The 72,089-nt window shown below is 43.4% G+C and overlaps 2 protein-coding genes across 5 annotated transcripts; both read right to left on the bottom strand.

The window, feature by feature from the left end:
- Positions 1-27,368: 27,368 nt before the first annotated feature.
- LOC136551487 (peptidyl-prolyl cis-trans isomerase CYP19-3-like) lies at positions 27,369-28,634 on the bottom strand. Of its 4 annotated transcripts, none has more exons than XM_066543033.1 (3): positions 28,486-28,546; positions 28,238-28,344; positions 27,369-28,088 (listed from the first exon to the last, which is right to left on the bottom strand). In XM_066543033.1, the coding sequence occupies exon 3, from the start codon at positions 28,057-28,059 to the stop codon at positions 27,532-27,534; it is 528 nt and encodes a 175-aa protein (XP_066399130.1). In that variant the 5' UTR covers positions 28,060-28,088; positions 28,238-28,344; positions 28,486-28,546; the 3' UTR covers positions 27,369-27,531. The 4 variants fall into 4 exon arrangements, with proteins under 4 accessions (XP_066399130.1, XP_066399131.1, XP_066399129.1 ...); XM_066543034.1 differs by having other exon boundaries at positions 28,238-28,356; positions 28,486-28,520; XM_066543032.1 differs by lacking the exon at positions 28,238-28,344 and having other exon boundaries at positions 28,486-28,634.
- A 7,010-nt stretch (positions 28,635-35,644) lies between these two features.
- On the bottom strand, positions 35,645-40,023 carry LOC136548494 (uncharacterized). Its single transcript, XM_066539997.1, has 6 exons — positions 39,997-40,023; positions 37,861-37,992; positions 37,295-37,389; positions 36,750-37,169; positions 35,899-36,188; positions 35,645-35,817 (listed from the first exon to the last, which is right to left on the bottom strand). The coding sequence occupies exons 1-6, from the start codon at positions 40,021-40,023 to the stop codon at positions 35,645-35,647; spliced, it is 1,137 nt and encodes a 378-aa protein (XP_066396094.1).
- Positions 40,024-72,089: the final 32,066 nt, after the last annotated feature.

Below are 72,089 nucleotides of genomic sequence, written 5' to 3'. Positions count from 1 at the left end.
CAAGTGTTTTAGTGCAACCATAACACCTAGGGTGTTACAATCTTTTACGACCATAACATGTTTGCGTGGACAATCATGCATCACATGTCCATATCCCTTGCACTGGTGACACTAAACGTCTCTTGTTCTACCTGTAGATGCCATGGATGAAGCACTCGCAGCAGGCTTCTAGGTCGTCTTTGCCACTGAATTTGCGGAAGTAGCATGAGGTTTGTCGCTGGATGATGGCATAGGAGCATGTGTAGTTAGAGTAGTAGTCGTGTGGGGCTGCCATGAATTAGTTTTCCTTGCAAAAATATTATTCTTGGCACTGGCACGTCGCCCCTGCACTTCCCTTTCAGCTTTACAAGCAAGATGAAACAAACAGGTTACATTAGTGTATTCTTTATACGCAAGGATGTCCTAAATTTCACAATTTAACCCACCCAAAAATCTTGCCATAGCAGGTTCCTCATCCTCATCTAAATTACAACGCAACATACCCATTTGTAGTTCTTGATAATATTCTTCTACACTTTTAGCACCCTGTCTCAGTTGTTGCAATTTATTTAACAAATCACATGCATAGTAAGAAGGAACAAATCTAGCCCTCATGATTCGTTTCAAAGCATTCCAAGTTTGTGGTATGTTATTAGAATTTTTCTTGCCATATTCTATCCACCAAACAGTAGCAAAATCAGTAAACTCACTAGTAGCAGCCCTAACACGTGTATTCTCAGGAAATTCATGACATGCAAACTTTTGATCAACAACAATTTCCCAAGTAATGTATGCATCAGGATCATATTTACCATCAAAAGGAGGTATCTTAAATTTTATCTTACTGAAAGCATCATCATTATTAGGTACCTCACGTCTGCGGTGACCACCCATACCTCTACAATTATGGCGTAGGCGACGCCGGTCACGAGTGTCATGAGCATCATGTTCAGTATCAGTAGTATAATCATCATCATAATTATCTTTGAGTCGCTCTTCGTCCTTGTTGTCTTCATTATGCTGCTCTTTGTCTTTCGTGTGGAAGTCATCAAAACGCTTCAGAAGAGTAGCACGGCTTCTATCCATACGGGCAACAGATGCCTCCAATCCTATAAGCTTGGTGGTGGAGGCAAGTTGGGTGTCCTCCAATTGCCCAATCTTGTCATTGGTCACCTGTAAATCTTGATCAAGTCCTTCTGTATGCAGCTACACTTGCCTTGTAAAATGTTGAATGATGCCCTTGGTGCGAGGAGATTGTGGCCTCTTATTAACATTCTCTGATCCTGACATGGTTTAAAAGACAAGGACAACAAGAAAATAGGTGAAGAAATAAAAGCCCTATAGCTATTAGGATGTAGCTACTACAAGGTGCTCACTCTCAACCTGTTACAAAAGCTCTTACCAATTCTTACCTTGCTCAACAGGAGGGAACGACAACCAACAAGTCTACAACCATGGAATGAAGTGTATCGGTGCCACAACAACAATACCTGTCAAGTTGTAGTCGAAATATGTGGAGCTGTAGGTGGGCTAAAGCAAGGAAGTACTAGCACCACGTTAGTCACAAAAGCAAGCTGAATAATTGTTCAACGGTGGTACTATGCTGGTCCTAGCCTAGACCATGCTAGAGGCGCGAGCCTGGGCATAAAGGAGGTCACAATACACCATCAGAAATAATGGAGAAGCACAACGGACAGCCCCCCTTTTTTCCTATTTTTTTTCTTTTTTTCTCTTTTTCTCTTTTTTCTTTTTTTTCTTTTTCTCTTTTTTTCTTTTTTCAGGGGATCATCAAAACTGATTATATAAACAAAAAGACTTCATAGGAGTCACACACCACATAAACTTTTTCTAAAGGACAGGGGTATTCTCTCTCTCACTCTAGAGTAAAACCGAGCCAAAATGTATATGCAGGACGTTGAGAGTTTGAGTATAAGTAGGACTGCTGCTGCACAAAGATGTACTCAGATTTGGACTCACAATAGCAACTAGGCAGCTATCAATTCAGACTAAAAACCGATTCCAACTCGAACTCAACACCACGTGGGATTTGGTCTCAAACTCAGATTCCTACTCGATCTTGAACACAAGGATGTATTCGGATTCAGCCAACAGAAGGTTTATATGTTAGCACATGGCTGTGACTAGAACGTGACAAGAACTCGAAACTCTAAAGGACAAAAACTAAGACCAGCAACTCGACACAACCAATGTAGCCGATGACTCAATAAGCCCTAACTAAGCAGTGCTAGCAAAGGCTCAAAGGGTTTATAGGATCGCGGGTAAAACTAATCTACTATATTTTTTTTGGCTTTTCTAGACTATAGGAAAAATTAGAACAACGAAGGTTTGGAAGACTCTCACTGATAAACCTTGCTCTGATTACCAGCTGATATGACCCCGCTAGGGTTTGTTCTCGATCTTTCGATGAGAGGTGTGGGATAACTCGATTGATGGGTGGAGACAACGTTCATGGCTAGACTACAGCTTTCCAAGCTGCGCTTTAGCAACCGATACACCACCTCCAATGGCTGCCACGATCTTGTGGAGCGCGTCACTCGGCCACTAAGGCACTCATCCTGCAAGCAATCGAAGAACTAGCAAGAACAAGTATAGCAAGTACTGAATTACTAGATGTAGATGAAAGTTTCAAACTCAATCTCAATTATGGTGGGGGTTCCGAAGACAAGAAGATAGGCGGCTGATCCAGCACGCGCGCTTACAAGCAAGTAGCAAGAGCTAAACTTGATCTAAACAAAACCCAACTATTCTTGGTGGTGGCTAAGGAGTATATGAAGGTGGAAGGACGACCACCAGGGTGTTGGGGTCGTTCTCCAACCCTAGGATGCGTCCCTAATGGACCCAACTTGATACGTGGCCCATTGGACCAAACTAAGGTGACGTGGCACCTTTGGACAGACAAGCTCTCAGTCATAATTCAGTCATTGCGGCCGCCTCAAAATAGATGTAGACTTGATTCTAGATCCATATGAAAATAGACTTCATAAGGATTCCATGAAGTACTTGAGCGCCCCAATCCGAGTCCGTATGCGACCGTGGTGACCATCACAAGTTGGAGCTGTCCTGTAGTCCGAATTCAGCCTCCGTGAATCCTTGTCCCTTTTGGTCCTCTCCTTGGTTCCTAACCAAAACAAGAGTGCACGTGTCTCCATAGTCTAAATATGATGGATAGGAACTCAAGAGTGAACTTACTTGATGATTAATTTGACGAGCATGGGCGCGAGTAATAGGACCAGAAACTGGTACTCGTGTCGGTGTGGATGTACCGTTGGTGTTGATGTCCTCATCAGATGCTCAACTTGATTGTAGGGTCCATCGTGCCCTGGAACTCCCACTAGGGGTGGCCCCTCATCTTCAAGGGGAGGACCTAATGACTAAAGAAGGTATGGATCACCCTCAGCGCTGTTAGTCCCTAGTCCTTCAGATCCTCGATCGCATCTAGCAATAAGCGCAAATGTTATGGTTCTGATAGGGTTGGCGGCCTCGACCATGATTCTGATGTGTTAGGACACAACCGGTCATGAAAAAAGTCATCAGCGGCGGCCACTCAATGTTGGGGACAAAGAGCCACCTATGCTCCCAATCTAGGTCTACGACATAGTGGTGGTCAAGGCTTAGGTAGCGCTCCTCCAATCTGAGATGAACTTCGATCAAGGCCCCCCCCCCATCAGACAACAACGGTGCTAAGAGGACACTGATGGAACCACCCAGAAAAGAAACCACCATAGATCATAATGGGTAGGTATTCCTAGGAAGCCCTCGCACAGCATGATGAAGACTGAGAGGTGGAGGATCCCCTCTGGGGTAAATCATGGAGGCGGAGCCCATAGTAGTAGAGCAACCACCTTAGTAAGGGGTGCGCCAGTAGCCCAAACCCAAGAAGGTGGAAAGGGATGAAAGAGACAACCTCATTTTCCTTTGGAATCGGCTCCACTTCGCTCTCAGTGGCCTCCATTCTGCCATGGTCCACCTAAGCTCCTCAGCGGCCTTCGGGATCATGCCCCTCTCTCGCAACTGGTCGAACTCAGCTCAATCGATAGATGACCTCGTCCATTCTGCCATGGTCCTAGCAGGAGGCATTGGCAGTGTAGTAGGGTGGAAGGCAAAAGCTTTAGGATGCAATCAGGAGCTCTAGAGAGAGAAGGTAGTAGGTATAACCTTCCCTCTTGCACCCTTGTCTCTGCTGCTATAGTTTGGGGGCCATTGACCACCCCACGCCTAGGATGTTTGCATGGATGGGCGGCAGGGCTTTGCCCTATCCCATCAATGCAACAAGCTAGGAGGCGACATCTCCTACTATAATAGGCTACTGATGCCACCCACACGTGCACGCCTACGTGGGAATGCAAGAGCACGTCGTCCGGGTAGTCAAGATTTTAGACGGTTGGACCTTGTGTGATCCCATGAAGTAGACAGTGCAGTCTAATCCAAGTAGTCATGACAATCGAGGGGCATGCTAAGGACTTGCTTCAATTTCTTTTGGTTTGCAGAGGCACACATCAGATTATGAAATCCAAATTCTGATTAAAATTATCTTTGATGCATGGTTCTTGCAAGTTCAACAAATCTTATCAAATACACAAAAATAAGACAAGTTGGCTTCAACACAGATCAAAGCCACTCAAGACTACTACTACTACTTATACCAATGTTGTGACCGAGTACACTCCATAGGCAATAGTTTTACTTACTATATTGTATATTGTCCGATGAGATGAAATGTGCCGCATTCAGACTTTCTTGCGAGTGCAGTAAAATATGAACAACTATCTGGCTGCTCCTTTTTAGCGACTCATTTCTTGACACATATTTCTTGAAAGGCATGCTCCTCAGAGATCATGCAGATGTGGCCTCACCTTACCTCCCGCTATTGCTCGGCATCTATTGGAATTCAGGTCCATCGACTGTGCGCGTCCCCTATAACCTTTGCGAACTCACCTTTCCTGCTCACCTCCTCCTCCCTAGCACCTCATTCTTCAAGCTGGAACCATGGCGGCAGAAAAGTGTCCAAGTGAGGAGATGATGGTGCGGGACCTGGATGTGACCAGCCAGGCTCTCCTCATAGAGAACTGGGGGGGGGGCGGAGCGGCTATGATTGTGCTTCTCCACTGTGGAGACAGCACTTGCCACAACCGATATGGAGACAGCCACGGCTGAAGCTGCAACGGGTTAAGCGCAGGCGTAGCTCGCTGGTAAGGCATTGTCATTACCGTATCTTCTTGTTTTGTGTGGCACTTGTAACAGAACTGCCCAATTTATACAAGATCAAGTATAGTTGTCCCCGCTAACACATTGACACACACATACTTTCACTCATATAAACCCGGTAGTCCGCCGAGTGTCTTGAAAGACCTCGGTAAATCAACATCACAACCAAGATCATGTGATTAAGCAAATACACATCATATACGTAGAGTTGCAACAGAAATAATATTACAAATGGGTTCACAAATAATAGTACAAGTTTGGGTTTCAAAACCAATTAGTGAAAACAACATAGTGTTCAAATGATTACATTAATATAAGTTCCAAATACATTGCTAGCATAAGTGGCATCCTCTGACAAAAGCATATAGATGAGAAGTAAATATAGAATCACCGAGCCCACTGGTGGTTAGCCACCATCTTCAGCAGGCTGAGAACTTCACCTGCAACATGGTGGGATAAACCCTGAGTACTCAAATGTACTCAGCCAGACTTACCCATCGGAAACCAAAACAATTGACACCAAGGATTATGCAAGGCTTTATCAGTGGATCTAACTGGACAACCTTTTTGCATAAAAGCTTGAGTAACCATTAGCATTATTCACCTATACTAGCAGTGACTTTTAGCCATTACCTACCATCTATATTAGCACCTATACTAATCAATCACTTGATTAAGCTGCAAACAATAATAACCATATCAGGTATTTCATGGCTCATTATCATTATCATCATCATCATCATCCTTTAACCATATCTTTAAATTTAGTGAATCTACGTTGCCGCTGCTCAGTCAAGTTCTCACTATCTGGGAGAGACGGTGATTCGAATCAATTCCTATCCAGCTGGAGGAGTATTCCTAACACAAACCTTGCTTCCCCCATCAGGGTCGCAAACAAGTCACCTTTAGTACAATTCAGGAGTCGCGAGTCCGATCAGTGCCGCAAAATCAGAGAACCACTCTGCCATGAGTGCTTCGTGACTTAACCCACCCTTGGGCTTACGCCAATGGCTCTCCACACATCCTTACTTCCATCCAGATTGTGAACCCCTGCTCACATCCCCGGCCTGAATTGAGCTACTAGGCTTCGCGGTCAGAACGAATTATCTAGCTAGCTAAATGTTAGGCTGCGTTCAACATGACATAAGGACGTACAACTCATCGGTCCTTAAACGACACAGACAGGGATAGATTCACACCCAAGACCTCCATGCCTTGTTGCTGCACTACCATCATCCCGCCCAGTCTCTGTTCATTATTAACACATGGTTCTTTTCCACGATATCAAATATAGCCAACCGTGATCAGAGCTCATCCTACATCTCGCAGGTGACAGGAAATCACCTGACTTCTACCGGTCTATGCATAGCTAAGCATCATTCGATCCTACACTTAATTAGGATTCACAGGATTTTATCTGGACAAGGTAAGGATATAATGCAACAATTGGTTCCAACCAATTTATATACTTAATGCATCATCAACAATAAAAGATACTCAAGATATTTGTAAAAATATGGGAGACTTAGAATGCTTCGGGGCTTGCCTGGGATCCGACACAAGTCAGTTCAGTTAGCTTGCACCGTCTTGGTGACATCACAGGTCCTAGCACTTGCTTAGTCCTTCCATCTTCGGGATAGATCCACCAAACCAAATCTTTGAGTTCGGCTCCACATCGCATCCTTCACGTGGTTCATCTAGCGTACCTAAATGAGATGCAAGATGCATGTGTATGAATGTGATGAATGGTAACACAAGATGCATCACATAAGCATTCAAGACAAACACAAGATTATGCAAGACATAGACACCAATAGCTATTTAACTAACATCACACAACTAACTATAGAGAGCAAGCGCATCAAGCATGACACAAGTTTAACAAGGTCACAAGTATCATAACTTGACCATCAACAAGGGCATAAGCCACACTTAGCAACACATGGAGTAAACAACCACAACTAGCATATGTCTATTTCTGGTCTGGAAACAATAGCTTCATGTTTGGATCATAACTAGAGTTATACAAATCCAATAGCCATGCAACAAGACATTCTAGAAAGATTATGAAATGTTCTACAATTCATCTTTAATCATCTTAGCATGATTCTCAAGTTAACTAAGTCAAATATACCCATTTATAGAAACTGGTCCACAATTGACAGAGAGCAGCCATTTCTGAAACCCAACTTTAAACAGGCATAACTCACAAACCACAAGACCAAATACCACCAAATTTTAACAGCAGCTAGATACATGAATTATCTATAACTTTTGTATAAACAAGTTTCACAACAAAGCACATTATCATGAAGAACTTTGCTAAGTTCCCAAATCTGTCCATAAACCACATCGGCAAGAAAATAATTATTAACTTATGTTGCAAACACATAATTGGGTAAAACCAACTTTACCAACATTTCACACATGACTAAAGAACACTAGAAAGCATGGTGCTCACCTCTAAATAAATTTTCTTAAAGCATTTCTTAATTTATTTAGACATCAAGGTGTATTTATGAACATATACCAAAAATGCACAATAAATTCTACAAAAATTACAGTAGCTCACATATCCTCTCAATAGTCTACTGTACAAATTTCATACCATTTGCATAAGTATAGCTGCCTCTATGAAAAAGACAATTTGCTATTGCAAGAAATCATGTGAGAGCGAGATAAACCAATAACTCACTCATACTTCATCCAATACTCATGAAATTTTTACCACACATCAACTATCACATGAGTAGCATGCCACAAAAATTTCACTTCATTTGGAGCCCTAGATCTACAGTTATGGAAAATAACAAATTCAACTAGCATTACAACCTTACTGCACAAATCTATTTTTTGCAGCTAAAACTTTAAACTAAAACATGCCATATTATAGATCTACTGCATAGACAATTTCACAAGGATTACAAAAAGTCTTCATTTGCTATTTTACGAATTTCCTATGAATTACTATGAATTTCCAAAATTTAGCAAATTTCCTGCAAAAAGGTCCTTAATAGCACTATTCATTTGAGTCATAGACCTCGCAGTTAGGCCCTTCCATTTTGTCAAATTTGAGCCCGAGGCCCCTGGTCGGAATTAAGAGCAGAGAAGCATGCCGGGCTTGCTGTTGCCGGCCGAAGGAGGCTCGTCGGCGGCGGTGGAGTGGCGAGGAGGACCAGGGGCCCCCGCGCACACGCTGGGCTACCCAGCTTAGCCCGAGATGGTCTGTGGCGGTGCGGCCACTGCAGCAGCGGTGGCGACGACAGCTATCCCGATGGTCAGGCTGCTCTGGTGGTTTCTGGCTCCGCGGTGGTGCGTCGGTCATAGAGGAGGAAGAGGCGGAGCTGTTGGTTCACGCGGTTGGTCATGAGGGGGCTCGAAAGCCAGGGAACAGCAGCGACGGTGAGCTCGGCCCGTCGGCCATGGCGGACGCACTCTTAGGTGCGGAGCGGAGCGAGGTAGAGCGAGAAGCGAGAGAGGGAGTGGGAAAGTAGCTCAGCGGGTCGCTCTAGTGCTCCACTACGCCGAGTGAGGCGCAGGGCACGCGGCAGAGAGCAGGGGCAAGCTCGTGCATGCTTGCCACGCACAGGCCACGTGGCATTCCAGCAAGCAGATGGTAGGTGCCGGAGTGGGCGAGGTGGATGTCCAAATTGGGCCTGCTACGGGCTGATTTAGTCCATGGGACTAATACGAAGTTTGCTCAACATGGCCTGCTCTACGTTTCTTATTTAAGGTGCCTGATCATTTGAGCTCTGTAACAGCGGGTAATTAAGCCTCAATATGATAGTGTCAACATGTTGATAACGGTCACGGGAACTCACCTTCGGAGGTCAAAACTCGGTCAAACTCAGTGCAACTTTTTGCATGCTCTTCTCCATAATATAACCTTCAACTTTTATTTTTGGACCAACTCAAGTTGCTTAGCAAAATTTGGAGAACGCGGGATGTCAATGTCGATGTTGATGAATTCCGGACTGCAAACACTGTCGGGTTGATTTCAACTTTTCTATTAGACTTTGAGCCTTGTTTTGATCCATTTTGAAACCGAATCATGACTTAGGCTTTTAACAAAGTTTGTTATAATCAAACTTTTATTCAACTTTCATTTTTGGTCAAACCTCATATCTAGTCTAGAAGTCAACTTTATTTCTCGGTCAACGCAAAGCCCTTTTTGCTATAGAATCTAGGGTTTCCATTATTTTTGGATATTTTCTCCACCTTTGCTCAACACGAACCCTTCATAACTTTTGTTGTAGAGTTCAATTAGAGTCATTTGGGCAATGTTTCAAGGTTTGGTTGATGATTGAGAATTACATTCACTTTATAAAATAATTCAAGCAAGGACATAACTTATCATTTCATGTGACTTCTTGATTCCAAACTTCACGAAACTTTTCCATGGATCAATATAGATGGATATTGATGTGAGACACATGAAAAAAGTACATCCAACATTACTCAAGCATACTTTTTAGAAAGGGTAGCATGTAAGCAATGGTGCATGGTCCAAGTTTAAGTGGTGGCTCATTTTCATATGTTTGACCTAACATCTCCATCACCACTTAACATGTCATGGTTGAGCTCAAATCCATTGCTTAACTGGTGACAAACACCTGGGGTGTTACAACACTACACCTTATTAATTGGAATAATTTTCTCATTCTTGCTCTTTCAGCCGTCATGGAGCAGCTGAATGTCACATTCATGCTGTCGACGGGGCCAAACTTCCTTCAGCGCGTCCGTGCTCTGCCGGCACAGATCTAGGAGGTAGTGACAAATGGCTTTTACCATGGGGCTATGTTAGGCTTGTCCGCCACCCACCTTAGTTTAGACGTGGATTTGCGTGCGGTGGAGCCAGGGTTCCCGCCAGAGCTACCGGTCCAAAGGCCTTCATAGGAGTTTTTCCTATAGGATTTGGATCCTTGAAAATTCTTGTTTCTCCTCATTCTGAAGGAGACATAAGTTTTTGAGTTTCGTTTTTCCATTTCTTGGGATTCCATTTTGTAGTGTTGGTGGGCCCCGAATAGACAGGGAGATCTGCCAGCGTGAAAATTTGATTTTCGGCAAAAATTTTGCACCGCGCCGAGCCGTGCCTCCAACATGCACCAAAAATTAGATGTCTCTCCTTTGCCCTCTGTGCAGAAATTAGGTTTACCATGTCATTGATTTCAGACAAGGGCATTTATGGTACTGTGATGGCCACATAAAAGCACAAGGAGTCACTGTCTCCGCCTCCGCCTCCATCTCCATCCTCCAGCTGTCGTCGTCTCTCCTCCCGCTCCAAATCCTAGCCCCATGGCCTTTCTCTCCACTCTCTAGCCAACCCCTCTACCACCCTTCTCTAGGCCCTAGGTGCCATTGGCATAGCAGCTCAACTCATTAATCTGCACTCTCTAGCCGCACCCTCTCTCATAGCTTTTTGAACCCTGGCCGGAGCTAGATCCCCTTCGATTCATCGACAGCAGGTCAGCTGATGGCGGAAGGACCGCCTTGACGATGGTACAGGTCAGATCTAGATCCCTACTTCAGCACCTATGACGACCAGCCAGATCCGAACCCTAGCCAGAGCTAGATCTGGTACCCCTTCGTCAAAGCTAGTCGCACCAGTTCTACAACCACGATGACAAGATGGTTGTACCAACGACGAAGCATAGCCAGGGTACGCGGAGGAAGTGGTACCCAAATTCCTTTTATGATGTGTGATGTATTGTAGTGGTTCAACTTGGGATATGTAGATAGCAATGGGGTTGCATATTTCCTATAGTTGAGTATAACTGACATGTGCTTTATTGGATTAATGACTTCCGTATAAGCTGTAGTTACAAGTTAGGCGCTTATTTGCATACTCTTGCTCTGTTGTGTTGACATTTGCTAGAAACTTTAGTTAATAAATACCTTTGTAATCTAGATGAACAACCACAAAATGCTTTTGAAAGAGAGCAGGAGGCATAAGTCATAAAGAATCATAGGAAGATGGAAGAACTAGGGGTGGTTGTTAAGTTATTTGATGATACAGATGAAACATATTTAGATTTACAAGATGAGCTAGTGGCCCTTGTAGTTGAGGTGCTTGTTCTACATTGTATTGAGTTCGTGCGAGAGGGGCCCGAGGGGTGCAGATAGCAATGCAATACTTTGCTATCTGGATAGCAATGCAATTTGTATATGCTTCCTGCTTAAATTTGTTTCTCCAATTTTAGCATCCGGTTCAAAGAACCGTAGAGGAGACTTCGCCAACTAGACAAAAGGCAGCATTGATATCAGTCCTAGAGGAAGGTAGTCTAAGAGAGTGAAGTCAATAGGACCTAGAGAGTTGACTCATGGATCTGAGAAGAACAAGCAAAACCGTGCAAAAGCAAAGTGCCACTAGGCTACAGGATTTCGCTCCTATGTTGTACAACTGCAATCATTTGTAAGTGATGGTTGTGTTTTATTGTTATTCTAGCCTTTGTATAAACAAAAACTCATGTGTACTATTGATAGAAGCAATAGTGGTAGGAGCCTAAGGCCCCCTTTGGAACGCAAGATCGAAAAAATGTAGGAACAGGAAAAATACATGAATATGATTGGAATGCATGTGAAAAACAGAGGAATTTTGTTAGAAGGGGTTTTTGGTTTTGTATAGGAAAACATAGGAAACCAATACAATGAGGTTTCACTGGATATTTTTTCCTTTGTTTTCCTATGAAAGTTGAATGATAGGAAACTTTCCTATGGTTTTCCTTCCTCCATTTCTTCCTATGAACCCAAGGCCTCTACGGTGTTGATTCCATAGGATTACTGATTACTACATTTTTTCTTTGGAAATCCTATGAACCAAAGGGGCCCTAAATTTGGCATCATCATTTAATTTTAAAGTTGCAATACCTGTGCATTGTGCTTATGTAATATATATCTGTAACCTATTATTTACTACTTGAATTTCACAGTATGTAATCCACATCAGTACCTGTGCATTATGCTTATGTAATCCATATCAATATGAAACATGCGTTACTTGTTATGAACTAATCTCATGGGTTTTCAATTAAAGTCCTCTTCCACTATCTGTAACCTAATGTTTACTGCTTGAATTTCATAGGAACCTATGGAAACTATGCAAACAGAACTTGTTGCTGATGGGTACAAACCAATGACAAGGGTTGATATTGTTCCCATGGTCCTTTGCCTCTCCCATGGCCAGGTCTACTCCTAGGTCAGCAGCAACACTCCTTTTTTGAAGAATGCTGGTATCCCAACAAGCTCTGCTAGAACAGAGACATCGACAGAGAGAATGCATCGGGAATAGCTTGTTACTGAATAGAAAAGTTCTGCTAACCTCATCAAACAAGTGGATGAACTAAAGAGGAAGATAGAAAAGACTAAAAGGGAGTTTGATGAGTTCAAGATACATCAATAGGAGGAGTACAATAAGCTATGTGAGGATATCATGCGCTTTAGCTCTTCTTCTGGTAACTCTCAGTCATCAACTCTGTTGGCTTGATGCAGTGAACATTTGTGGTTTGATGTGTGTACTCGTGTGCTGGTTTGATATGGTAAAACTATCAGCGGGTTGCTGCTGATGTGTAAACGGTAATTTGTTGTATTTGATTGTCATGCTGAATAATTATGTAGACATCGTCGAATAATTATGTAGTCAATCTATACAGCAGTGACGATCTTGAATTACTTTTATGATGAATTGATTGTTGGGCACGTGGTAGAACCTAGGCAGGCCACGTGATTAAATAAAAAAACAACACATGGATGAACCAGTGCATGACACGTGAAATAGCCATGGCACAACACGTGGCCTAATAAAAATCCGACACGTGGAAGGAAGCTATCAAGCCATGTGGCCGAATCAAAAAACAAAACATGGATAGACAACACCGTGACATGAGGTTGAATATGAAACGGCCACATGGACCAATAAAAATATGACAATGGTCCAATGAAGAAATGACATGTGACCCAACTACAACACGACACGTGTGCCAATAGAAAACAGACATGTAGAACAACAAGGGCCCGACACGTGGTTCATTAAGAACCTAAAATGTGCAAGAACCAGAGATGGTCATGTTGTCCAATAACAAGGTGACATGTACCCAAACCTTCTCCAATGCAACCGGCTATAGCAGGTACATGAGGAAAGCATCTCCAATGGAAGCAACCGCCAGCATGGATGCCCCACTGTCACGCATGCCAAAACAGTTATATGACGTTCTGTTTTTGTCACAGATCTATCAACATCTATGATGAATTTCTAGTATTGTCATAGAAGTTAAGGAATGACACGACTTCTATGACGAACCATTTTCTGTCATAAACTCGTCATAAAACTGAAATTATGACGAATTTGGCTCCTTCAGTGATGAAAGTTATTCATCATAGAAGTGGATATTTCTAGTAGTGTCCCCAAGCAACAAGCACCCTTTGTACGATACTTGGCGACATTCCTAGCTACCAAAGCGCAAGCTTGCCGATGGAGTAAACATGTGTGTTATGGTATGACAACATCTCTCTGTATACATATAGAACAAAAAACACAAGGAAAAAAAATCATTAGATAAAACCATATATGAAGCACTACACCTTGAACAAGCAAGGACCAGCACAAAGCAACACAATATTGCCTAGGCCATATTTTGCCTCGATTGAGATCCAGACTAGAATAAAATGATAAAAAAACTAAAACTCACCTCAACAAGGATGATCACTGTTGTTCTATGGGCAAAAGCTGCTAACGAAGTTGTAACACTGCCTCCTTTCCTTGGCTAGCAACTTGCAAGTGAAAAGTAAAAGAGACTAGGAAGGATATTTATACTCAACGTAGACGCTAACAAATGTTAGAAGACGTGAGTCCCCATAGCGTTACTAATTACTACTAAAATAGATTCAAAATATGAGCCGACAGAGTAGTAGTCGAGGGGTTGGCGCATTTTCCTGCTCTGATTATGAGAAAGTCTGGTGCGTTAAATACACAATGCTACGGACTTTCTTGTTATCAGAGCAAAAAACACGTTAACCCCTCGACTACTACAGTGGCGATTCGAGTAGTAATGGCAACGAGCAATGGGAACATACTCAAGCGATGGCATGTACAACACCGACTACGACTCCGACAAGGAGGAGGACGATTTGGAGTACTGTGACTCATCTAGCGGCGAGTCTGGTGAGTCGGCGAATCGCCAGAGCACTAGCGAGGAGGAGGATGTTTTTTTCTCTTTCTCTAGAAACTCAAATCCCCTTAGAATCCATGACTTTTTCCATATTGGGAAATCCATGGGGATATCAATAATCCATTTAGTTATTTATGGAGGGTTTTCCATTTTAGGGCCTGCCTTCCCCTTGCTTCCAAATCATAGGCCTTAGTTCAAATAGCCGCAGATGCAGTCACACACATAAAAAAATAATCGACAGATGCAGAGCAACAAGCTACAATGAGTTGGTTTATTTTTTTTCTTTTTTGTTAATTTTTAGGTGTCAAATTCATGCATCTTTTAATTATTTATTTCTTATCATCCTCTTTTAGTTTTATGTTTATTTATATTATTATAAAAAACCAAAAAGGCAAGAACTAACTCATCGAATATATAAACAGGTGCATAGGAGAAAAAAAATGAAAAGATGGATATTAGGTAAGTAACATTTTGTCATAATCATTTCCTATTAAAACACGGAATAAATTCCAATCTCTGCTGAGCACCACTCCCGCGCGCCGAGCAGTCCTGCCAACATGCCCCAAAAATTTGATTTCGCACCACGCTGAGCAGTCCCGCCAACAAACACCGATAATTAGATGTCTCTCTTTTGCCCTCCACGCAGAAAATAGGTTTACCATGCCATCGATTTCAGATAACGGCATTTGTGGTAATTTGATGGCCACATAAAAGTGTAAAGAGTCGTCGTCTCTGCCTCAATCTCTATTCTCAAGCTGCACCATCTCTCCTCCAGCTCCAACCTCCCTCTCCACTCTCGAGCCACCTCCTCTGCCACCCCGCTCCGGACCCTAGGCGCCATCAGCATAGCAGCTTGACTCATTAATTCAAACCCTAGCCTTGATGACGATACAAGCCAGATCTGGATCCCCTACCTTGGCACCTACCACGACCGACCAGATCTGAACCCTAGATAGAGCTAGATCTATTACCCCTTCATCAACGCCAGCCGCACCAGTTCCATGACCACGATGACAAGATCAGATCTAAACACGGACACGGAGGAAGAGGTACCCAAATTCCTTTTATAATGTGTGCTCTACTATAGAGGCTGAACCAAGGATATGTAGATAGCGATGGGGTTACATATTTCCTATAGTTGAGTGTATCTGATAAGTGCTTTATTGGATTAATGACTTTTGTATAAGCTATAGTTACTAGTTAGGCGCTTATTTGCGTACTCTTGCTCTATTGTGTTGACATTCCATAGAAACTTTAGTTAATAAATGACTTTGTAATTTAGAAAGATGGAAGAACTTGGAATACGTGTGGATCCAAAACCTGTGTCTCCAAAGGCAAAAATGTCAAGCACAAAGGGTAGACACGGTGAAGATTTCAAATATATCCCTGAACTAGGGGACATAGTTGAGGGATTTGATGTTACAGATGAAACAAATTCAGATTTAGAAGATGAGCCAGTACCCCTAGCAAATGTGGTGCTTGTTCTATCTTGTATTTAGTTCAGAGGGGGCTGTAGGTAGCAATGCAATGCTTTACTATTTGGATAGCAATGCAATTTATATATGCTTGTTGTTTAAGTTTGTATCTCCAATTTAAGTGTATGGGTCAAATGAGCCATAGAGGAGGCTCTGCCAGCAGGACAAAAGGCAGTGCTACCATAAGTCCTAGGCGAAGGCACTCCAAGCGGTTGAATTCAACATGACCAAGAGAGTTTGCTCATGGAGTTCGTACTCGAAGGGCTACCATTGGCAAAAGGGTAGAGGTATCAGTAGTAGGTGAACATAATTCTCCATCACCACAGACACCTATACATAGGGATCAATTCAAACTTCATGAATTGATTGGAGACATTTGTTGGGACGGCACCCTACCTAGCCCTGTGAGAGACTACCCATAGCTAGATGATGATAGCCATGCCGAAGAGGAGCCCTCTAAGCTACCTAGCCCTATGATAGACTGCCCATGGCTAGATGATGATAGCCATACCGAAGAGGAGCCCTCTGAGGAAGCTCCCATCTCCACATCCACAGAACAATGAAAGTTGTCTAGGTTGGTATTACCTTACAGATATCTATCAATCAATTCACACTAGCTATTTGATATCCATGTTACTTTTCTAACAATCTAAATGTATAAAAACTTTGTAGTACAATTGCTGAGAAGTGCGAGGAAGTCGAGGCCTCGAACTCGTGGAATTTTGCTTGACAAAATGAGCAAATCAATGGGAGGATTGAGAATGCCCATCTCTGTTGCCGAGGGGAACAGAAAGCCACATTATCCAGTGCAACCTACTAAGTTTGCCTCAAAGGCAGGTGTACTAGTCAGGCATCAAATACCAATTTTGACGCATTAGAAACATTACAAGAAGCCCTTTGGTGTCGTCCATTACAGGAATTTTATGGACAGGCTAACTATATGTATGGGTATCCTCTCTTGACATTCAACTCTATTTTGAGCAACTTTAATGGATTTACTTTTCATTCACACTACTGTGTGCAGTCAAGGCTGGACATTGATAAGGCTCACCCACCAACACAAGAAGCTTGCTAGAATATATTGCAGTATGGGGTACGACGGCCACACTATAGGTTGAAGCAAACCCACTTCAATGGCGTCCCTACAGATCAGATCCCTACGACCTCTCATGTCCCGTCCATGACCAATGCACAGTGGTGTGAACTTGTTGAGACTTGGTCTAGTGCAAAGAACAAGATGTGTGTGAACCCATCAATTTCCTATCTAGTCTTGCTATGGTCTACTTGTGCTACAGTCTAACACAAATGAAGCTATAGGAAACATCTCAGACGAACAAGCGAAACCATGCAAAAGTGAAGTACCACCAGTCTATAGGATCTCGCTCCTATGTTGTCTAGCTGCAAATATTTGTAAGTGATGGTTGTGTTTTTATTGTTACTCTTGCCTTTGTATAAATATAAACAAAAACTCATGTGCATTGTGAACAGAAGGAGAACAAGAGGAAGGCCGCAGAACATGATCAAGGACTTGATAAACAACATTATGATCCAGGACTTGAACAACATGGTCGACCTGATGAAGATGTTAATGCTGTGGAAGTCTTCAAGGACTTCCATACCAGTACGAAAAAGGGCATGAACGATGCTGCAAGAGCAGCAGTTGTAAGTACCCTCATTTGCTTTCCTTGAAATCTACTGAACCCATTGCCATAAAAGAAGGAAACGCAGTAGGAGCCTAATGTGGCAACATCATTTAATTTTGTAGTTGCAATTACACCAATCAATATGGTACTAGTGCATTGTGCTTATGTAATCTCTATCATTAGTAGGTTGCAAAAGACCTATGCATTGTGCTTATGTAATCTCTATCAGCAGTAGGTTGAGGAAGTCAGATGCATTACTTGTTATCAATTAATCTCTTGGGTTTTCAATTGAAGTCCTCTTCCACTATCTGTAACCTAATATTTTACCGATTGAATTTTATAGGAAACTATAGAAGCTATGCAGGCAGAACCTGTTGCTGATGGGCAGCAACCAATGACTAGTATTGATGTTGTTTCCATGGTCCTCTGCCTCTACCAGGGCAAGCCCCCCTCCCAAGCAAGCAGAAAAATCCTTTTTTTGAAGAATGCTGGTATCTTGAGAAGCTCCACCAGAGTAGAGACATCGGCGGGGATGACACTTTGGGAGCAACTTGCTGGTGAAAAGGAAAGTACCACTGCCCTTATCGAACTAGTGGATGAATTGAAGAGGAAGACAAAAGAGTCTGAAAAGGAGTTTGAAGAATTCAAGAAACAACGATAGGAGTACAATAGGCTCTATGAGCAAGTCATGCGCTTAAGCTCTCCTAGTAATTAACTCTCAGTCTTCAACTCCTGTGGCTTGATGCGGTGAACATTTGTGGTCTATTGTGTGGACTCATCTGATGGTTTATTATGGTGAAACTCTAACAGTGGCTTGCTACTGACGTGTGAAATATTAATTGTTGGTATTTGATTGCCAGCTTGAATAATTATGTTGTTAATCTATGCAGTAGTGACAATCTCGAATTACTTTTCTGATGTAATTAGTCCTGCATGCGGTAGAACCAGGACAGACCACATGATCAAATAAAAATGCGACATGTGGACCAACCAGTGCATGACACATGAATTGGTCAGGGCACGACACATGGGCTATTAAAAATCCGTCATGTGGAAGGAAATCATCAAGTCACGTGGACATATAAAAATACGGCACGTGGACGGACAGCATCGTGATGTGTGGTCAAATAAGAAACGGACACGTGCACCAATAAAAATACAACACGAGATCCAATGAAAAAGTGACACATGATCCAATTACAACACGACACGTGTGCCAGTAGAAAACTGACGTGGAACAACAAGGAACCGACACGTGGTCTAGTAAGAACCTGAAACGTGCAAGAACTAGAGATGGCCACGTTGTTGTTGACGGTAGTTAACAACCATTATAAACCATCAATATAAATTGTATAAATGGCTAAAATGGATCATCAATGTAGACTTAGGGGTTTAAACTGATAAATTCCACGAGTTTTGGTGAATCTATGTTTCCAATAGGATTAAATCAGAAAACCGCCAAGGAGGACCTATTCATCAAAAGAAATCATGGAATTCCGCGGCGTAATCGACGTGGGAAGACTCTAGAAGACTCCAGAAGGCGAATCACCGAAGCAGGACATGTGTCTCTAACACGTGGGGCCACCCGGCCCCTATGTGCCCCACCTGTCAGCCTCATTGTTATGTCAGTTCTCCACCGTCTTAAGGATTGCATCTCTGCTATTCTTTAAGTTGGTTTGATCCAAGGGCTCACGTTGGACGCTTCGGGCTATATATACTAGCCTACACCCCCCTCTAGGGCATGTTTCATTTGATCCTGAGAGCTGAGAAGCCAAAAACCCTAATCCATATGTCCACTAGGATCAGTGCTAGTAATCAAGAGAAAATTAGTTCTCAATAAGATCTAGTCTTGTATTAGAGATAGTGAGATAGAGTGAGAGGAAAGAGTTTGTAGGAGTCTCGGCCTATCGGTGCTCTCTCTACGACTTGTACCCTGGCGGAATCAAGTTCTTCTTAAGCTTGCTTCAGAGATTTCTCTGGTAATAGACTTCTAATTCAAGTAAGCATCTTGTTCATATTATTCTTCAGGTTTGCGACTCTTTTGAGTACTTTAATCCTTGTAGCTCCTGGGTTAAAGTAGTATTCATAGTGTAAGCGTGGTGCTTAGACTCGGTTACTCGTGGATGTACCCTATTTTCCGGATCGGTGGTAGCTCACGAGGGTGACTCTTATAGCCTTATTGAATCATTTGTAGTTCACCTCCCGTTAGTAGGCCTAGCAGGACATTGTTGCTATAGGAAATGGTCTTCTTTCAGTGTTTGTATATTTGCTTGGGTTATTCTCGTTTATAATTCACACATGGAATAATATGCGATAAGCGAAACAACAGCTCCTACATGAGATGAATTGTTGGGTTACGCACTATTTGTGAATAATAGGTTATCCTTTGAACTCTGAGGCATATAAACTGCATAATACTTACGGTAATAATTTCAATCGTGCGAAGACACAAATAAAAAGCTTCGAGTTTGTGAGATGTAAGCCCTCACCATTCTTGCAATAACGGTTGCTAAATGGAGGCTGTATCAGAAATTGACTAAATGCGAAATGTAAAGAATGTGAAAGTAAAGGTAAAAGCTGATACTCATGCTCTAACAGGATCCAGTGCTTTAGTGCTGATATGACCGCTTTGGTGTCTTATTTTTTTCTTCTCTTTTTTTATTAGGGCGGGAGGCAGTGAAGAGGCCCCTCGGCTTTTTCGGATAATTAGTCCCTTGATGCTTTTAGATCGGTTTGACGCCAACCCTTACACCCTTTTGGGCGATGGGCGAAGGGTCACGAAATGAGCCCCTCGGCACTAGCATTTAGATTATTTTGGCACCAACCCCTTACACCTTCTCAGGCGAGGGGCGAAGGGTCGCCGAATGAGCCCCTCGGCACTAGCATTTAGATTATTTGGGCACCAACCCCACACACCTTCTTGGACGATGGGCGAAGGGTCGCGAAATGAACCCCTTGGCGTTAGTTTTTAGATTACTTAGGCGCCAACCCCTCACACCTTTTCAGGCGAGGGGTGAAGGGTCGCGAAATGAGCCCCTCGGCGCTAGCATTTAGGTTACTTAGGTGCCAAACCCTCACACCTTCTCGGGCGATGGGCGAAGGGTCGCAAAATGAGCCCCTCGGCGCTAGTTTTTAGATTACTTAGACGCCAACCCCTCACACCTTTTCAGGCGAGAGGTGAAGGGTCACGAAATGAGCCCCTCGGCGCTAGCATTTAGATTACTTAGGCGCCAACCCCTCATACCTTCTCGGGCGATGGGTGAAGGGTCGCAAAATGAGCCTCTCGGTGCTAGTTTTTAGATTACTTAGGCCCCAACCCCTCACACCTTTTTGGGTGAGGGCTGAAGGATCGCGAAATGAGCCCCTCGACTTTTAGTTTGCTTTGGTTCCAACACCGTGCCTTTAGATGCGATGGGGCGAGGAGCCTTTCGGTGCTTTTAGATTATTTTGGCGCAACCCTCGTAGTGGCGACGCAAAGCTGTGGAGCTCTATAAATTATTCAACTTCAGCTTGCTCTTTTTTTTTGGCAACGTGAAGTGTCTAAGCTTTTATGACATCATTGTGCTTTGTTTGTATGTTTTTTGGCAATGTAAAAACATTGAGCTCTTATGAGATTTTTGTATACATAGAGATCGAAAAGGATGCATGCAGCGATTTACGGTTGTCGTTTTGATCTCATCAAATATGTTTTTGCCAATATTGGGGGGCCTTATGATGTTAAGGCGCCCCCTCTTGGCTCGTGCGAAGTGCTCATACGGTGAATGGATGTTATGAATGAATTTCACAATGCTGATAGATGCATTGTTCATATGTACAAACAGAATAGGAAATCTTTTCCTTTAGTTTCGCCCTCATGTGTCTTTGGGTGTCGAAGTCTTGAACCCTTAGGCTAGCTTCGTACTTGCGTAATTTTTGGAGGCTCCATAGGCTTTTCGTTTGGCTTCGCCCTCGTATATTTTTAGAGGGTCGAAGTCTTTAGTCCTTAGGCTTTTCATTTGGCTTCGCCCTCATATATTTTTGAAAGGTCGAAGTCTTTAGCCCTTAGGCTTTTTATTTGGCTTTACCCTCGCGTATTTTTGAAGAGTCGAAGTCTTTAGCCCTTAGGCTTTTTCATTTGGCTTCGCCATCGCGTATTTTTTTAGGGTCGAAGTCTTTAGCCCTTAGGCTTTTCATTTGACTTCGTCCTCGTGTATTTTTGGAGGGTCGAAGTCTTTAGCCTTAGGCTTTTTCGTGGTCTGGATTTCAATCTCCTGCATGGAATGTCTAGACAATGGAGTGTGTATGAATAGTATAGGGGAAATATTCAGAAAAAAAAAATTAACGCCGAAATGATAACATTAAATGTGCTAGTGAGCGAATTAAGCAAAGAAGAACGATATTAATTGAAAGGATGAGTTCTCAAGTGCAATATATGTCAATTTGTGTTTGAAGGTAGCCTCTCCGTGATAACGACTATGAAGCCAATTCATGAAGAAAGAGCGCTTGAGCAGACGAGAATATATAGCGTCATTCTCTGGTCGTTCTGAAAAAATGTATAATGTCTTGTATCCTGTTGAGGTAGAAAGCGAAGACCCTCCCGAAAAGAATACATCTTCCATAACAACCAAATGATGGAACACCATTTGTTGAGCTGAAACTTTAGTGGGAAACTGAGTTTTTGGAGCTAGTAACATCGGACAGAAAACATTTATTCGCTTTTAGAGGCACCCAATAAGAACTAGGTGTTCGCTGCTGATAGCCGTCAACCCTTTGCTCGCACTGAAAATTACCAAGATCTTATTGGAAGAAAACTGAGTCCAGCCTTTCGGACGATGCCAATGTCCATCCCCCTGTCGGACGGAGACTTTTCACCGCTGTGCCTCTGAATACCGAGCGATAACTTGATGCCCATATTTCGTCATGCCGAAGGCCAGCAGCTCCTCATTTCGCCAGGATGAAATGATGAAGCCGACAGGAATCCCCTTTGACTGTGCGCTATAACAACGCGAGTGGGTCCGTCATTTCGCTCCAGCGAAATGATGACACGAGTTACTTCGACGCCGCACGATAACGGCTCGGGCGGACACGCCATTTCGCCGAAGTAGCTGTCTTTTCTCCGAGAGTGCCTACCGCACATTTCGCCAGCTCATTCGCCAATTCCACTTTCAAACGGGAGTGATTCCGCCCTTTTTTCTGGACCTGTATATCATGATTTATGGCTAGCGAAATGCATGTGTATTTCGCTATATATATCTTGATCTGCGAACGGCGCGAGGATGGTTCATTTCGCTGCAACCATGTTTGTTGTCCTGCGAAACGTTCTTCATGGCTTGCTTTTGTGAAGAACTGTGAAATCGGCATGCTCGGTGACTGGCTGCGAAAGCTGAAGGTGTTTGCATCTCACAGCGCCAAAACTAAAATTTTCACAAAATTGAGCAATGGTTAAAACGGGCACTTATCTCTCGGGAAAAAAAAAACCATTGCTCGGGAACATATGACGAGCATGCAGCTAGAGCTGGAGTAGGCTATTCGCGTTAGCCTCCTTCGAAAAGGTGTTGAAGTACGTAATCCGGAAGAATTAGGTGGTGCTGAGAGTGTCATGCATCTCGTCGCGAGTGTTTCAGATGGCTGAGCGTTCGCCTGCGCTGATGTATTAAAATAAGGGGGTGCCCGCGAAAAGTTGGGACTAGAATCTTGCTAAAATGAGGGCCTGTTTAGTTCCACCAAAATTCAAAATTTGACACTATGCAAAAAGAAGATTCTCCGTCACATCAAACTTGTGGTATATGCATGGAGTACTAAATGTTGACGAAATCAAAAACTAATTGCACAGTTTGGTTGTACTTTACGAGACGAACGTTTTGAGCCTAATTAGTCAACGATTGGATAATTATTATCAAATACAAACGAAATGCTACAGTGTGCTACAGGATGCTTCAGTGACTTTGTCGGCGCCGAATCGGCCCAGCTAAACGAGGGCTGAGTGCTGGTCTCAATCTTCAGTACAGTGACAAAGATGGTCATGCTCCGGACCGAAGGGACCCCGGTCGGCCCTAGGCCGTCAAGTGCTAGCGGAACGACACGACACAGCATTTCGCGTGGTCGAAACGACGGATTTACTTAAGCACAAGCCATCATTCCGCATGGCCGAAATGACGGGCTGGCATCAGCCAGCACGCTGCCTGGTATCGACTGACAAGCGGTTGCCACCATTTGGCCATGGCAAAATGGTGCAGCATGGGGCTTTACCCCCCTTTGCTTTGGCGAAAGGTTATGGTGCCGGGTGTATCTTACTAGGCATTGGTTCATACGCAGATACGGAATTGACGTCTTTGGTTCTGGTTTGCAGGTGTGCTGCTGGTTCTCGGGATCGAGGGAGCGAAAGGCCTCTTTTGAAAGTTCTGACTTCCCAAGCAAGCTTATTGGCTGTTTGTCGGTGATAATCCTAAAACTCCGTGTGCTTTCGCCTGAAAGCTAAAACGGATTGACAGAAAAGGGGCATAGTAGCGAAAGGAAAACTTCCCTTTTGGGCCGTCACTGAGCTACGTTGCCTCTTTGCTTAAGACTTCGGGATTGTTGCTGATTGCCTTGCTGATGGTGGCTTCGGCGCTGCCGAACTTTGCATGCTGATGATGACTTTGCATTTTGCCAAAGTAGATTTTGCAACTGCTGAAGGCTCAGCGAAAGGCACGGTGTATTCCCATTCGGGGCCAGGTTGTGAACACCTCTACTTCGCCGTCTTTGAATGCTGGTCTTTCGCGGCATCTGTGTGCATTTCCGAAGTGTGCGTGCCGCCACGCTCTGAGCTCTGACGAGGTTTCGTTCATTCGCGGGGTTCTTGTCGTCAGCTGTCGCCGCTTGTGCTGGCGAAATGATGACCCATGTCGCGGTCGATCGTCTTGGGAAGTGTTTGCCTTTGCTCTCCTGAATTTGCTTGAGCTGCTCCTGCAAAACGATACAGCACATGCATCCAGAAAAGATATTCAACTATTGGCGTGAGGTTTTTTAATCTAGGTGAAAGATATTGTATCTAATATAATATTCAAGATATAAAAATGCAGGTTCACGTAAACTTAACTCATTGCCTTTGATAAACGATATGCTAGGCAAATGTTGTATCTAATATTGTATCTAAGACAACCTGAACTGTTTTCTTTATTTCTCTTTATCTTTATTACTACTTATCTGGCTCCGGAAAGGAAATAGGCTCATGTATCTAGGCAATGTTGTCCTCATGAGTTCGCTGGCGAGGTCACCGGTGACCCTTCGCTGGGTATCAGGGCCAGAAACTCTGCGGCAGCTTCGGCGAATAATATCTTACGTTTCACCCCAGCAGCTATGGACTGTCTAGAACAGGATTAAGAGAATAGACATGTGTCGAAGTGTGACGAACAGTGAAGCCTCGCTTCCCATATAAAATAATATTAGTTAAATAAATGAGAATGCTTGACTGTGACAACAAAGAAGTGCTGTTTCGCGCGAAAGGTAAAAGCTGAAAGTGACTAACAACACTTATCTTGAGCTGTAGGTGCTGCAGACCAATAGCCTGTTCGTTTCGGCTTATACGATCGTGGATTATAAGCTGCAACAATATTTTTCTCTCACACCAAAAACTAGCCAGCAGTACTTCTGGCTTATAATCCACGATCGTTTCAGCCGAAACGAACAGGCTGCAAAGCTCTGAATATCTGTCATTTCCGTGAAGTTGCAAACGAATGCAGCCTTGTTATTTCGGAAAGCCAAGAAAGTAAACGAGCGCTTCGTCGCTATGTCCAGATGCCTTTTCTTGACTTGGTCGCGAAAGCATCGAAGTCTTTAGCACGAAAGCGTTCCTTCTTGGTGAATCCTCTGAAGTAGAAATCTTATGCCCATTTCGACCTAGTCTGATACTGATTAACTTACGAATATGCTCTGAATTGAACTGAGCGAAATGCTGAAAATTACACAGAGAAGTACTGCCTGTGCTGGCAAGAGGCGAAGTTGCCTTCGTAGCTTCTGGGGGCTGGTGACATCTTCGCGCCACTCCGACGGAGCGAACTGAGTCTCGCCGCTAATGGCCGAAATATTTTGTGCTTGGTCGTGAAAAAATTCGAGCCAAAACGGTGGGCACCAATGTTGGTTTAGCCAACAAAATTAAAAGGACAAATAGTGAAAGGGCAAATGAGAGAGAGAGGGAAAAGCCGAGTGATCAGCTTCCCTCCTCCTCCTCCTCCTCCTCCTCCTCCTCTCCCCTCCCTCTCTCCTCCTTTTATAGGAGAGGTGAGAGAGGAGGTTCTCTTTATGCTCCTCGGTGGGGTTTTTATTCCTAAAAACGCCACTAGGGGTATGGACCCTAGAGGAGTTTGTATTTACAAAAAAAAATGCTACTAAAGGCTACCAACGGCCCCTAAAATTACTTTGTGAGCCTTAAGCGGCGTAATTGGGCTCTGAATATGATGGTGGGATTCCCAAACATTATGACACACCCCCAACAAACACCAAGATTTATCCCTGAGATTCGGTCGCTTGCCAGCAACCTACATCCTCGTTGTGGCGAGTCCAAGCTAGGTGGTTCACGTACTAATTGGCATCACACGCCAAGCCCACGCCATGGATGCCGTAAGAACCACACTAGAGAGGCACTCCAACAAGCCACACGCAAATTACTAGAGTATCCTTTTGCTCCCCGCGAGGTAGGATCCAAACCTCTCACAAATCCTTGATTGGGGGTGGATACAACCACCAAACACGCTCCTTCGATGGAACACCAAAGGGTCCCCGTTCAGGAGGAGTTCGTGCGTGGAGTGAATTGGGCTCCGGATTCTTGCGAGGAAGAAGACGACTACGACGTTGGCCAGATCGTCCGTGGCGATGAGAACTTGGCCGCTGTAGGAGGAGAGGAAATGATCGGTATGTTTGAGAGTGAGGTGCGTTTTGTGGCCGATTCATTTGTCGCGACATGAGGTGCCGGACTCCCAACTGGCCTGAGCTACATGAAATTGCTTTTGAAACTCCACGACGAAGAATAGGAGGATCTGTTCTTGCTAACAATTCTAGGTAAATGGCGATCTTTAGATCATCAGGATAAAACTTTCTTTATTGTCGCTAGAACCTGCAAATAGGTGACTGAATTGAATATGTAGACACATGACTGAAATGAGTGTGCAAACACTGATTACTGAAAAGCACACTGAATAACAGACAATATGTCCACTATTGGTTGTCCAACAATGGACTAACCGGACTACTCTTAAACCAGGCTACAAAGTGCAGGTACTATTGGTTGTCCGACAAATTATACCTGAAGCATCACCCCCTTTTGTTGATGCACCTTGCAGACATCGGCTTCAGGTAGTTACACTCCTGTTGCAGCATCACCTTCATCTCCTTGCTCACCATCGGCTTCAGGCAGTTGCACTCCTTGTGTTGCATCATCACCTTCATCTCCTTGCTCACCAAATGCTGCAACACAGAAAAAGAAAGAATAAGCTCAAGGACGGAAGTAACAGAAGGCAAAATAAAGATCTTGGTAGATTTGCACCTTGGCTTCCATCATCCCAAAGGCATCTAATCCAGCATGAATAGAGGTGGAGAAAGAAGATGCGGTGCGGTGGAGAGATCACTGAACTTACCTGGACGTTGTGATCCTCCAGGGTGACTTATATAGGCCATGGTAAAATTGAAAAGTGGCGCCAATGAAATTTTGATGCACGCATGGCTGAATTTTGAACTTTGGCTGCACAGATGACAGACATCTAATGGAGTTTTGCGGGAAAGAATTTGGGAGAGGTGGAGCGCGCGATTAAGAGCGGCCCTGCGAGGCAGCTGCGTGATCGCGCGATGCACGGTGCGGAAAACGGAGATTTTAGCGGCGTTAATCGGTCACGGCGATTTAAGGAAAACGGAGGTTTAAACATTGGAGACTATGGACAGAGGTAGCAAAAGCATTCTTTTTCTAGATAATACTACAATGTTTCCAACGGATGCCGATGTGGTATACAAAATCATAAAGCAAATCTAATCTAACCAAATTTATTTATCCGTTCATTTGGCTACAATGAAACTCGAGACAGCTCAGCGAGGCACTCAGTCGTCCGCTAGCTGGCCGCAGTCCTCGATGAGCACGGTCTCAGCCGTGGCACCGGACCCAGAGCCGACGGCCTCCATCTTCTGCACGACGGCGTAGCCATCGACCACCTTGCCGAATACGACGTGCTTGCCGTCAAGCCAGGACGTCTGCGCGGTGCAGATGAAGAACTGGGAGCCGTTGGTGTTGGGCCCCGCGTTGGCCATGGAGAGCACGCCCGGCCCCGTGTGGCGCAGCTTGAAGTTCTCGTCGGCGAACTTGGCGCCGTAGATGGACTCCCCGCCGGTGCCGTTGCCGCGGGTGAAGTCGCCGCCCTGGCACATGAAGCTGGGGATGATGCGGTGGAAGGCGGAGCCCTTGTAGTGCAGCGGCTTCCCCGAGGAGCCCAGGCCCTTCTCGCCCGTGCACAGGCAGCGGAAGTTCTCGGCCGTATTGGGCACCTTGTCGGCGAAGAGCTCCATCACGACGCGGCCGGCCTTGGACTTGCCGATGAGGATGTCGAAGAACACCTTGGGGTTCTTGGCCATGGCGGATGCCTTCTAGGCTTTGCTCTGCTCTGTCAAGCGTCAATGCAAACGGGAGTGTCATCGTCGGTCGGGAGCAGGTCAAATAAAGCATACGGGAGAAATCAAATCAAAGATTTGCTGTTCAAGGGAACCATGTGCAGCGTCATCCTAAATATGACATGACCAAGAGAGTCCTGACCTCCACGTAAGGTGGCAGGAGATCATGTCAATCTGAAGTGGAGATGACGAGGACGATTCATATGGCACAAGCTTTGAGCTCAATAGGCCGATTGACGCCTAGAAAGCCTTCGATATGTGCTTACAGTTCGAAATCAAATCCCGGACGAAACATACACAAGATAGTAAATTAATTAAAGGAACAGAGTACCTGAATATCTATCAATCAGATAAGGTGAGGGGAAGGGGAGGAAGGAGACTTTAGCTCACCTCAGCTCAACAGGTCGCCGGTCTTGGACTCTTGGCAGCGCCGCGTAGAAGAGGCGGTGGCGGCTGTGGCTTGTGGGCAGGGGAGGCAAGCAAAGATAAAAGGAAAGGGAGGAGGGGTTTAGGGTTATCAAGAGAAGAGGAGGTGGGCTTTAATGGGCCGCCATTTTCCTGGGAACAAGCCGAAATTGTTTCTTGAAGCTGCGATCAGCCTAGCGCGGCCTGATGGAGGTAGTAACTCATCTTTTCATTTGAGGCTATTTTGATATACCAATAAAAAAATTAATACAAAGCTTAGATGTGTATTTGCAGATCTAAACATTAAACAGATTATTTAGGTATCAAGACAGTTTTTAAAAAAATATTGTGAACTAAAAGATCTTTTATGCAGCCACAATATTTGTATAAATGTTATCCCTATATGAGGTTATGTGAATGAAGAATTATGATTTTTTTCTAAAATTTGCTACACTAGCTCGTGGATACTTCACACCATTACATAGCACATCTTCAGAAAATTATCACTTTTTCATATAGTCACATATGAAAATAAATTTTCTACAAGAATTGTATTTGATGATGAAATCTACCACCTTTTGGTTCATAATATTTTTATTTGAAGCCAGTATCAAAATAATCGATATAATGTTTAGATCTACCAATATAGATCTGAACATGACATGAATCTTTTAGATTTCATAACGATCTCGAATGAAAAGGTTATAAATTACACAATTGTAGGTCTCTTTTCTCTAAAATTTTCATATATTTTTTCATCATCTGAGCTCATGTATAAAAGTTATGATTTTTTAAGATGGGCTGATAGAAAGAAAAATTCTGCAATTGATGTGGTGGTAACAATTATTCTGTCAATTCAACCAGCTATACATAATTCCCACCGCTTCAATTGGCGGTAGCAGTATAGTTTTGCAATTTTTTGATTTAGATTAGACAAATATTTTTGTAAAAAATAAATCTATATCTATATATATATTATATATTATATTATATATATATATATATCTTAATAATAAAGAGACAAATTTTTAGCCTATTATTTTGGTACCCATTTTTTTGTATGGCCTCCTCAAACCAACTCCGTGAACGTAAATATTATTTATGTCCCTCTCTCTACAACTCTCATGTTTTATGAAACATGTATGACTTTGACATACTTTTTAGGTTGTAAGGGACCGTGACGCCTAAGAGGGTGGTAAATTAGGCAACTTAAAAATCTACTCTAAATTATGGCATTTAATTCCACCCTAGCAAAACCTATGCAAGAAAGTAATTGTTTACACCAAAAGTTGAGAAGAGGAACGTGGGAACTCGAAGCTTCCAAGATTGTGTCAATCAAGGAATCGATTGCATAAGGGTCGATATCAGCTGATTTAGATGCGACACTAGGATCGGCTCTCTTCGAATGACGTCAGCAGATAACGACAAAGAGCTACGGTTGGCGTCAGGAAATACATATCGGACTCTACAAAATAGAAAGATTAGGGTCCAAGTTATCTTAAGTTAGGAATGTTTTATCTTATGCCAAAAATTATAATGAGTCGTGCATAAGTAGGATTCATGCTTAGATTTCGGGTATAAATATTGAACCTCGGCTATTGTAAAGGACATCCAATCAATCAAATATAATTTACTTTTTTGGCTCCATGCCAATCCTTAGGAGTAGGAGTAGTGTAGATCTCGACGAGTTCTTCAACAAGCTGGGCTACATCGGTCCGGTCAACCTCCGGCTTGTATGTAAGTATCGTTATCGCTTATACTTCCGTTTGTACAGCTGCATCGATTAAGCTCGACCTCCACTACGAACTCTAGTATAAGCTAGTTATCGACTCTTGTCTAGTTCAAGTACGGCTACATCGATCCAGTCGACCTCTACTGCTCGAATTAGATTAAGATCAAGTTATCGGCTCTACCTAAGGGTGGCGTCCTTCGGGTAGATTCATTAAGTTATCAATCTTGCTGATGTTCTTATTGCTATTAGTTTGCAGCAACATCAATCTGCCCGGTCAAGATCGATCTAGATTGGCCTCATATCCTTTTAGTCCGTTGTTTGCTTTGTCACAACATGATCTTTCTTACTTTGAGCAACGGGTTATGTTTCATCGGCTGTTCTATTTCGATCTTGATAATGCATAGTACACGGTTAAGGCACGTATGATCTTGAAGAGGTTTGCTGGCTAGTTGAATCTGGTCTATAGTTCGCTATTATGGCTGCAACGATCATATCGATCCCCACTGATGGCACTGTAGATTGGAGGACGCTAGTTAGTAGGTTTTTTCTTGATCAGGCAGGCCTGACCTTAACTATTTGTTATGCCTGCATCGGCTAAATAGCCGATCACCTATGCTTTAACGTCTATAGTGTGTGTCCATGATTCTGTTAAGCATGAATAGATTCGTGTACTTTAAGGGTTTGATTTGTCGTCTTTATCACGGCTACATCGATCCGATCAAACCCCACTATTAGAGATAGTAGGTTAAGTCTGATGAGTCCATAGGTTTGTCCATGTAAAATAGTCGATTGTTCACACGCTGTAGACCCTTTTTACCTGAATCAGCTATTTCAGCCGATTCGCTTGAGCCTTCACGTATAACATGTCTTTCGGAAAAGCCTATCGAAGTATCATCATAGCTGCCATCGATCTGGTCGAACCTCACTGTTGATAGTAACAGATTAGATTCAAAGCGTTTGTAGGTCTATTTGTATTAGATAGTTGATTTATTTGCATGTTATATCTTTTCTTGATTAGATTCATCGGCTCAATAATTCACACTGGTAATATCCACCTAGCTAATGACCTCATTTACATTTTGCGGGCATTGTACTTATCAACATAAAATCAATCGTGATCCATGAGCTTTACTATCCGTAACAGCCAATTTCTGTGTGTATCGGCTATTTAGTCGATTTTCCCGTGTAGCTACTCCCGAAGCGGCACACTTGAAACTATCTAGGCAAAGATCGGCATGTTCTACCTTAAATTACTGATAAACTTTCTCTCCTTGTCAATTACAGGTCAAATTGACTAGCACACCTTAGGAGGAATTTACAGTATCAGTTACTCCTATGTTGAAGCCAAGTAAATCTCTAGACTCATCCTAAGTAGATCCTTTTGACTTGCCGTGTGTCGACATTTTCGTGCCGACACACGTTTTGGCATGCCCGTGGGACCCCACAATCGTCATGGCGACTCAGAACAACAATAACATCCTTATGGTGCCTTATGAAGACCTACCTGATGGAGATAAAGATGTAATCAGCAAAGTTGTAGAAGAATTTCAGAACAAGTGTTTGTTGTCTTACACCAAGACACATGACAATACAATTATTAAGAAATATCCACTACCTAGAGTTCTGTTGCATGGGCAGACAGCTGCAGATGAAGCTAAAGATATGTGTTTCTTCATAGAGGCCGTAAACAAGTCTGTTCATGATGCCATGTTGAACCATAATGAAGTTTTCTTGAACGCATTTTATAACACCATGAAAGAGGTGTTTTATGGATATCCAATTAATCAGGTTGGGCCGACTTATTACAACATTCCACATCCATTGACTCAGGGGACTAATTAAGCCAGTACTAGCCATCAAGAAACAGCACCAGCTGGTAATAATGATGTCTAGGTGGTTCAAAGCTCATCTAAGTAAGTTCAGAGTGCTACTACTAATCAAATATAGTATAATCCTAGATCATTAGAACAGCATGTGCAACAACCAATGGGGCAAGTTTAGAATCAAATAGTCAATTTTGGCACATCAGGCCAAATACCATCGTTGGCTTAAAAAATAGCGCCATCAGTTCAAAGGATTAATAGAGATATAGATCATAATATCTATAACCAAAGACTACAAGCATCAAACCAGTAAAGGACCTAGCAGATAGAGATTCTACAAGGGTATCATTATGGCATAGATTATAACACCCTTCACATGATTCCAAATCCGGGGTATCAAGGTACCCAAAATTTTAATCCACGGATGCGTCAGCAATTGTAGAGAACTCCAAATTCAAATGCTAATGAGTTGTTGCTTAGAGTGACCGAGATGATGAAGAATCAGTTCGGTTTGAAGCCAAAAGGGCAGACCTTTTCGTATAAACGCCTATATCCAGAATGGTATTATTTGGTCGCTTTTCCTATAAATTATAGGCTCCCGAAGTTTGCTAAGTTCACTGGTCAAGATAGCACAAGCACAATAGAACATGTCAGTCGGTATCTTATATAGTTGGGTGAAGCATCCATTGAAGAGGCCCATCGAGTTCGTTTCTTCTCTTTGTCTCTATTGGGGGCCAACCTTCACTTGGTTTTCATCGTTGCCAGTTAACTCCATTGTCAATTGGGCTGACTTAGAGAAGAAGTTTCATACGTATTTTTACACTGGGATAGGAGAAAAGAAAATTACCGATTTGATGACTATAAGGCAGAGGACTAATGAATCGAGCATCGAGTTTCTTTAGAGATTCCGAGAGACCGGAAATTTATGCTTCTCATTGAACTTAACTGATGATCAGCTGGCTGCTTTGGCTATTCAAGGAGTGTTACCAATATGGAGAGAGAAGCTATTAGGACAAGAGTTTGACAATTTAGGTCAGTTGGCCCAACGAGTGGCAGCGCTCGATAGCCAATTTTAGAACATGCACAGAGATACCCGATTCTAGAAGAATATTGCAATTGCCGAAACCTATAATCCATATTCGGTTGATGATGGCTATGAAGACGATGAAGAAGAAGAGGTTGCCACGGTCGAATGGAATTAGGGTAAGAAAACAATAGTCATGTCAAATCCTTGGGGAAGTGGAGTCGAAGAGAGCTATGACTTTAACATCACAAAATCAGACAAGGTCTTCGATTTCTTGCTTGAGAAGGGACAGATCAAGTTACCCGACAATCTTGTTATGTTGCCTCTCGATCAGTTGAAGAATAAAAAGTTCTGTAAATTTTACAACGCCACTTCTCATTCTACTAATGAGTGCATAGTTTTCTAGCAACATATATAGAGGGCTATTCAGCAAGGAAGGCTCAAATTTGATACGCCTCGAAAGATAAAAGTTGATGATAATCCTTTCCCAAGAGATCAGAATATGGTTGATGCTAGGCTGCTCAAAGGAAAGACTAAAGTCCTGACATTAACTAGATCAAGAGAAACTAGAATAGTCGATCCCAAGATGCAAATATCGGCTAACGAGTATAGAGAGATTAGAAGGCACCGTGGCCAACAAAAGAGCCGATATGAGCAGGGAGAGACATCAAGGGATAGGGCGACAAAGCCATGTGTTACATCTCGAATTTTGTTGAATAAATAGTAGTGGCAGAAGGAAAAGTATTATCGGTGTTGGTTAGAAGAGCAAGAATACCAGCGTCAATAGAAAAAAGAGAGGTATGAAAGAAAGCAAGTTGAATCACATTGGAATTGTCCTTTCTTCAAACATTACTAGAACGAATGTTTGAAATTACCTACCAAAAATAACAGTCCAGAGTGCAGCGAGCAATATTGGGAGTATAGGCAATCTTAAGCTAACCGTCGGTCTATCCATACTCAAGATGAGTATCATCATAATAACATGGATCGGCGTTTAAAAAATAGAACTATTCATGATTGTCTAGAAAAACTAGGCTGATTATGAAGAAGAAAATAATAAAGAAGAATATGTTTGGTAGGAAGGCCAATGGTGTCCAGAAGGTCTGACAAAAAGCTAGAAAAGTAGGGTGCAACGCTTAAGGAATAGAAAGCTCAAACAGACTCAGGCATCTTGAAGGCCTTAGGTGTGGCATGCTAAACAAAATAGCCGATAGAGGGCAAACATCGGCTAATATTCAAATGGCTTTTCTGTTGCCATCAGAATTCAGAGCTCCGACAGATTAAGAAGTTTACTCAGATTTTGATGAATTGGAGTATGAGGAGATAGTTGCCAGGTTGACAGTTATACAACAGGCTATATTCGATAAACCAGTCAAACATCGGCATTTAAAGGCTTTATATATAAAAGGTTTTATTGATGGAAAGCCGATGTACAAGATGCTGGTGGATGGAGGTGTTTCTGTCAATCTTATGCCTTATACCACTTTTCGCAAGCTTGGCAAGGGGCTAGGAGATTTGATTGAAACTAATATGATGCTTAAGGATTTCAGAGGTAATACATCTAAGACTAGGGGGGCAATGAACGTCGAATTGACAATCGGAAATAAAACTTTGCTCCATACATTCTTCGTCATTGATAGAAAAGGGTCTTACAGTTTACTCCTTGGTCGCGATTGGATTCATGCAAACTATTGTGTGCCATCAACCATGCATCAATGTTTGATTCAGTGGCATGGAGATGATGTTGAGCTGGTTCACGCTGATGAATCTGTGAGTATCGCAACAGCCGATCCAGTATATTGGGAGCTAGAAGACTTCGAGTGTTTTTCTAGCAAGCTATGGGAAGAAGGCTTTATTAAAATCAGTAATAAAAGCTAACAGCCCAAGAGTTTGTTTTAAATGGATAATCATGGCTTCGCGTCGGCCGGTGAATTAAGGAAGATAGACATTGGTCATGGAGATAAGCCTAAACCGACGTATATAAGCGCTAAGTCGAATCCTGAGTACAAGCTAGAGTTGATAAATTTATTAAAAGGAATTTAAAGGTTGTTCTACTTAATGAGATGCTTGGCCTAGATCGATCGATTGTTTAATCTTTGGTCTAGAGAGTTATGGTGCAACCTATCAAGGAGCGATAAATGGAAAATGTTTGAAGGAATATTATCCTAGCATTTGGATCAACACTCAACAACCGATTCGTTCAGTCATCGGCTCTAGTAGCCGGTACCAGAAGGGTATCGCCTTTAGTTCAAAATTACCCCAAAAAGAAGAAAAGCCGATACAAAATGTATCACCTATAGAACAGAAACAAATGCAGGAAAATCATGATGCTGTAGAAAGTACACAGAATACAATCATGGAAAGGCAGAACATTTCGTTCATTGATCAGTTCACCCTAAGTACAAACTAATCGAAGACATTGTTTATCACATCCTGAGCGGATGTGATGTCCACGATGGCCTCCACTACATTAATGAACTCCGCGATCAAGTCCTCGTGCTCCTCAGGGCCATCACCCATCGAGAAACTAGTCTCCATGGTATGGAGCTCATGCCCGGTCTGGACCTACATCGCGGCCAGTGCCACTAACGCGCCATGATGGACGCCATGGAGGACGATCTCTTGAATGCGGGCCGGAACATCATGGAGGCGAGTGTTGATGAGGGGCCCCTGGTCATTGATGACATCCATAGCTACGTTCGCCGCCAGTTGGAGGGACTCCAACTGCACCATCAGGGCTAGCGATCACAAAAACAGAAGAGCTATCAAGATAAAGACAGTGGAAATCAGAGTGAAGGTGTTCCTGGAATCCATCTTACTCGCCACCATAGCGTTGGATTCGGCCAACCGCGCCCAAGTAGCGCTGGCCTCTTCTTCGACGGCATGAAGGGCGGCTTGAGAGACCGCGAGGCAGATCTCAAGCTGGTCATTTTCCCAAGTTGCCTCAGAATAACGGTCCTGGGTTGCCCTCCACTCTCGAAGGAAACGCCAGGCGTCATCGCCATTGTAAGAGTCAGAGGAGTTCGACGACGAGGCCGACACAGAGGATGCAGCATCAGAGGGCTCGCCGACCCTAGGAAGGGGACAAAGGCTGTCATTCAAGATGAACCTATAAACAAGTTAGAAGAGTTCATCACCATGAACAGAAGATATCGATCTTACCTCATACGTCAAAGGCGCTGGTTCACCAGCATGTCCTCCTCTGGAATCTCTTCTGCCGCACGTTTGTCTTGGTTGTCCTCGTCGGCCATTGGATCTACAAGAAGGGGAAGAAGGCTGGTACAAAGTTTGTGAGGGCAAAGAAGTGCAAAGGAACAGGAGCGGTTGCAAATGTAGATGTGTTCGAGGCCGGAGCCCTCGGCTGGTATTTGAAGCCACGGAGCTAGGAGGTGGACACCTCGGGACGTGCAAAAGGCAACCACAATTAATAGAAGGTAAAGCACCACCTCACTAATGCCGAAGAGAATACAATGTTTTGTGACTAAGGATAGAAGATCGAGGGGTTCTCTTAATAAAGGCCATGTTTTCAGACTTAATTGGATTAAGGTTAGAAGTCTGGAATCGGCTATTTCCAAATTGGCTCTTTAGCCAAAACAAGAAATACAATGAGGCAACAGAAAGTATGGTTATCATTGATTCTACACAAGATACATGTTGATATACAAATTACAAGTCTAGAACATCTTGGATTGCTTTTAATACTTCTAGCCGGATAGCATCAAATTCTACGATTTGTTGCTTGTCTTCTTTGGCTGATCCAAGAATGTCCTCGAGGCTACTACGGATGGCCCTACCTTCTCTAACTTTGGCCAGCAGTTCTTGTTTCTTTTGCTTGATGGCATCGGTTATTTTAGCCAGGTTAGACTTATGGTGATCGATGGTAGCCTTCACATTCTCCAGCTCCTTCTCAAGCTCTGCACGCTTGATTTCCAGTTGGGACAACTCTGGATCGATCCTGAGGGAGGACTTCTTCAAATCATCAATCAACTGTGTTAGCTCTTTAGCCTCTTGCCTGTTGGAGTTCCTCTTGGCCAATAAAGCTTCATGGTTGGACAGATTCCTCTGAGCCTTTTCACCTTTGTGACTTAATCTTCAATAATGGATAAATGTGACAAGATTCTGGTAAGAACTAGGGATGGATTACCCTTAATAGCCAAGAAGACTCTTTGCATTGAATCAATGTCTTAGACCAAATTAGCTATATTCTTCTCAAACATTGGCAGTATATCTCTTAGCCGATTTATGGTCTCTTCTGACAAAGCTTCCTTAGAGGAGGTGGCTAATGAGTTGATCTCATCTTCATCTAGATACTTCTCAAGATTGAAAGAGTAGCTCAGAGCTGGAAGATTAAGTGCCTCTCTATAAGAAAATCTTGATTAGGAGGTTTGGATCAGTTTATAATAAAATGAACAGTGAAAGTGGATACAATACCTTTTCTATGGTAGCCTCTATCTAAAGAGAAGGAACGACTGATGATGCACCAATAATATCTGGTTGAATCGGCTCAAAGCTCTCAACACTGGTATCTACATATATCAAGGAAGATCTTTAGTTCGTAATTATTGCAGAAGGATAAAATGTATATATGATTTTCTTACCATTAGTTGTGTGTCGAACTAGGGAATCGATAATCTGGGTGTTGACAACAGCAAGATCATTTTCAATAAGTAGACTATAAAACTCCTGCTCCTGTGTGGGTGTTTCCTCAGAGGGTATCTGACGTAATAAATGGTCAGATGAAGGGTGAGATTGGATAAGAGTCAAGAGCTTTAAGGAGATACCTTGGCAACATTAGGGATTGAAATGGAAGGATTATCATCTTCTACAGTCCTAGAAGCATCGGTTGGTTCAACTAAAATCAGCTCCTTTTGAGGATCAGTCGATGAAGGTTTAGTTGGTGTTGAATCAAACGCCTGGGACAATAGTTCCGCACCCAGAGCAGATTGGGACGCAATGGTTGATAACTATGAAGAAACGGGATTAGAAGTTGGATATCAGTTTGAGAAGAGGATGGATTGTTTACCTGAGCAGTTGATGGTCTCATTCTATGGAGTCTTATCCTAGTAACAATTTTTTGGGTTGTCCCTTGGGCTGCCTTGCGCTTTGAAGATTGATACGTTATGATTGCGGGGGTAGCATGAATTTTCATCAGCTTCTTCAGTGGAGGTGCAACTGATCCTATTCTTGAAACTGGGCATGGTGTCTAGTAATCTATGGGGTGCTCTTTCCTGTCCAAGCTTGGGGGATTGAATTCGGTGTCCTAAAATGGTCTATTAGAATAGTTGGCAGGGGAGTTCATCGAATAGTTTTTCTGAAAAAAGAATAGTAAATTACCTCACTGTCAGAAGCAAACTCTCCATCTAGAGCTATGCATCTAGGATGGGCCGGCCCACAGAAGAGATGGGAGTGTCATTCTTGCCACCAAGAGTCAAAAAGGTTGGAAGAGAAGTTGACTCTTGTCCAGTCATGCAAGTAAAGAGAAGGGAGATCTGATCCTAGTTGAAAAACTCTGGAGGTTTCCATTACTTCACTGATACCTTCTCTTGACCTCAGTATATCCTTGAAGAACAGTTGAGGAGGCAATTGGCCAAGACCAAACTGACAAGCTACAAAAGAAAGGTTGTAAAACTCATAGGTTGGAAGGTTGCCTGGATGGAAGGAGCCTCTAGCCATTTTGCCATGACCATGACAAAATTCGGCTGGAAGAACGTAGGGCTTAATGAAGGAATTAAAGACCGCAGCTGCCGTCTCATCCGAACAGCCTTATTCAAATCAAAATTTAAATGGAAAGATCAGCTCATTGTTCTCATCCTCATTATAGGGTAGCCAAGTCAGGATATCTACATCAAACCCTCTATAAAACTTTTTGAAGAGATGGCCAACATTGACATCAATTGTTATGGCCGATGCAGCCTCACCATAGCTCATGCACTGACGGGTTCTTCCTTCTTCGCCTCTATATTCCTCATCAAAGTTGGAGGAAGGAAAACTCTAGTTTTTTAGATCAGGCCTTACAATCTTATGCATATACAGGTTTAGCCATAGTTATATCAACCACTAAGGGAGGGTCACTGATAGTATGCACTGGTTCATTCTTTAGTAATTGGGCAGCTACCTGGTGCATCAGATGATAAGCAGCAGCTCCTAACAGATACTTTCTAAGAGGAATATTCTTGCCTACTGCCAGATGCTCTGCCATGAGTTTATGATTGTAAGTCGGACCACAAGATGACCCATAGAAGATGAATCTCTCTAACCACATGTTTAGAAAGGCCACATATTCATTTTCGCTAACAGTTGATTCGTCTCTGATGTGGTTTAGAATGTAACTTGCCCATCCTATGCAATCTGATATTTTGGCTAATTTCTTGAATCCAGCACTTAAGAAGTCATAAGGCTGCATCGATTCTATTATTCTAAGGCCGGTCAACATATAAACATTGACCAAAGTGATGGTCATTGGGCCATGACCAAAAATGAAGGCATTTAAGATGTTGGACCAGAAATAAGATGCAGAGATCAGGAGTGGATCATTCCTCTCCATTCCAGACAACAAGAGTGTCAAGCATTGATTTAGGTCATAAAGCTTCCAATCTCCAGCCTTTTTCTCAGACACCCTACGAAACCAGTCTCTCCATTCTCTAGGCATTTTGGGCCAGTTTCTAAAGGGAGTTTTGGTATTCCAAGAAGATAAACCTACTACAGATTGTTTGAAGGGGATTTGGTTGGTTTCTTGATAGATAAAATCAGATGGATTAGGGTCACCCATAGGCTCAAGAAAATAGACATTAGAAGCAACAGGCGATGGAATCAAGATTTTGTTCCTCATTTTCTAGAAACCAGATAAAATAAATTCAAGAAGAAAGGAAACGCAGGGTAGCAACCAATACTTTGAGAATAGGAACTTAAAAGCATACCTCAGGGACATGGTCGCTGGTCGCCATTGCAGCCAAAATAGATTTGAATCTAAGGAAGATCGTTTGAATAAAAGCTTGGTAGAGGATTTGCTAGGGTTGAGGCTTTGGCGATGGCGGCGTCAGCTGTTAAGATTTACTCAAGAAAGAAGGGGAAAGCAAACAGCCGAGTAAGTTGAAAATGATACTATTGGGATATTATATAAGACTCGAACCGGGAAGTCAAGAGTCACGTGTATATCTCAGAACAAAATGGTTGCAACGTGGTAAATAGATAAATAGGAATTTTGGAATAAAATCATTTTATTCCAAAATTGGGGGCATATGTTTACACCAATATTTGGGAAGAGGAACGAGGGAACTCGAAGCTTTCAAGATTGTGTCAATCAAGGAATCGATTGCATAAGGGTCGATATCAGCTGATTTAGATGCGATACTAGGATCGGCTCTCTTTGAATGACATCAACAGATAACGACAAAGAGCTACGGTTGACGTCGGGAAATACATGTCGGACTCTACAAAATGGAAAGATTATGGTCCAAGTTATCTTAAGTTAGTAATATTTTCTCTTATGCCAAAAATTATAATGAGTCGTGCATAAGTAGGATTCATGCTTAGATTCTGGGTATAAAGATTGGACCTTGGCTATTGTAAAGGACATCCAATCAATCAAATATAATTTACTTTTTTCGGCTCTGTGCCAACCCTTAGGAGTAGGAGTTGTGTAGATCTCGGTGAGTTCTTCAACAAGTAAGGCTGCATCGGTCCGGCCAACCTCCGGCTTGTATGTAAGTACCGTCATGGCTTATACTTCCGTTTGTACGGCTGTATCGGTTAAGCTCGACCTCCACTGCGAACTCTAGTATAAGCTAGTTATCGACACTTGTATAGTTCAAGTACAGTTGCATCGATTCGGTCGACCTCCACTGCTCGAATTAGATTAAGATCAAGTTAGCGGCTCTACCTAAGGGTGGCATCCTTCGGGTAGATTCATTAAGTTACCGATCTTGTTGATGTTCTTATTGCTATTAGTTTGCAGCAACATCAATCTACCCGGTCGAGATCGATCTAGATCGGCCTCATATCCTTTTAGTTCATCGTGTGCTTTGTCACAACACGATGTTTCTTACTTTGAGCGATGGGTTATGTTTCATCAGTTATTCTATTTTGATCTTGATCGTGCATAGTATGTGATTAAGGCACGTATGATCTTGAAGAGGTTTGTTGGCTAGTTGAATCTGGTCTATAGTTCGCTATTATGGCTACAACGATCCGGTCGATCTCCACTAATGGCACTGTAGATTGGAGGACGCTAGTTAGTAGGTTTGTTCTCGATCAGGCGTGACCTTAACTGTTTGCTATGCCTGCATCAGCTAAATAGCAGATCGCCTATGGTTTAACGCCTATAGTGTGCGTCTATGATTTGTTAAGCATGAATAGGTCCATGTACTTTAAGGGTTTAATTTATTGTCTTTATCATAGCTGCATCGATCCGGTCGAACCCCACTGATAGAGATAGTAGGTTAAGTCTGATGAGTCCATAGGTTTGTCCATGTGAAATAGTCAATTGTTCACACGCTATAGTCCCTTTTCACCTGAATCAGCTATTTCAGCCGATTCCCTTGAGCCTTCACGTATAGCATGTCTTTCAGAAAGCCTATCAAAGTATCATCATAACTGCCATTGATCCAGTCAAATGTCACTATTGATAGTAACAGATTACATTTAGAGCATTTGTAGGTCCATTTGTATTAGATAGTCGATTTGTTTGCATGTTATATCCTTTCTTGATTAGATTCATCGACTCAACGATTCACACTGGTAATATCCACCTAGCTGATGATCTCATTTACATTTGCGGGCATTGTACTTATCAACATAAAATCAATCGCGATCCATGAGGTTTATTGTCCGTAACAACCAATTTCTATGTGTATTTATTATTTAGTTGATTTTCTCGTCTGGCTGCTCCCGAAGCGGCACACTTGAAACTATCTGGGCAAAGACCGACATGTTCCACCTTAAATTACTAATAAACTTTCTCTCCTTGTTAATTACAGGTCCAATTGACTAGCACGCCTTGGGAGGAATTCATAGGATCGGTTACTCCTGCATTGATGCCAAGCGGATCTCTAGGCTCATCCTAAGTAGATCCTTCATCATGAACTTGCCAAATTTCTTGACAAAGAGAGTCATCTTCTCATCATCATCATCATCCCATGAACCATCATCTTCACTTGATGTATCTAGCTTTGCCTTGCCCTTGGATGATGTGGCCTTGAATGCCACACTCTTCTTCTCATCCTTCTTCTCATCTTTCTTCTCCTTGTTTTCTTCCTTCTCATCATCATCTCTGTATGTATCATCAGTCATTATATCTCCCAACACTTGGTTTGGTGTCATGGTGTCCAAACCACTCCTCACTAGAATAGTGACCAATGTGCCAAATCTTGAAGGTAAGCATCTCAAGAACTTGTGGGAGAAGTCCTTGTCCTTCACCTCTTCTCTAAGTGCTTTGAGATCATTGACAAGCACTTGAAGCCTATGGAACATCTCTGGCACACTCTCATCCTCCATCTTGAAGCTTGCAAATTTCTCTTTGAGAATGTATGCCTTTGCACCCTTCATGGCTTAAGTGTCCTCAAATGATTCTTCCAACTTCTTCCAAGCCTCATGAGCCATCTGAATATTCTTGATTTGCTCAAATGTTCTCTTATCAATTGCATCATGAATAGCACTTAGAGCAATGTCATTGTTTTGGAGAAGCACTTCTTCGGCCATGGTGGGATTCTCCGGATCACAAATCTTAATTTTGGTTTCTACCACCTTTCACACTTTTCTATTGATTGACTTGATATGTGTGGTCATCTTTGATTTCCAATATGGATAATTTATGCCATCAAATTGGGGTGGCTTCTTGGTGTTGTTGATTTGAGCTATTTTTACACCGAAGGTTGTTAAGCCTCAAATCACGATGACATCGGCTCTGATACCACTTGGAAGGTCCTAATAGCTAGAGGGGGGTGAATAGCCTATTAAAAAAATTCTACAACAACACTCAACAAACCAGTTAGACAATTTTGAGGCGAAGCAAGTGTTGAGCTAGCCTACTAAAAAGCAAGCCACCTACCACAATTCTAGTTTATACAGTTTTGATCCACACACTAGCTATGACACTGCACTAAGTTAGTGTGCACTCAAAAGCTAACTAAAGAGTCATACTAACTAAACTAACAAGCTCTCACAACTAGCTACACTAAAGAGCTTAATAGCTAGTTTGCGGTAATGTAAAGAGGGTGAGCAAGAAGGTTATACCACCGTGTCGAGGAAGAAGCCAATCAATCACAAGAATGAATAACAATGAAGACCAATCACCTCAGGAATCAAATGATGACACAATGATTTTTTACCGAGGTTCACTTGCTTGCCGGCAAGCTAGTCCTCATTGTGGCGATTCACTCACTTAGAGGTTCACGCGCTAATTGACATCACACGCTAAACCCTCAATAAGGTGCCGCACAACCAACACAAGATGAGGATCACACAAGCCATGAGCAATTCACTAGAGTACCTTTTGGCTCTCCACCGAGGGAAAGGTCAAGAACCCCTCACAATCACCACGATCGGAGCCGAAGACAATCACCAACCTCCACTCGACGATCCTTGCTGCTCCAAGCTGTCTAGGTGGCAGGCAACCACCAAGAGTAACAAGCGAATCCCACAGCAAAACACGAACACCTAAGTGCCTCTAGATGCAAACACTCAAGCAATGCACTTGGATTCTCTTCCAATCTCACAAAGATGATGAATCAATGATGGAGATGAGTGGGAGGGCTTTGGCTAAGCTCACAAGGTTGCTATGTCAATGCAAATAGCTAAGAGGGTGAGCTAGAGCTAGCCATGGGGCTTAAATAGAAGCCCCCATGAAATAGAGCCATTATACCACTGGGCACAACATGGGGTGACCTGGACACTCTGGTCATATCGACCAAACGCAAGACCCCAGCGTCCGGTCGTGCGATGCAAGACACTGTGTGCTCTCTCTTCAAATACTGAGCACCTGATCCCAACGGTCAAGTGATGACCGGACGCGCTGCTGCAAAGTGACCGGACGCTAAACCTTAGCGTCTGGTCATTTCTAGTAAGCATCCAGAAGTGAGAAATTACGACCGAACAGGTCCGATCATGCTCGACCGGACTCACCCTGCGTCCGATCACTCGACGTAACCTCTGTGCACTGCCACTGTCCACAGGACCAGATGCAACCCTCTAGTGTCTGGTCACTAAGTGACCCAGCGTCAGTCAGAGACCGAAGCTAGCCTCTCCGCTGCTTCTACTGACCGGACGCGCCGGTCCCCCCGAGACAACCGTCTAGTCACTTACAGTGACCTCCATCTTTTCTGGTGTCGACACGGAATTTTGTCCTGTGCCGAGGACACACATAGCAAGCCGAAAAGGTCCACTCGATGGAGCTAAGGATCCCCCTAGCTTTATCGCAGGGGTGGTCGATCCTGCGTAATCCTCCCAAGACGTGCCAGTTAATTTGACCCTGCAATTGACAAGGAGAGAAAGTTTATCAATAATTAAGGGCAGGAACATGCCGGTGTTACCAGACAGTCCCGAATGTGTGGCTCTGAGAGCCGATACGAAAGGAGATCGACTAAATAGTCGATTCTAGCATATTCATAAGAATAAATCAGTTAAAGCTCATGGGGTTGTGTAAGAGGAATCGGTTATCATTCAGGATGAATATCATTCTTTAAACAAATATTGGTCACTGGCAAAATAATATCAACAGTAATTAGTTCATGCTAAGCCAATGACTACGAGTAACCGAACACATTTTTATGTAAAAGAAACAGTTCATCATCATTCAACCATTTAATAGAGTTAATCTAATGAACATATTAGATCACATCTATCGCTATGTCCTAGTGGGGCATGCAGGTAGAATCATGTAGGCCATAAAAACAATAATAAACTCGACGACCCTAACTTATTGCTAATATCAGTGGGACATGAGGCAGAATCATGCAGGCCGTAATACAATAATAAGATCATGAGGCTAACACGTCTTTCAACCTATCGCTACTTCAACGATCTCATAATGCGAACTGTTTGCGAAAGCGCTTGATATCAGTTAAAATAGCCGATTAAGGCATAGCGCACAGTTAAGGTCATACCCTCTTAGGAACAGATCTACCAAATAACGATCCCCACTCAACAGTGCTAACAGTGGGGTGTGAGGTAGAATCTCACAGGCCATGATAATGGGTCATGAAACAGTTTTTGCTAGCTAATAGATCTACTCAAAATTAGACATGCCTTGACCGCATGCTATGCACGATCAAGATTGATATAAAACAACCGATAAAACATAACTCATCGTTTAAAGTATAGATTAGATCTGTTTATATTAACAAATGATGGGTTAACAAAGATATAAGGTCGATCTAGATCAATCTCAATCGGGCGAAGTGATATTGCTGTAATTAAATAAATAATAGAAGCAAAGCAATATCAAGTAACTTAATGAATCTATCCAAAGGAGCACCACCCTTAGATGCAACCGTACTTGAACTAGACAAGAGTCGATAACTAACTCATACCAGAGTCATAGTGGAGGTCAACCAGATCGATGCAGCCATACTTGGCTGAAGAACTCACCAAGATCTACTCTACTCCTACTTCTAAGGGGTGGCCACAGCCCAAAAAAGTAAATAACTGATATTTGATTGATTGTGTCATTTACAATAGCTGAGGGTTTGATATTTATACTCGGGACCTTACGCATGACTCCTATCTAAGCACGACTCATACAATCTTTGGCCCTAAGAGGAAACATTCCTAATTTAAGATAACTTGGACTCTAATCTTTCCCCTTTTGTAGAGTCCATCATATCTCATCGTTGCGTCGATCGTAGCCTTTGTCATTATCTGCCAGCGCTGCCTGAAGAAAGCCGATTTTAGTGCTGCACTCGAATCAGCTGATTTTGATCTGCACGCAATCGATTCTCCTACTGACATGATCTTAGGGGCTTTCGAGTTCCTGTGACTCTTCTTCTAAATTTTGGTGTAAATACAAGCCCCCTAATTTTAGGATAAAAGTAATTTTATTCCAAAATTATCACGTCTGTGCCCCCGATAGGTCCTGCAGTCACAAGTAAAGAATCTTGATCTAGGGTCCACTGTTTCTCGCTGTCTATGTCAGCTCATGAGCCCACACTTCAAAACTTTTACGAGAGCATCATTGCTTCACGGGCACTTGGATTCATCCTTCTAGGCCAGCTATAAAACATCTATCCAACCCTAGCGAGAGCAACTCAACAATTCAGCCGTGTTTCTCTTCTATCTGTTTCCTCGAGTGCTCCCGACTCCGCTGGACCCTCCATGGTCTATCCTTTTGCTATGAAGATCTTGAGTGGTTAGAAGAATTCTTGTGTATAGGGTGATTGTGTCGCTCATTCTAGCGCCACGTTGAGCAAGAAGACCAGCTATTACGGTTAGAAGAATTCTTGTGATATCACCTGAGTCTTCTTTCCATACTCGCAAAGCTGTTCTAGTGTTTGTGAGGGCTAAAATGTGTGGACACCTTCTCCTTGTTTGCTCCTCCAAACGCTCACCTGGGAAAGCCACAGACTTTTTTCTCATAGTTCCTCAATTTACCGAGAAATCGGCTGAGCATATGTTAGGCGGCGACTTTTTCTCTTCTCTGGCACAAATTTTATCAACAAGTCGATGTTGATTCGATTCATGATGACCTTCGGCCTTGTGGGGACCCGAAACTCCCTTCAATCCAAAGAAGCCTTGATAGGTTGATCTCTGGTCAATGTAAATCCTTCGTATCCGCCCCATGATATTTTGTAATTTGGGGAAGCAAATAAGTTCGAGTCTATTATCTCTTCGTTATCCATCCCCTAAATTCCCAGAGTGTCGATCCGCTTTCGTTTCTGATTCCAATTTCACACCCCCAGCGAAATCTATCTTCTCACCTTCTTAGGCTATATATACGGGCCACAGCCATAGATCGAGCAACAACCCGCTTCGTCTCAAATCTTCTATATCCTTAGTACAGTTCCTGCTTTTTTCGTAGGTTTGAGATCATGGAGAACAGCAAGAGGTCTGCCAAGGAGGCTCTCAACGAATCTGCATCATCGCGCCATCGCCTTCATCGCCAAGAGGGTGCAACTCGGACTGCTCCCATCGTTCTGGAGCATAGGGTTGACTCTATTCAGCCTTTGGGTTCACCTTCAGCACCAATTCGCCGCCAGCTCCCCCGCTACCCAAGGAGGTAGATCAACAATGATGATCTGCTTGCTTCCATCAATCAGACTGATCAGAACCTAGCCAACTGCCTCTCCCTCGCAGAATCAGCTTTGGCCATGATTCAAGGCCGATCGTCTCTTGAGGCTAGCCCGGTGGGGGAAAGGTTGGCCAGAGCTAAAGCTAGAATCGTGGGTGAGACACCTACCATAATTTTTTGTCTTCTTCTTAATTTTGCTTTCAAGATTTCTGAACATTCTTTCCTTAAATCCTTTTAGATCTAACTGCTCAGTTGGAAAGCCTTTGATCAGCCGCGGATCATGCGGTGGGATTTGTCAATGCCAGGGGCGCCGTTCCGGTGGTTTGCTTGCATAACATCCTGAACCGTGTCAGGGAGGTCGCTCTTCATGACGTTCGTCATGGTGCTACCATGGCGTTGGCTGCTGCACAAGCCCGTTCTAGCCACAATCTTCATCTTCTTCCCCATTGTTTTCTAGACGTGATGCACCTTGAGGAGCATGAGCGTTTGGTTAAGGATTTTTCTAGCGCCGCTAACTCTATAGCCTTCAACACCCTGGCCGATGATATAGTAAGCAAAGTGTTTTCCGGCTAGTAGCTTGTAATAGGTGATATTTAGCAAATAATTTCTTTGTTTTGAGTGATTTTCCTTTGTTTCGTACTTCATACACATCACTTCGTCCGTGTTTGCTTTGCTTCTATAGGTGATACGCATCGTACCGGCTTTTACCACTTTAGGCTTATTTTTGCACTAGAGGCGATACCTTTCTGATATCGGCTGTCAGAGCTGATGATAGAGCAAGCTGGTTATTAAGTATTAATCCAAACGCTAGGGTAATATTTTTTAGATATTTCCCATTGATTGCTCGGCCAAATTCTTCCTCTTCTCTTAGTGTTTCCAAAATATAAGCATTATCAGGTGCACAATGTTTGATCCGATAAGGTCCTTTCCAGTTAGGTGACATTTGCCGAATTTACTGTGTTTTGACCTGATCGACAATTTTACTTTCTAGACCAAGTCTCCTTCAAAGAATTGCTTAATCTTGACCTTTTTATTATAATATTTTGCAACCCTCAGTTTGTTGGCTTTGATATTTTCAAGAGCACGTAGCCGAAGGCAACTCAAATCATCCAAATTGTCTATCATAAGATTCTTGTAGACTTCGGCTGACAAATCATTCTGCAGTGTAACACGTCTCGATCCAGTCTAAACTTCCCAAGGAAGAACTGCATTATGGCCATACACAAGTTTGTAAGGCGATGTTTTAATTGATCCATGATAGGCCATCCTATATGCCCATAGTGCCTCATTTAGCGTCGAATGCCACTTCCTTGGCTATTCCTCGATCTTTTTCTTAATCAGCCTAATCATAATCTGGTTGGACGCCTCTGCCTAGCCATTAGCCTGAGCATAGTAAGGAGAGGAATTTAGTAGCTTGATTCCCATACTGGCAGCAATATCCCCGAACTCTTCTGATATGAACATTGTTCCTTGATCGGTAGTTATAGTTTGAGGAATCCCAAAACTATACACAATGTGCTCCCTGACAAAATTAATCATGTTCTTTGAGGTTACCGTCTTCAAAGGAATTGCTTTCAACCCATTTAGTGAAGTAATCTGTTGCTACCAATATAAACTTATGTCCTTTGCTTGAAGGCAGAAAAATCTAGCCAATTAAATCAATTCCTCAACCTCGAAACGGCCATGGCTTGATTATTGGATTCATGGCTGACGCAGGCGATCTCTGGACATTACCAAAACATTGACAGTCCTAGTACCCCTTGTAATATTCAAAACAATCCTCCAATATCATTGGCCAGAAATATCCAGTTCTGTGAATAATCCAATTCATCTTATAAGCCGATTAATGAGCTCCACATATCCCTTCATGCACCTCACCCATCAACACCTTAGCTTCTTCTTGGTTTAAACATTTGATCAACACCCCATCGACTATTTTATAATATAATTGATCATCTAATAAAACATACTTAGCCAATTTATACCTTAGCTTTCTGGTAACTTTTTGAGATGGATCCCTAAGGTAATCGGCTATTTTGACTCTCCAATCATCACTTGAGGCTTCACTACTCAAGACTTCTTGAAACACTCGATATCCTAATGCACTTTGAGCTAGACGATTAGCCTCTTGATTTTGTGCTCTCAGAATATGTTGGAAAGAGACATGAAGAAACTCCTTGAGCAACTCTTGGCACTTATCATAGTATCCTTTCAAAGTCTCTTCTTTGCACTCATATAGGCTGATCAACTGATTAATAATGAACTATGAATCTCTAAATACTTCAATTGCTTTAGCCTTTACTTCATGAAGACGTTGAAGTCCCTTAAGAATAGCTTCATACTCCGCTTGATTGTTAGTAATCATTGGTTCGGTTGGAAGAGCAAACTCAAAACTTGCCCCCCGAGGCGAAATAATAACAATACCAATGCCACCACCTTGCTTGCATGATGATCCATCAAAGAACAACATCCAAGGCATCAGCTCTACATAACCAATGCTTGACTTATGATGCTGGGTGACAAAATCGGCCATTATTTGTCCCTTGACTGCTTTAGCCGATTCATACTTCAAGTCAAATTCTGATAACGCAAGAATTCACTTTCTCACTCTTTCATTCAGTATTGGTATTGATAACATGTGCTTAACCACATCGACCTTGGAAACAACTATACACTCGATCGATAATAAGTAGTGTCACAACTTAGTGCAAGAGAAATATAAGCACAAGCATAACTTCTCGGTGAGAGAATATCTTGTCTCTGAATATAGTAGTCTTCTACTCAGATAGAAAACAACTCTCTCTTTTTCTTCAAATTCTTGCATCACGGCCGAATCCAATTATCTTGTCATCAGTCGATATGTATAACTTAAAAGGCTTACCTTGCTAAGGAGGGACCAACACAAATGGACGCTTCATGTATTCTTTCATCTCTTCAAACAGCCTTTTGTTGTATGTCACCCCACTTGAATTCTTGATCATTCTTCAACTTCAACAAGGGAGAAAACGACAGGATCCTTTTCGACAAATTTAAAATGAATCTTCTGATGAAATTGATCTTACCAAGTAGAGATTGCAACTCTATTTTGGTAGTCGGGGGAACTGCCTCATCAATTGCTTTTACGATTTTCTGACCAACTTCGATTCCTCTCTCGTGGACCATGAATCCCAAGAATTGCTCCAGCTGATACTCCAAAAGCACATTTATTAGGATTCATCTTTAAACCATATTTTCTTGTGCATTCCAGAGCCTCTCGCAAGTCAGCCAGGTGCTCTTTGTACCATTTGGATTTTATCATCACATCATCGATGTAGATTTCAATAATCCTGCCGATCAACTTATGGAAAATGTAATTCATCGCCCTTTGATAAGTTGCACAGGCATTCTTCACACCAAAGGTCATCACAACCCACTCGAACAGACCAGTTGCGCCGGGGCACCTGAAAGCGGTCTTTGCTATATCTTCCTCAGCCATGAAAATTTGGTTGTATCTTGCATTATCGTCCATGAAGCTAATAATCTTGTGCCCAGCTACTGCATCCACTAACATATCATCTATCGACATCGGATAACCATCCATGAGTGTGGCTTTGTTCAGATCCCTGAAATCGATGCAAACTCTCAATTTTTTCATTTTTCTTATATACAGGGACAACATTCGATATCCACTCTGCATATCGGCACGGTCCAATAAATTTTGCTTCTAGTAACCTTTCAGTCTCCTTTTTGATATCATCGAGCACATTCGGGTTGAATCTCCTTGGAGCTTGTTTAAACGGCCGATATCTAGGTTTGATTAGCAACCGATGTTCAACAATTGACCGGTCTAAACCAGGCATATCATAATATTCCCAAGCAAAGTAGTCTTTAAATTCCTTTAATAAATCAATTAATTCCCGCTTATACTTCGGATCCAACTTAGCACTCACGTACGTCGACCTAGGTCTATCTCTAGGACCAATATCTACATCTTCTAATTCATCGGTCGATGTGAAACCATGTCCTAATTTGCCATCTGTACCATCTATTGGATTATCCATTAATACAAATTTTCAAAGCCAACTGCTTGGATTGACTGTTGGCTTTCACCATTGACTCTGAATTCTGATAGCAACTAGAAAAGTCATTTGGATATTAGCCGATGGTTGCTTTCTATCGACTGTTTGCTTAGTATGCCATACTTGAGGTTTACCGGATGCTTGAGCCTGTTCCATCTCTTTATTCCTTATGCGTAGCACATCTCTCTTCTGGCTTCTTATTGAACCTCCTAAACACTGTTGGCCTTCCTACCAAACATATTTTCTTTCGTTGCCTTCCTTTTCATAATCAGCCCAGTCCTAGTTAACAACTCTTTTTCCCAGCCAATTATGAATGCTTTCATTTTTAAGCGTCGATCCATGTTGTTATGATGATATACATCTTGAGTATGGATAGACCGACGGTTGGTTTAAGATTGCCTAAACTCCCAATACTGATTGCTGCATTCTAGGTAGTCATGTCTGGTAGGCAACTTCAAACCTTCATTCCAGCAATGTCTGAAGAAAGGACAATTTCAATGTGATTCGGCTTGTTTCCTTTCATACCTCTCTCTTTCCAGTTAACGCTGGTATTCTTGATCCTTTAACCAATGTTGATAATCTTTTTTCTTCTGCCGCTGCCACTTATTCAACAGAATCCGAGATGTAACTCGTGGCTTTAGTCATCCCATCTTTTGATGTTTCTCCTTGTTCATATAGGCTCTTTTGCTCATCGCGACATCTTTTAATTTCCCTGTATTCGTCGGCCGATATTTGCATCTTGGGATCGACTGTTCTAGCTTCTTTTGATTTGGTTGATATTAGGATCTTAGTCTTTCCTTTGATCAGCCTAGCATCAACCATGTTTTGATTTTCTAGGAAAGGATTATCATCAACTTTTATTTTTTCGAGGCGTATCAAATTTGAGCCTCCCTTGCTGAATAGCCCTCTACATATGCTGCCGAAAAATTTTGCATTCATTAGTGGAATAAGAAGTAGCATTATGGAACTTGCAGAACTTCTTACTCTTCAACTGATCAGGGGGCTACATAACATGACTATTGGGCAGCTTGATTTGACCCTTCTTAAGCAAGAAATCGAAGAGCTTGTCTGATTTGGTGACATCAAAGTCATAGCTCTCCTCGACTCCTCTTTCCCAAGGATTTGGCACTATTACTGTCTTCTTGCCCCAATTCCATTCAGCCGCAGCAACCTCTTCTTCTTCATCTTCATAGCCGTCATCGATCGAGTATGGATCATAAGCTTCAGCTACTGTGGTACTCTTCTGAAATCAGGTATCTCTACGCATACTTTGGAATTGGTTATTGAGCGTTGTCACTCGTTGAGCCAATTGACCCAAGTTGTCAAATTCTTGTCCCAATAGCTTTTCTTTTCACAGTTGGCAGCATTCCTTGAATAGCTAAAGCAGCTAGTTGATCATCAGCCAAGTTTAAGGAGAAGCACAAGTTCCTAGTCTCTCAGAACCTCTGAAGAAACTTCTTAGTCTTCTGTCTTATAGTTGTCAGATCAGTAATCTTCTTTTCTACAGTCTTAGTATAAAAATATATATGAAACTTCTTCTCTAGGTCAACCCAATTGGTAATGGAATTAACTGGTAGTGATGAAAACCAAGTGAAGGCTGACTCTGATGGGGACAATGATAAGAAACGAACACGATGGGCATCCTCAACTAATGCTTCACCCAATTATGTAAGATACAGACTGACATGTTCTATCATGCTTGTACTATCTTGGCTAGTGAACTTAACGAACTCTATGAGTCTGTAATTTATGGAAAGAGTGACCAAATCATACCATTCTGGATATAGGTGTTTGTACGAGAAGGTCAGCCCTTTTGGCTTCAGACTGAACTGATTTTTCATCATCTCGATCACCTTCAGCAGCAACTCATCAGTATTTGAATTTAGATTTCTCTATACTTGCTGACCCACCTATGGATTGAAATCCCGTGTGCCTTAATACCCTAGATTTAGAATCATGTGAAGGGTATTATAGTCTGATCCATAGTGATATCCTTGTGGAACCTCTATCTATTGGGTCCTTTGCTGACTTGCTACTTGAAGTCTCTGATTATAGACACAACGATCTATATCTCTACGGATTCTTTGCATTGATGGTGCTATTTTTTTAGCCAACGATGATATGTGGCCTGATGTGCCAAAATTGATCACCTGGTTCTGACTTTGCCTCACCGGCTGTTGCACATACTATACTAACGGTCTAGGATTGTACTGTATCTGATTCGTAGTAGTACCTTGAGCTTGCTCAGATGGACCCTGAACTACCTAGATATCACCATTACCAGCTGGTGCTGCTTCTTAATGGCTGGTACCGACTTGATTAGTCCTTTGGGTCGACGGATCTGGAATGTTGTAATAAGTCGGCCCAACTTGATCAACTAAAAACCCATGAATCGCTTCTTTCATAGCATTGTGGAATGTGTCCAAGAAAGCTTCATTTTGACTTGATATGGCATCACGAACAGATTTATCTACAACTTCCGTAAAGAAACGTTTGTCTTTAGCTTCAGTTGTGTCTATCTGCTAGTGTAGTAGAACTCTCGGTAGTGGAAATTTCTGAACAGTTGTGTTGTTACGTGTTTTGGAGTAGGACAACAAACATTTGCTCTGAAATTCTTCTGTAGCTTTGCTGATGACAACTTTATCTCCATCAGGTAAATCTTCATAATGTAGCATAAAGATGCATTTGTTGTTGTGAACCGCCATGACGATTGTGGGGTCCCATCGGACGTGCCAAAAACATGTGTCGACATAGAATTTCGTCCCGTACTGAGGACACACGTAGCAAGCCGGAAGGGTCCGCTCGATGGAGCTGAGGATCCACCTACCTTCAACGCAAGGGTGATCGATCCTACGCACTCCTTCCGAGATGTGTCAGTCAATTTGACCCTGCAATTGACAAGGAGAGAAAGTTTATCAGTAATTAAGGGCGAACATGCCAATGTTGCCAGATAGTCCCTGAATATGCGGCTCTGAGAGCCGATACGAAAGGAGATCGACTAAATAGTCGATTCTAGTATATTCATAAGAATAAATCGGTTAAAGCTCATGGGGTTGTGTAAGAGGAATTGGTTATCGTTCAGGATGAATATCATTTTTAAACAAATATTGGTCACTAGCAAAAGGATATCAACAGTAATTAGTTCATGCTAAGCCAATGACTGTTAGTAACCAAACCCCTTTTTATGTAAAAGAAACAATTCATCATCATTCAACCATTTAATAGAGGTAAATCTAATGAATATATTAGATCTCATCTATCGCTATGACCAGTGGGGCATGAGGCAGAATCATGCAGGCCGTAAAAACAACAATAGACTCGATGACCCTAACTTATTACTAATATCAATGGGGCATGAGGCAGAATCATGCAGGCCGTAATATAATAATAAAATTATAGGGCTAACACATCTTTTAACCTATCGCTACTTCAACGATCTTGTAATGCGAACTATTCGTGAAAACGCTCGATATCGGTTAAAACAGCCGATTCAGGCATAGCGCATAGTTAAGGTCATGCCCTCTTAGGAACAAATCTACCAAATAACGATCCCCACTCCACGGTGCTAACAGTGAGGTGTGAGGCAGAATCACACACGCCGTGATAACGGGCCATGAAACAGTTTTCGCTAGCCAATAGATCTACTCAAAATCAGACACGCCTTGACCGCACGCTATGCACGATCAAGATTGATATAAAACAGCCGATAAAACATAACTCATCGTTTAAAGTACAGATTAGATCAGTTTAGATTAACAAATGATGGGTTAACAAAGATATAAGGCCGATCTAGATCAATCCTAATCGGGCGAAGTGATATTGCTTTAATTAAATATATAATGGAAGCAATAAGCAATATCGGTAATTTAATGAATCTATCCGAAGGAGCGCCACCCTTAGATAGAGCCGATAACTTGACCTTAATCTAGTTCGAACAGTGGAGGTCGATCAGATCGATGCAGCCGTACTTGAGCTAGACAAGAGTCGATAACTAACTCATATCAGAGTCATAGTGGAGGTCGACCGGATCGATGTAGCCGTATGAATAGAGGTATAAGCCATGACGGTACTTACAGACAAGCAGTGGAGGTCGATCGGACCGATGCAGCCGTACTTGGTGAAGAACTCGCCGAGATCTACTCTACTCCTACTTCTAAGGGGTGGCCACAGCCCAAAAAAGTAAATAACTGATATTTGATTGATTGTGTCATTTACAATAGCCGGGGTTTGATATTTATACCCGGGACTTATGCATGACTCCTATCTAAGCACGACTCATACAATCTTTGGCCCTAAGAGGAAACATTTCTAATTTAAGATAACTTGGACTCTAATATTTCCCCTTTTGTATAGTCCATCATGTCTTGTCCTAGCGCCGATCATAGCCTTTGTCATTATCTGCCAGCGCTGCCTGAAGAAAGCCGATTCCAGTGCTGCACTCGAATCAGCTAATTTCGATCTGCACGCAATCGATTCCCTGCTGACATGATCTTAGGGGCTTTCGAGTGTCTGTGACTCTTCTTCCAAATTTTGGTGTAAACATCTGTATAGGGCACCGGTGAAGTTCCTAATGCTTACTCAAATGTGCCAACCACCAAGTGTATCACCTTATGCACATGTGTTAGCATATTTTCATAAACATTTTCAAGGATGTTAGCACTCCACTAGATCCTAAATGCATATGCAATAAGTTAGAGCATCTAGTGGCACTTTGATAAATGCATTTCGATACAAGTTTTACCCCTCTTAATAGTACGGCTATCGAACCTAAATGTGATCATACTCTCTCAGTGTCTTGATCACGAAAACAAAATAGCTCCTACCATTTATACCTTTGCCTTGAGCCTTTTGTTTTTTCTCATTCTTCTTTTCAAGTCCAAGCACTTGATCATCACCATGGCATCACCATCATCATGATCTTCACAATTTCTTCATCACTTGGAGTAGTGCCACCTATGTTATAATCACTTTAATAAACTAGGTTAGCACTTAGAGTTTCATCAATTCACCAAAACCAAACTAGAGCTTTCAGAGGTGTGCAAACCTCACTAAACAATAGGCCTAAACCTAGAGCAAGCGTATAAGCGGTGGTCTAATCAACCTAAGCACTTCGCAAAGCACATACGCTAATCACCTAATGAATCACTAAGTACTATGCAAGTGGAGATCACTAAAATAGTGTATCAACAACCTTGGTATGTTTTCTCAGCTCTCCACTCCTCAAATGACCGGTTGAGAGGTCTATTTATAAGCTCCAAGTCGAAACTAGCTGTTGGGGGGGAAAACCCAGCTTTCAGCTAGCGACCAGACGTGGGTCACGCCTTCATCGGACGCGTCCAGTCCTCCCGACCGTTGGAGCGCGTGTGTTGATCGGACTCTGGGCCAAGTCCGGTCTCACTCAATCGAATGCGTCCAGTCGTGCTGGCGCCACTCTGAAACCTTTCTAGACATGATCGGACGCTACTTCTTGGTGTGTCCTGTCATCCTGCCGTCGCGTCCGATCACACTGAGAACGTTGTCGTGACGATGAACAATGTCACCTGTACGCCCGGTCACAGCTTTGCTTAGCGTCCGGTCATCGCATCGGTCACTGCGGTTGCACGGGCAACGATCGGACAAGTCTGGTGCCTTCGTGGCAGCGTCCAGTCGTCTCTGTCAAGCCCCTTCTTCGTTCGTTTCTTCGCGATCCTTGCGTCTGGCTTGGTTCCCATCTTTGTGCTTGGACTTTGCTTGATATCTTGAGTCTTCTCTTGTGCTTCTAGGGTTTTGCTTATGGTGTTCACCATGTTTGCTTGATCGTATCAGCCATAATACAATGTTTTTCTCTCACAACAAAACAACTTCAGCCGGCTTATAAGCCACAGAAACGATCAAGCAAACAAGGTGTTGATCGTCGGATCATCATGTCGCCATCATATCGTCTTCGTCCAAGTCACATCTTGCACCCTATTAAACTACAAAACAATTACTTGCAAATTCATTAGTCTAATTTGGTTGGATTAGCCATCAAACACTAAAATCCAAAGTAAATGAGCCTAAGACCTATTTTCCTTACATAGGTAACCTAGATCGTTAGGAATCCTAATCAAATAGATACCTAAGTTGAATAGGGATTCTAATCCAAATCCAAGTAGAAATGAATAAAAGTAAAAATGAGACAAATCTTATCCTAATTTTATTTCTTATCCAAATGTATTATATACACGAAGAGGTTTTTAGCTCTTTTTTCACCGAGTTCTAATTTTATTTTTCTCGGATCCCAACATAAAGCACACATCATTTTTTTTTCCACATTCGTTTTCTATCCTCTGATTCTGATCCGAGTCGTGTCGATCCCGGTTTCCTTTTTCTTTCCTCAGTTTTTTTGCTAGTACGGTTTCTGTAGTTTTTTACGTTTGGTTTCCGTTTCTTTTCTTCTTACTTTTTCATTTTCTCCACATTTCATGTACGGTTTTTGTTTTTCTTTTCTTTCTGCGCCTTCTTATTTTTCCTTTTGCCACTTTACGTTTCCTTTTTACTTTTTTTTGTTGATCTCCTATTCTGTTTTTGTCCGATTTCTATAAACATTAAAAATAAATAACAAATATATAATATTATGAATATATGAAATCTTGACTTCTTTTAAGATTAGCAAACATGTACAAACGACACACGTGTAAAAGCTATATGAAAAAAATTGAGCAATGACATAGTCATGTAGACGTGTAGGATGCTGACTGGTTAAGCGTGTCGGAAATGCTTACACCGAGCGTCCGGCCACCCGGGCGCTTGCTTAATGGGCCTGTAGACTGGCCCAGGCGGCCTCCCCAACTCCTACGCGTAATCGAGATTGTATCAATACTCCTGAACGCAGCGACTGCCTCCACCACGTCGTCCGGCCATCGCGGCTGCTACTCCACCTCGCTACTGTCGCGCGCTACTCGGCCCCCGCCGCGCGCACCTCTAGCCCCCTGCCGTCGCGCACATAGCTCGCTCCCCTCCCCCCGTCGCATGCGCCTCCCACTCCCTCCCATCGCTGGCCCTGATGCTGGTGCTGCTCGCTCTACCCGTCGCGTGTGCCGCTCGGCCAAGCCAAGCCTAGTGCTGGTGGTGCTGGCTGGTGGTGGTGCTCGCGCGTGCCGCTGGTGCTGGGTGCTGGTGGTGCTCGTGCGCCGCCGCTCGCCGCCGGCTCTGACCCCAATGGCTGCAATCGACCGGCCCCGACCTTTTCTCTTGTTGCAAACGTATGTTTCAAGTGTTTCTAATGTTTCATAGGTATGTTGCAAGTGTTTTTATACAGATGTTGCAAAAGTAGATCAGGATATTTCATATGTTGCAATGGATGTATACGTATGTTGTAAGCTCATGTTCTCAATGTTTCATCTATTTTTTCCGATGTATGTTGCAAGTGTGTTTATCTAGATGTTGCATATGTTTTCATACATATGATGCAAGTGTTTTATTTGGATGTTGCATATGTTTACAATGGTTTCAAGTGTTTTCAGGTGTTTTTGCAAGTGTTTCGGGCACATGTTTCATTTGTTTTCAGACGTATGTTGCAATTGTTGCATCTGAATGTTTCAAAACTAGATCGTGTGTTGTATCTCCCTTCTCGCCTTTCTGTTGTCTTGCCTCAGTGTCATGCGCGGGAAGCGAGTGCAGGCGGAGCCGGTGAAAGCCCTAGTTTAGTTTTAGCTAATTGATGAAACCTAAGTACTAACCTTTGTCAAGAGTGTCATATGGGCAAAGTTGGCACATACCAAGTGATGGAGCATGGTGATGAAGTCCATGGAGATGGAGATGGACATGTGTTGAAGATGATCAAGCTCAACATGGAAAACAAGAAAGAGAAAAATAAAAACTAAGATAATCAAGGCAGAGGTATCAAATAAGTTTTTATTTTGGCACTCAAGACACCATAGAGGGTGTGAGTGTATTTAGGTTCGATAGCCATACTATAAAGAGGGGAAATCTTTGGCTAAGCGGTTATCGAGTGCCACTAGGTGACATGATTCTTGCATATGCATTAGGATTCTAGTGTGCTAACAATTAACCCTTGAAAATGCTAACACACATGCACATTGGTGATACACTTGGTGGTTAGCACATGGAAGCAAGGGTGGTGAAGTTTGAGTGGAAAAGGAGGATTTCAGGCGTGACCGGATGCTGCAACTTGGATCGAACGCTAGTGCAACATGCGTCCGATGCTATTGAAACATTGACCAGACACTAGTGCAACATGTGACTGGATGCACCTGTGCAACTGTTCACAGACATGCAACACATGCGGCTGGATGACCTGGCGCTGGGTGAGTCCGGTCAGTAGTGACCGGACGCGTCCGGTCGCCAAAATACCTCTCTAGAACCTCTCTGGATCGCACCGGACGTTGATGCAACAATGACCGGACGCTACCGCAACAAGAGGACCGTTGGGCGCCAACGATTGAATTCAAATAAGTCTACGACCAGACGCTACTGCAACAATGACCGGACACTACTACAACTTCGATCAGACACTACTGCAACTTGCATCGTAGGCTATTGCAACAATGCACCTGACGCGTCCGGTCATCCCGACCAGCGAGTCTAGTCGTTTCGCAAGGAGCCCCCTCTTGTGCCTAACGACTCTATTTTGTTTGGGATCTTTAAATAGACCATGGCCGGCCTTGGGCTCTCTCTCTTGGCACTTTGACATATTGGACATCCTTGTGAGCCTAAGCATACACCTCCTACTCATCTCCATCATTGATTCATCATCATAGTGAGATTGGGAGTGATTCCTAATGCATTTGCTTTATTGACTGCATCTAATGGCACTTGGGGATCGTTGTGGCTGCGGAGTTCTTGTTACTCTTGGTGGTTGCTGCCACCTAGACGGCTTGGAGCAGTGGAGGAGCTTTGGCACGTGTTGGTGATTGTTCGTGGTCGGCTCTGATGATTGTGAGGGGTCTTGTACCTTCCCCGACGGAGAGCCGAAAGGTAACTCTAGTGGATGGCTCGTGTCATTGAGTTACCTCACTTGTGGGTATGTTCTTGCGGTGTCCAATTGTGTGGACGAGGTTCGTGCAACACCTCTTAACTGTCGAACCACCAAGTGTTGGTCAACACAATGGGGACTAACGTGTCGACAAGCACGTGAAACTTGGAAGAAAAATTGATTGTCTCTTGCCCTTTAGTAATGTCCCAGTGATTAAATTGATGCTCATCTTGTGATTGGTTCACTCCACTACGCGGCAGTATAATCACCCTACTCACTCGTTTACATTCCCACAAACTAGTTGTAGCAAGCTCTTTAGTATAACTAGAATTAAGGGCTTGCTTTGTAACTTAAGATCATCTAGTGCAGCTCTTTAGTGTAGTAAGTGTGAGAGCTCTTAGTGAGTAGTGACTTAGCTGTTTGTGTGCCTAGTGATTATAGTAACTAGAATTATTGGATAGGTGGCTTGCAACCCTTATAGAGCTAGAGCAAGTTTGCATTTCACTATTTGTCATACTAATCAAATTGCTCTAGTGATCTTATAGATTTTTTAAATAGTCTATTCACCCCCCCTCTAGCCATATTAGGACCTTTCAGTCGGTCCCCACTGGAGCAGGCAGGCGCAGTATACGAGACGTGGGCTAGTAGGCGCGGGACGTGGGACGGGGAGCAGCAGCGCGGGCATCCGAATGGGGGGCTAGCGTCCGGACGTCTGAGCGCTAGCGACGTCCCGACAAGCGCAAATGGCGGGTGGCCCTCTAAGTAACAGTACCGGTGTTGTTCAAGTATGTTACACACAAGCATACTGTATGTATGCCATAGAGTTAAGGCTTCAATTTTAGAAATTATATCCGAAAACATATGTCAGGTATGGTGGTTCATCTTGAATTCGAGGGAGCTCAAATTCAACAAAATTTTATATTTTCCAAAAAACATTTTATGTGAAAATACCTCTTATCATGATGATGAATTGGTCAACTCCATGACACATGGTTTGTTACAAAAAGTTTTGGAGTTGTGAATTTTGAATTTGGGACAGAAAGGGAAAACATTTGACTTAAGTTTGTCCTAACAACTACATATAACACACATTACAAGAAAATATTTAAAATATTGGTGTTTTTATATTTATATTACACAAACACATAGAATGTTAAATTCATCATGTTGTTTCTATTGTGTTCTGCAACTACAAATACTTAATACCGAAATATCCCATCATACGAGCAATTTGGAATGATCTCTGGAATATTGACAAGTTTAGATAAAGCCCTACTCAACCAAGGTGCAGTAAGCATGGCTAAAGCCATTATCAAGGACACTGGCCCTTTCCTCAAAATCCCGTGTAGAATCTGGTAACTATGAGAGGTAGAATTTTTTTCCCACCCGTTGCAACGCACGGAAATATTTGCTAGTAAAAATATAAAATATAAAAATATCACCTCCTGTCATACTCACATACCCGCTCCGTGGCGTGGAAACCAAAGAATCAGAGATGTCCTGTTCGCTTATGCTGAAATTTGGCTTATGCTGAATTGTTGTGAGAGAAAAACACTATTCCATGGCTGAAAAGTAGCTCAAGCGAACAGGGCCCAAGTAGTCGAGTAGACCTCTCCGTCTTCTAAACTGCCCTTAGGGCTGTTTGGCCAATTCATCCCAATCCGATGAGCTCAAATGTTCCCAACCCACGTGGATTGGGATGAACTGGACTGTATGCAACAATCCATCAAGAATTTAGGGAATGTATTGGATAGACTAAAGTTAAAACATATTTAGATCCATTAGTACTAATGGATAGCTAGCTAATAGCTAATGCCATTAACTATTATCTAACTAATTATTATCAGGGACCCTATTTGGATCCACCTACTAATATATCGCTAATATAGGTGGAGCCAAAAAAACCTACTAGTTAAAACCCTTTAGCTAGTTAGTTGGCCCATTAGTAGGTCCGTTGGACCCACTAGTACTACATATATTGAATTATTTTATTGGCAAAAAAAGATATTGAATTATTTCATTCGTAAAGTAGAAAACACAAAACTTATTACCATTTTAGTTTCTTCTAGCTAAATTATCTTTCGGTAATGCTTAATTGAGGGAGAGCGTCTAGATGGACGGATCCCAACCCGCCGGCCCGCATCGCCCGCGAATCGCAATCCGCCGCTGCAGCCCGGCACCAGACGCTGTCTCCCAGTGTCAAGCGACTCGTGCCCCTCCCAGTCCGTTATCCTTCCCCGTCCATTGTCACGTCCCAGACCTAGCTAGAGGCTGCCTGGACCGGTGTACCCTGGGAGCTGAGTGCTAGGTGCGGCGGCCAGCGGGGCCTAGTGAAGCGTGGCGCCGTGGGCAGGATCCAGTTATCCAAGGCCACTGCCGAGGTCCTTGCCGCCGATGAGCTCCACACCGGCGACCGAGCTCCACGCCGGCATTGAGAAGATATACTATAACTGCCATATAATAGATGGAATTATATTTCAAAATTTTGTGCACCTCAGAGAAATTAGTAACATTGAAGGATGTAAATGTTCTCTTCTCACAGGTAGTAACTCTGCAAGCACAGCTGGCGTCACTCAAAGCTCAAGCATTACAAGGATACACAAATGGGTATTCGATGTCAAGCACTCAACAAGACAATATTTATGAGAATAAGTTCATGGATTACCTGAAAGGAGAAAGCAGAGCGCTACATCCTGCAGAATCTTGCACTCCTGTCAATGATGAAGGCCAGCACTACTTACTTGTACTTCTATGCAATCCCCCCAGCTTCATAGCCCACATAAGTACACGCCTGAATATGCAGCTTACTTCAACAATGACAATGACCCTTCACCCGCCATGTTTTCTTCCAATCTGCAACAGGACGTGCAAAAGAATGCGCATTATTGTACTGAGGAACTCCAGTCAATGGCATTTGCCTATCTGAACTAGTTGTTTTCAGTAGTTTATATACAGATTCCAGCAATAAAGAATGATGACCTATAAATGGGGATCAAATTCTAAGCCATGGATAGGTAAAGTAGAATGCTTCATGAGGAGAGCACAGCTGAATGCAGCAGAGTAAAGAAAATATAATTCTGTTTTCCCCCAGTAGCTCTTGAAGCAGTTAAACGCTCAAAGGTTGTGTTTTTGTAGTTGTAGTGAATTAGTAAGAATCTAGAGTTACTGAAACCCCAAAGTTTTAACGCGTGTGCAGCACCATCTACTAATAAAACACCTAGTTCAGATATAAGCCTACTGTATACAAAGAACAAACATGATAGCCATAGATAGCAGCACAATCTATCTATAAGCCTAGAATTTGATTTTAGTGAAATGGTGAAGGCATATTTCCTCAAAAAAAAAAAGGAGAAGGCAAATTGATACATGTAAATTGTAATTATAGTAAATCCTAAAGGAGATCGGGTTAAATGGCCACCGTTTCACATGGAGCAACGAACAAGACAACCCGACACTCACAAGGATTGATAGACTCTTCTGCACCACGGTTTGGGAATTAACCTTCCCAACGTGTTTCCTCTACTCCCTGCCTTCTCTCATGTCAGACCACACACCCCTCCTGCAGGGGGAGCTTGAGCACTACCGCAACCCGTCCTTTCGCTTCGTAAATTTTTGGGTACACATGGACGGCTTCAAGAAATTGGTGGAACAGGTTTGGAACAGAGCCGCCCACTCTGCCTTGCCTATCAAGCGGCTGCATATAAAGTTGGCAAGGGTGGCAAAAGGCATCAAGAGATGGCGCAAGGAAAAGATTGGAGACACACGGCTGCAACTTGCCATTGTGATATTACAGCTTGAAGCAGCATAGGAAACCATGACACTCACGGCACAGGAATTTGACTTGCACCGCCGGTTAAAAGCAAGAAGTATGGGACTTGCAGCCATAGAAAAATCAAGAATTAGACAACGCTCCAGACTAACATACATCCGCAGTGGAGATGCCAACACAAAAATTTTCCACATTCGTGCCAGCACAAGAATGAGGAAAAACTACATCCATTGCCTGCACTCGGAGGGGGGAGTAGCTGTTACCTATGGTGATAAAGAAAAGGTGATTGCAGATTACTTCTCAAGCCACCATGGCTCGGTCACGCAGAGGTCATCAACCTTCAACTGGTCTGCACTTGGCTATGTCCCAAGAGATCTTTCGATGCTAGAGGCACCGTTCACGCAAGAGGAGATCAAAGACACAATAACTTCCATACCATCTGATAAAGCACCAGGTCCAGATGGCTTCACAGGCGCCTTCTTTAAAACTTGCTGGGACATTGTTCAGGAGGACATCACAGCTGCCCTGAACAGCCTATTCATGCTTAACTCCCAAGGTTTTGAGCTGCTGAACTCAGCAAACATTATCCAGCTCCCAAAGAAAGCGGATGCCTCTCGAGTAACGGACTTTCGGCCAATAAGTCTCATACACAGCTTCGCGAAGATTTTTGCCAAACTTCTTGCAAACAGACTAGCGCCCAAGCTGGACTCCCTAGTTTCAAAATACCAAAGTGCCTTCATAAAAAAAGGAGCATCCAGAGCAATTTCATTTACGTCCAAACAATGGTGCGGACCTTGCAGAAAATGAAGTTGCCGGCCCTATTCTTGATGCTCGACATCCACAAAGCCTTTGACACGGTCAGCTGGAGCTATCTTCTAGAGGTTCTGCAGGCACTAGGTTTTGGACCGCGATGGTGCGAGTGGGTGTCCATCTTATTCCGTACCACCTCGTCGAGAGCGCTGCTAAATGGACAGCAGGGGCCGGCCTTCAGCCATAGGAGGGGGTCCGGCAGGGGGACCCCCTGTCGCCCATGCTGTTAATTCTCGCCATGGACCCGCTACAACGCCTGCTAGACATGGCAACACAACACAACGTCCTCACCGCCCTGCCCCTACCAGCAGCAAGATGGAGAACTTCCATGTATGTTGATGATGAAGCAATTTTCATTAACCCACTCAAGGAAGATCTAGAGGCCACCACGACCATCCTGCACGAGTTTAGCAAAATATCGGGCTTGCACATAAACTTGCAGAAGAGCTCTGTGCACCCGATCAGATGCCAAGATATCGACCTAGACCATGTCCTTGCCTCCTTCACTAGGCTAAGAGAATCCTTCCTGTGCCGCTATCTGGGGCTACAGCTACATACAAGATCCTTACAGAAGGTCCATGTACAACCCCTCATCGAGCGCATCAGTCACAATCGGAAAACGGTAACAAGGCTGGCTTCTGGCATCATAGTTGGCTTGACGGAGAGGCGCCTAGATACTTGGCGCCACACCTGTTCCAATTAGTGCGCAGGAAGAACATGACAGTGAGTCAGGAACTACGCAATGGCAATTGGATACGATCACTGCGAGCGCATGTGACAACAACAACACAGCTCCAAGAATTTATTGGGCTTTGGATCAGATTGCAAGGGGTGCAGCTGCAGTCTGGTGTGCAGGACACAATCACTTGGAAGTGGACAGCCGATGGAGTTTACTCCACACGTTCGGCATACTTGATTCAATTCAGAGGATCCCATCGAAAATTCAAGCACGAACTCATCTGGAAGGCGCAAGCAGAAAACAAATGCAAAGTGCACGCTTGGATCCTAATGCACAACAAAGTCCTAACAGTAGACAACCTGCAAAAGAGGGGATGGCCTCATCAGGAACATTGTGTTTTGTGTAATGGACTTTTGGAGACAGGGCTTCATCTCTCTTTGCTTTGCCCCTTTGCAAAGGCCGTTTGGGGCCAAGGGTTATCTTGGGAAAATCTCATGGTGCAGCTGACGCAGCAAGACCACGCCTGCATTGCCGAATGGTGGGAAGATGCAGCAAGCAAGATCCCAAAACAGGAATGCAGACGTTTCAATGGAGTACTAATGTATATTGTGTGGAACTTGTGGAAGGAGAGGAATAGGAGGATTTTTTAGAACGAGTTCAAGACGGCACAGTAGGTTGCCTCATTGACCAAAGATGACATTGTGCAAAGGCGCAGGGCTTTTTCCTTTGCGGGGTGAAAAAACTGACGGTGGGAGGGGTGTATCTACTTTGGTCCTAGGACCGGTGTGATTGGCCCAATGGGTGCTATGTGTACATAAAACACTCTCTTTCCTATACTTAACTGAGCGGCAGAGCTCCTGCCTTTTCTTCCAAAAAAAATTATAGTAAATCGTGAGGTTTGTCAACCCCCATATCATAGGATCCTTTTCTTTCTGCTTTTGAAAAGACAGGATTGATATGGCAAATTCTGTCTTCGGGATTAAGAAAGAAGCATATGAGTTGCAAAGGGAAACTGAAGAACATCTGCAAGTGGAGTGCAAAAAACTAGCACGCATGACAAAGGTACTTGTTTTGATGTAGTACATAAATCACGATGTTTGGAAAAGCTTCTCTCCAGTTCTATTCCACCTTTTCCGAGCAAATATGCAGACTAAAGTTGAGGTCAAAATGTGATGCTTCTCTCTGGGCTATAGGTTGTTTTTCAAGGACAAGATTCCCAATACACTCTAGTTCAAAAAGTTAGCCCCCCATTACACAAGGGCAGAATAACTAAATGGTTTTGTATTTCTCTAGCTGGATAATTTGGAAACTTAGGAGCTAATCTGACTAAAGATGACATGTTTGGTGGCAGAGAGTGATTAGTCAGAAATTTATCAGGCCTTGCGGATTTCCCTTTCCCCAATGAATGACGAAAGCTATGCAATTGAACAGTTTGAGATGCAGAGGAAACACCAGTTCATAAACTGATTTTTATATTGAAACAAGGAACTACTTTGCACTAGGATGGTCCCAGGAAATGTACTGGCCATGCTCTATTAGTATTGGCGCCTCACGGTGGTGGAATGGTGCCTTTGAGCCATGGGGTCTGACGCTGTAGTGCCCTGCTCCACTTGACGGAGCTTGTGCTGGTGGGAATGGACACCGATAAGATGCCGTATGCCGGTGAACATGGGAAGGGGGAAGGATAGTTAACTTATTCTTACACATGGGACCCATCGTTCATGGAAGATTGTGTCAGCTGTAAAAGGATGAACATTGGAGGAGTAATCTTCTATACTAGCTATTGACGATGTGGAGATGACATCGTGACAATTGACAGTATAACTTAGAGCTAGCAACATGAATTTAGTTGTCCGAGAGGCCTATAAGCACAACCGAATCCAAAAAGAAGACGAGGAGGAATCGTGCTGTAAGGTTTAAGGCTTGAGATGATTTGATGTGAACTTGCGAAGAAAGGTATTTGCTCCATACATATGTTGTAGCATTGAATAAAAATGGGGAACCTACGTGCTGTATCCGTGCGGCATTCCGCCGAACAGGCGACGTGCTAGCTGTCCGGAGCGAGTGAGAGATACCTTGCATCGGGAGCGCAGAGGGAGGGAGGGAGGGAGGGAGAGGTTTCACCTGACTAGCAAGGTGCTTGCCATTGGTGTCACTCGAGCAAAGCACCTCCTCCGACTGCAGGGGCGCCCTTGCAAACTCGATCGGAGGCTGATTATTGTCAGCCTGTCTCCTGTTGGCAGCGATGCGACGAGAGCGAGAGTCAGCAAATGCCCGTGTGTGAGGGGCTGAGGGCACAGTGGTTGTGCATTTCGGTTCAAATCTTGAATATGGCCCAATATAAATGTTTCGGCCCACTTTCTTGGAACTAATTTCTTTCCTTTCCCATTCTATTTATCTCAAACAAAACTAGCAAGCAACAAATATAAAATATCATCTTAAAGTTGTTTTTTTAAATAGTTTTATGTGAACAATAAACTTTAAAGAAAACAAGTGGACATGCACAAGCGACATGCGAGAAAATTGAAATTTTGTCCTTATGGCAAGTGGATTTGGTCCAAATACCATCAAATTTATGGGCTTCGCCTGAATGCCCTTACAAAACATGTACCACCAGCTAAAATGTCATTTCACAATTTTGATATTCATTTAGTCTTGTTTTGAAAATATGTCACCTAAAGTTTCGGTTTTGTCCCTAGGCGCTTTCTCTTTCGTTCATCCATCTCTCTTCTTGTTCTTCAGCAATGCCAACAAGAGCGCCGCCGCCGTTCAACCCCACACGCCACCCACTAGTCCCCAGTGCTGCCCCGCTCGCCTCCGGCCATGAGCCCGGAGAGGAGGGGTGAGAATCGAGCTCCCAAAATCCGATTAGAGATGTACGCACCGGCTACCTTTGCCCTGCCAGCAGCCGTCTCCCACCGGCCTGCAGCTCGTCGCGGCGCTGCTGCCTTCTGGCAGCGCCCGGCCACGGCGTAGCCACAGTGCCACCCGCGGCTACCGCGCCTATCGCCTGTCGGAGCCCGCGGCTCGCCTCCTCACTGGCCTCCTGTCGAGCCCCCCGATCCGTGCACTCGTCGCCGGCGACCGGCCAACTGCCCACCGCCAGCTAGGGTTTTGGCGAGGAGGCACCTACGAGTGGTGTCGGCTATAGGCCTCATGCTGGGCTACTTGGCAAAGTAGAGAGTGGCATCGTCTGGAGTGGTGGGACGGGCACCTGGCTTGGGACCGCTGCCAGACTCCCGTGCTGGCGATGCTTGCGATGAGGTGGCTGCTAGACTCTCGTGTCGGTGATGCTTGCGCTGGGGTTGAGTGGAGCTCATCGTTGTTTCAGGATTAAAAGTCTTGGGAATACAAATCAAGATGATTACCTCCGGGGGCGGATATGAGCAATTGAAGGCCCTCATTTGCTTTGGCCAGATGAATGAAATGTTGGAAGCAAATAGCTCTGCGGCCCGCACCATGACATCCTTCTTCGTCAGTCATTCCGGCCTCTCCCGGGTCCCGTCGTCATCACCTCTGTAGTCAAAACCCGGGTGGGCCCACTCCTTGTAGGGCTGGAATGGCTCACTATGAAGCTTGCTGCCACCAGTTCACCTCTAATTTCCATGCCTCTAATCAAGTCGAGGAGCTCCATCACTTGTTCCATTTCAGCACTATTCGGTTTCTCCGACTAGCTCCTCTGGTTCTCCGAGATATGGTGGACGTCACAGCGGATTGCAGGGTGGCTCTATTTCATGTAGAACCATTTAGAGTTCCACCCTTTTAGAGAAGTGTTCAGCGGTACGTTGATATACTCATGGGCCATTCCATCCTAGAGCTGCAAGTAAACACCGCCGACCACCTTGGAGCCACCGCTGCCTTTCTTCTTTAACCAGAATAGGTGTTTGGAGAGGTTGAAATGAGGCAGAACCCTAGAAATGACTCACAGAAATGGATAAAGATTGAGATGTGCAATATGGTATTTGGGTGGAGATTGCACAAACCCCAAAGCTCCATCAAATCCCTAAGGAATGGGTGAATAGGAAATCTCAACCCACGCCAGAAATAATCGTCAAAGACTACAACTTCATCGGTGTTAGGCATTGGGAAGGGCTCACCAAGGGCTGGCCGCCATCTGGCGGTTACGCGGTCAGGGAGAACACCGGCTTCCACCAATCTATTTAACTCCGCTTCTCCTGTACGCAACGGCACCCACTCTTCGTCACGTCATGCTTCGCTTCCCGCTTTCTTTGGGCTCGTCTTCTTTGATTTGGTGTTTCCCTTCTTTGGCGCCATCCCTCGGAGTCGATTAGGGTTTGGCGGTGGAGGTTACTGTGGATGCAAATCTGGAAATGCGAGAGCTTTGGAGGAAGGCAAAGTGGCAAAGGTGGGAGCGCGGGGTGCGGTGGTACTGTTATAAAAGCATTTTGCCCACCTCTTCATAGTCTAGGGTTTTTGGGAAACTGTTCCCGCAATTTGTGTCTCTCCAAATCCTCCATTACAGCAAGGTGGGCCATAACGTGGGCTTTTGTGCAACCACAGCCCATGTTACCCATTTATCGACGCCGTCAGTTGCTACTTGCTGAATAACCACCGACTTCACCGCCATTTATTGAGGCTCAGTAATCGACATTGTACATCCATTACTCCAGTTTCTTCTCCATGATTTGATTTCTCTGATATCTCCGCTGGCAGCTCGGGGACTAGCTGCCTGCTCGGCTGGTTTTTGAGTGATTTTCTGTTTCTGACCCTGGCACCCACGTGACTGCATCACCTACTATCAGGCTCGGGGACTAAGTGGGCACACTTCACCTTACGGTGAATGTGCTTTGTCTCTTTGTGGGTCGTGCCCAGGGACTGGTTGCCTACTCGACTGGTCTTTGATTGTTTTTCTGTTTCTGACCCTAGCACCACGTGACTGCGTCACCTACTGTCAGGCTCGGGGACTAAGTGGGCACACTTCACCTCATAGTGAATGTGTGGGATCTTTTCTCGAATACTAAATGCCTATAGAAGAAGACTGACTCCTACATCCGTGGTCGAACTCAAAGTGGACACACTTGGTCCACTGCAAAGGAATTTTCAATTCAGAACTTGAGCTCCTTACACCCTTATGGGAAGCCATACTTGGGTCACGTTGCTCGACGATAGGTCACGCTGCTTGGCGATGGTTCACACTATTCGGCGACGGTTCACACTGCTCGGTGATAGGTCACGCTGCTCGGTGACGGTTCACACTGTTTAGCGATGGTTCACACTGCTCGGCGACAGGTCACGCTGCTAGGCAACTCATCACAGTGGTTGGACCATGAGTTTTATAGCTTGGCTTTATTCATACCTGCTTTGGATGAGCTCAAGACGGCGTTGCACAATGGGTACAAGGCGCTCGGGGACTAACTGTGGGGGGTACGACCCTAGATACCCATGACAGACCACATGGGTTACGCCTAGGAATGAAAACAGATCGAATACAGATGGATATCACCGATATTACATTTGTTTTCATATTTTTGTCTGGATTCAGATTTGAATACAAATAGTGTCAACTATGTTGGATAGGATATGATTGGATATCGACATCATAAATATACGATTTGAGTATTCGAATATGGATACGGTATCGGATGTTGGATATCCGGACTCAGATACGGACAGATCTCAGCCCCTATAAACAGATTCGGTTTCGAATATAGTCAGAAAATATTCATACCATTTTCATCCCTAGCTATGCCCCCTAGAGTGGCCCAGCCCACAAGACAAAGCCTTGCAGGGCATGACTCTGCTCGACGTCTCCCACAAGATATCAAGAAGATATCCTGAAGATACTACGAGATCTGTTAGGATATGTATGATCCCAATATTCCTGTAATCAGTTATTACTTTCTGGTTATCCTTCAGATCTAACTGACTTGTAACCCTACTCTTCGGACTATATAAGGCGGGCAGGGACCCCCTCCAAACTCATGCAATGTCATATGATAGCGAATACAAACCAACAGACCACAGGAGTAGGGTATTACGTCATACTAACGGCCTGAACCTATCTAACTCGTGTGTCTCTGTTGCCTTCTTGTTCTTGATCTCACGCTCCTCTACTGATCAATCTACCTTCGTTGGATACCCCTTGGAGGACTACCAATGATATTCTGTTGATAGTAATTCTATGCATCAAGTATTTTCAATCAACTCTTATAACCTAATGCATCAAACATAAAGGATTCAAGTAATATTTTGTAAAACATGGGAGACTTAGAATGCTCTGGGGCTTGCCTTTGAGAAAAGAGGTTGGTCGGTGATCTAGGCACTTAGGGAGATCTTAGAGAGTCAGCTCCTCTTCTCCTAGAGTTGTGGCTAGAGGCATCTCCTACTAATCCTCCTCCTCTTCTTCATTGAACTCCAATAGAGTTATCTCTTCGGATGATCCTATATGCATGAGCATACAATAAGATATCATGAATGCATATATGAGGATATGTATAATATGGTATGATGTAATGAATGCATCCTCATAAGTGTTTTCAATGACTTTGCATTTAAGTAA

The sequence above is a fragment of the Miscanthus floridulus genome, chromosome 4 (assembly GCF_019320115.1).
Source record: "Miscanthus floridulus cultivar M001 chromosome 4, ASM1932011v1, whole genome shotgun sequence".
NCBI lineage: Eukaryota > Viridiplantae > Streptophyta > Magnoliopsida > Poales > Poaceae > Miscanthus > Miscanthus floridulus.
This window is presented reverse-complemented; position numbering and strand designations above follow the sequence as displayed.

Bases quoted from the DNA above. Each gene is read 5' to 3' on its own strand.
- LOC136551487 (XM_066543032.1), bottom strand. From the start codon at position 28,059: ATGGCCAAGAACCCCAAGGTGTTCTTCGACATCCTCATCGGCAAGTCC.
- LOC136548494 (XM_066539997.1), bottom strand. From the start codon at position 40,023: ATGGCGACCAGCGACCATGTCCCTGAG. The intron at 36,189-36,749 runs GTAATTTGTATA...ACTTGTTTATAG, and splicing joins ATCCAAGATGTTCTAGACTT to GTTCATCTTGAATGACAGCC. The intron at 35,818-35,898 runs GTAAGATGGATT...TGTGATCGCTAG, and splicing joins ATCCAACGCTATGGTGGCGA to CCCTGATGGTGCAGTTGGAG.